Source organism: Medicago sativa, chromosome 2 (genome assembly GCF_051527215.1).
Source record: "Medicago sativa cultivar Bolivia chromosome 2, Bolivia_mono, whole genome shotgun sequence".
Classification (NCBI taxonomy): domain Eukaryota; kingdom Viridiplantae; phylum Streptophyta; class Magnoliopsida; order Fabales; family Fabaceae; genus Medicago; species Medicago sativa.
This window is the reverse complement of record NC_140750.1, coordinates 11010142-11082230: the sequence shown is the minus strand read 5'-3', so window position 1 is coordinate 11082230 and position 72089 is coordinate 11010142. Positions and strand designations below refer to the sequence as shown.

Here is a 72089-nt window from a genome sequence, read left to right as displayed (position 1 = left end):
ATAGCGGCGCGTAGCGGCCGACCCCAAAAATGCTATAGCGGGATAGCGCATAGCGCTATGACCGCTATTTCATAACTTTTTGTACACCAGAACCTGATGCTGCCATGGCTATGTTGTCCACAAAAACAACAAAACTATGGAAACATAGAGAGCAGAAAAGAGTTTTATATGAACAAAACAGAGGATTGTTTGTACAAACAGAAACAGAGAGGGCAGAATGAAGTTTGGAATCAATAATAACAAAGAAAACTAGAACAAAAAAGTAACAGGACAACAAAGTTTGAGATTGTTAAACAAAAAACTAAGAGGATAACAAAAGGCCTTTTGCGTTTTGTGTTTTGCAGTTAAACGCCGTTTTGCGCAAGAATAAAAGAAGAGAGAAGCTGAACTTTTTAGGTTTTGAAGAAAATGTCAAAAATACCCTCTTTTTTTTTAAAACAAAGACAATTTCGTGATTTTCTCTTAAAATTTAATAGCGGTTTTAAACCGCAACCCGCCCGCAAAACCGCTACGCAGCGTTGCGCCGCTATAGCAGCGCTATCTCACACCGCAACGCTATGGCTTGTTGCGTAGCACTCTGGCACCGCACCGCACCGCGCGGCCGCTATAGCGGCGCTATTGACCGCTATTGACTACTATGTTAGAAATTACATAAAATATATTTCAACATTAAGAAACTTTTATCTATGAAGTCAAACAAGAGAAACAACTCATTGCAATCACTGATATATTACAAATAAACATCAATATAGTCCAATATGCGATTCATAAATCCATATGACAGAAACAGTAGCTGGTTGCACAAAGTTCAATTGTTTAAGCATGGATTTGTGAACTTTGTGATGTGCTATTGAGGGATTAATGTCTTGATTAAATGGTGAACTGTCAGTAGCTGCATTTAGAGGGGTCTGTTAATAATTTTAACAAGAATGATGTTGTTTTTTCATTGCAAATCTGTCCCTAAGAGTCTTAATTTTTATTTTTATGGATACATTGTGCCTTCTAAGAATTGTTTATTAGTATTATTGATCAAGATTAAAAATAAGGAGATCTGAAATTCAATATGTTTGAAAGGTTAATCCAGTACTTATTTCCATCCAGTTAGCCTCCTTTTAATTTATTTTACAATTGAGAAAAATAAGTAATAATATAATGCAAAAACAGGTGAACGGAAGCTTATTGCCTGCATCTGTGATATCGCTTTACTGTGCATATGTGTGTTACACGGGTCTTTCTAGTGAACCTCGAGGTTATGAGTGCAATGGTCTTAACAAGTCCAGAGCTGTAAGCACCGGTACGCTCGTTCTTGGCATGCTAACAACAGTGCTTTCTGTGTTGTATTCTGCTCTTCGTGCTGGATCTTCAACCACATTCTTATCACCACCATCTTCACCTAAAGCAGGTAATAGTACTAGCCAGGACTCTTTTACGATCTCGTATATTTTCATTCATGTGTTGGTATTTAGGTTAAATTCTTTTACGCCTCCTTATATACCACAACTTTCATAGTTTTGTCAAATATACATGTTTGTTCATACTTCATTTCCATGATATAAAAGTTTCTGGAATATGTTTATTTAGGTGAGAGCAAACCTCTTCTTGAAGAAGTGGAAGAAGGAAAAGGCAAAAAGGAGGAAAAGGAAGCGCGACCAGTTAGCTATTCCTATTCATTCTTCCACCTAATATTTGCCCTCGCTAGCATGTATTCAGCCATGCTTCTTTCTGGATGGACCAGCACATCTGAAAGCTCAGATCTGATAGATGTTGGTTGGACATCAGTATGGGTTCGGATTGGCACAGAATGGGTTACTGCTGGGTTGTATCTGTGGAGTCTCTTGGCTCCTTTGTTGTTTACTGATCGCGAATTTGCTTAGTTCTCTTGTCTGAAAAGTAATGGCTGTAACTATGTTTATAGAGTAAACCATTAATTTTGCTCTTGAACTTTCACCCTCTCTCTTACTCTGTTCCTAAAATAAATGAAGATGACAAGTAATCCCTGATCTTTTGTCACATTAGGGATTAATAGAATGGATTTGAAATACATTTAAGAGGGTGCAAGTTAATGGACGAAATTGGTAGATTACTCGTTTATACTATATTACATAGCAAGACCATTGAGTGTATGGTATTGAAAGTTATGACCTTCCCTACCTATGTATAGAATGTTTGTGTTGTGATAAATGGTATGTGTATAAATTCGCTCTTCATGCGATATGTATCCATTTTTACACCCATTATTGTACATAATGCTTACAAATATATTGCACTCCCAGTGAGTGCTGGTGTTTAAGGTTATGACCTTCCCTACATAGATATGTTGTCTGTTTTGTTACATGATATATGTACAAATTCACTCTTCATGTGATACGTATCCATTTTACATCTATTATTGTACATGCTCTGCTACCCTCGCGGCCTCCCGTTCTCCAAGCACCGACTAGATATGCTTCAACATACAAAAATCTTGACAACACACAAGCCTCAAACTCTAGGAAATTGCTAAAGATCATTCAAATCAAAATAAAACAAACATTAGGCATTACCATAAGGTGTATGGATGGAAAATGCTAGGACATAGAATGTATAATAGCACTTTGGACATTCATAAAGGGCGGTAACAAATGAAATATGAGAGTAGTAAATCTGGCTGGCATGAAGTTTGCTTCTAGTTTATCTGATATAGTAATGTCAATAACTATGTACAGGAAATCAACCACTATTTTACTGTCAAGCTCAAAAATTACACAGTCAACTTCCCAATCATTCAACCATTAAAGTGCCAATAACAGTCCGGTAGCTTCCCTGTTGCGTACATCCATTCTGCAGGAGGACCAAGCAAAATTTGCTATGCTGAACAAGCTGTTATACTCTCTAATGACACGCTAAACCTGTAGTCCGAACAATGGATGCTGCCCAATTTTTCACCTGGTTCCATTCCATATGAACCACATGAAATCTGTCTAAAGTATGTGCTGCATCCTCCGACTTATTACTCTACAACATCTCATTTCTCGCCTTCCATAGGCTCCAAAAGTTCATGGTAAAGTTGATTTGCTCAACAGCATAAAAGTTTCACAGCAGTGTAAAAAATATAGAACTGAGATCATTATAATCCTGCTGTAAATTCTCTATTTTGTGCCACATGTTCAGCCTCTCCCATACTATTTTTGAAGCACTGCAAGTAAGCTAGGAGGAACAAGAAATTGATTCAATTAGAGGAAGCAGACAAGATTTTCAATATTTCCTATTTTCTTTAATAACTATTACTCCCTTTATTTTTAACAATTTTAACATAAAATTGTAAAACGCATACATACATAAGTTGGAATTATTAATTTACGCATAGGAACAATACCACTAAAATAGAAACAATATAATTTTTTTTAGGGTAAGAAGTCTAAATTTGTATTATAATTGTCGTATATTCAAAAAATAACAATTAAAACCAAGAGAAAAACAGACAAATTTGTATTATAAATTTAACTAAGCCCGAGCAATTTCATTTTCAAGAGGCCCACCCATCATTATCCACAAAAGACAAATAAACATAATCTACAAATAATAAAAAACAAAACGGCCGCCAGGAAGAAACAGTGATAACCCGTCCAGGTTTTTCCTTCTTCTTTATTCTTTTTTACGTTACATATTTTGAACCTAGACATGTGCAATAGCCGTTAATAGTTATGAATAAATCATCAATTTAGTCCCTATATCATCACGTTGGTACAAATTGTTGTATATATCTATCTATCTATCTATTGTGTAATAAATTTTGTGAACAAATTGTTATTGTTCCTCGATACGCTATCTAATACAAATTGTTGTTAAATTGCGGCTACGGCCACAAAATATAACTATAACATATAGATGATTTTGAACAAACCACTATTTTCCACAATATGCAATTGACAACACTAGTTGTATGTATATTGTTCTTATCATACTCCCTCCGTCCCAAATTATACGACATTTTGGGCAATACCTCACACGTGGACCACTATAAACAATAATTAAACATCATCAGATTAATCAAACTCACGTTTCTATTCCATTTGGGGGTTTCGAATTTTGGTTGGTACATACACATGATTGAGCTTGATAAATCTAATGACTATTAATTGTTGTTCATAGTGGTCCATCTGTGAGGATTTGTCAGAGCCTTCACCCTGAAATTCACCCAAGTTGTTACTGATGTTTATAATTTTTTTTTTTGTTTATGTAAAATATTATCTACTACAATTTGTGAACTCAATCACTAGGGCTGTAGATTTTACTAAGTTATTTTTCTCTCACTCAAACTAATTTACACATTAATCCGATTTTTTCTGTTAATTAATTGCATAGGGTTGGAATAATTTTACTTGAGTATGTATGTACATTCTCCTGCTTATACACAATATTACTTTGTCTAAATGAAGTCATTTTCTCAGTAAAAAAATGATTTGAAGTTATTTTCTTTTCTTCTTAATTAAGTGTATATGGGGAAAACTTTTCATTTAATAGTTACTCAATTTTATCATTAAAAAAATATATTTCAACATACAATAATAACTAGTTTTCAGAAAGAAAAAAAAAAAAAAACCACACTCAGTTGTTATATAAAGAAAGCAATTGGTAGAGTTGGAACCTTAGGGTTGAAATTCACAATAATCTATTTTGTTCTTTGTACTGTTTGACAAGTTTTCAGCCATAATGGATGTTAACTAGTTCTTTTATGGTACTATATGCTAGTAACGTTTTTAAGTGATTATTAAAATGGGATTTAGGTTTATAAGTTGACTCATTATTTGTTCATTGAGTTGTGCCAAAATCTGTTGTTTTAATTGACAAAATGCACCGACATTATTCTTTGAATTTGTCTTTTCTCAGATTATGCTAAGTCATTCATGATGTTTTCTAAAAAAGCTTCTCTAGTTACTGGTAGTTCTCTTTTGAGGTTGTGCAATGGATGTTGTTCCCGCCACGTTGTGAACCATATCAAATGCTGCAATACGTCAAGGACTATTTGCACTGCTGCAGAAAGGTGGTGTTCCCGAATTTCTGGTGGTTATCAAGCAGATGATTCTTCGGATTATCAACAAAATCTTGCTGGGTTGTACAACCAAAGGGCTAGTGGATCTCATCGGGATAAACATGCTAGTTTTGGTAGGTCATATATAGGCACACTTAAGGAACTAGATAGTTTTTGCAGGGATGGTGAAGTGAAGGTGCAAGTGTTGGAAAAGCTTCATATTCATGTGGATTTGCATCATTGTTTGCAATTAATGCACCAATGTGGGAAGGCCAAGTCTCTTGAAGAGGCAAAAGTTGTACACAGACATGCGTTGCTACATTTGTCTCCTCTTAAGGTTAGCACATACAATAGAATATTGGACATGTATTTTGAATGTGGTTCTGTAGATGATGCAGTCAAGGTGTTCAAGAGCATGCCTGAGCGCAATTTGACTACTTGGCATACTATGATAACGCAACTCGCCAAGAATGGGTTTGCAGAAGATTCAATTGATATATTTACTCAATTTAAAAACATGGGACTAAAACCTGATGGCGAAATGTTTATCGGGGTTTTCGGTGCATGTAGTATGTTGGGAGATATTAGTGAGGGAATGCTGCACTTTGAATCCATGAGCAAGGACTATGGCATTGTACCAACTATGGCCCATTATGTCAGTCTAGTAGAAATATTTGGTTGTATTGGGCATCTTGATGAAGCCTTGGAGTTCATTGAAAATATGCCAATGGAACCAAGTGTAGAGGTATGGGAGACTTTGATGAATAGTTGCAGAGTTCATGGAAACATTGAGTTGGGAGATCGTTGTGCTGAACTAGTTACGAAGTTGGATCCTTCTCGTTTGAATGAGAAGGCTAAAGCTGGCCTTTTACTCGGAGAAAGCAACTTAGCAAGAAGAAATCTTCTAGGATTTCGGGAACTAATCCATGAATTTCGAACAGGAGATACGTCCCATCCAGAAAATGATAAGATCTATGCTTTGCTTAGAGGTTTGAAAATGCAAATGAAAGAAGCTGGCTATATTGCACAGACGAAATATGTGTTCCGTAAAATGGACCAGGAAGGCAAAGAAGATATTCTCCATGCCCACGGTGAGAGACTTGCTGTTGCTTATGGCCTCCTTAACAGTCGTGCTCGTTCTACCATTAAAGTATTTAATAATTACCGTGTTTGCCCTGATTGTCATACTGCACTGAAGATTATTTCTGAGCTTGTGGGAAGAGAACTTATCCTCCGAGATGGTAATAAAAGGTTCCACCTTATAAAAAATGGGAAATGCTCCTGCAATGATTATTGGTGAACATTAACCTAGGTGATGTCCATTTTTTTGTAGTTAAATATATATTTGAACTGGGGTGATCTTGATTTTCCATGATTGTCTTTGACTAAAATATTTAAAGAAAACTGAATTATGTTTTGAAATTTGTATATCAAATTTAAGTTTCTCGTAGAATTTAGTTTATATTCTTAAGTCAATGCAAAAGATAAGAAACATTGTTTTAGCTTTGAATAACATGCTTTTAGGAGCAAACTAATTTTACTTGACTGTCTATTTTTTATGATTATGATCACGAAACTGTATGTTGTGATTAAAACAAAGGATTGCATGATGGTTAAGACTCCAATTTATGCTGCTAATAGAACCTTAATGTTGCTTTATAAGATTGACTGTAATGGGATTTTAATTTTCACTTTCATGATTTACAATTATAGATTTGGTAATACAATAGAAATGAAGTATGTTAAGTTAGAGTTTTAAAAAACTGAGGAAGGAAGAGAGAAAATTATGGCTTATATTATGATTATGGTTTGATAATATTTCAAAAAAATAAATAAAAAAGAAGATATCATAAAATTGAATCGTTAATTGTTCATCCCCAACTGAATCATTATAGAGATTTGGTGCATCAATTTTGTGGTTCCCAATCAAAACTACCTTTACCAAACTAATAACTAGGATTGTTGAAACAAATCAAAACCCAAACCAAATCAAATATTAGAACTATTTTAAAAAAAACCAAAAAACTGGACTAAACCATACTGATAGTTTACGAACTGAACTGAATCGCAAACTGCTAGTCATGATTCGAGTTTTTCTGTGCGGTTCGGTTTGATTTTCTTAACAACCATACATGAAACAACCAAAGTGCTCTTTTTAAGAATGGAGTAATAAAAATCTCAATGGAACAGTGAAGATAAGGTGCATGTGAAGAGTTTTCGATCAATTTTTGGTTTTAAAGGCTGTTGTTATGATACAAATATATATGTGAAAGATAAATCAAACTTCACGAAAACTTTAAAAATGCCGCTGTTATCTTTCCCCTCTGTCATTTTGTCCACTGATGTGAAAACTCTGTTGTGAAATGTATATTTTCTAGTAGTGAAGGTAAGTAAAGTGTGGCAAAGAATTGTTTCACCCAAGAATGAAACTTGGGTTCTTCGGGACGATTCGTTTTGGGGGAGTTCATTCACCATTGGAGCTCAATTACTTGGTTAGAATAGGATTATTTAGTTTAAATTTGGATTTTATAAGCTGATTAGAATCCCAATAAAAAAACGCTAGTTCCAAACTAGGGACGGAAAATGGTTGTTTGTTCAAATTCAGCCACTTAACATGCTATTGTACCGTTATAGCAACTATTTGGCAATACTTTGTACTAAACAACGTATCATGGGACACTGGCGATTTTGTTCGAATTCTGGTACGCTACAGCTGCTATTAAACAACACTGATGTCAACATATAAGTTTCTGGATACTTTCAGGACTTCTTGGTTCTAGTGCATGGATTTGTGCTAGTCAAGCTCTCTGAATTGGTAGCTTTTGTTCTGATCATTTTCATTTTCTTGTGCTAAGATTTGATTTTTTTTTCCTCTCTTTTAAGCAATTGTATACATACTGTATCTCAATAGTGTCAGTTGTGGTCGTTTTGTTTCATTTCTGGTTTTTGTTGTCTTTCAAGTAGTCCTTTGTTATTTTGTTTGCCATAAAAGTCTTTAGCTGCAAACAAACTAACAAACAAACAAGAGAGCTTCTTTTTTTCACCCCACGTATACTCCGGAAGTATATTTCTGGATAAAGACGCAGTTTTTCGGTCCTGAAGTACACTGATATAAAAGTCACTTGTAATATATATATATATATATATATATATATATATATATATATATATATATATATATATATATATATATATATATATATATATATATATCATGGGTGCTTTAGCAGGCTTAGGATACTAATATAAAATATGCATTGAATATGTAACTATGACGCTGATGATGTTTGGAATGGTTCCCAACTAGACAGTTTTATCATGGATAAGACAAAGTCTGGAGATAAGTAGTTTGGTTGCAAAAACAATACAAAGTTCTGAGATGATTGGAAAATGATAATGATATCTTTTGCTTCTTTATTTTAAGGGACTGTGGTTTCTGATGAAGGAAAGTAGGGACTTGTAAATTGGTATAGAAAACCTGACGGTGTAGAATGGAAAATGCTAGGATATGGCAGGTATAACACCTTTGATATGCATAAAGTGCAGTAACAAATGAAATATGGGAGAAGTGAATTTGACTGGCATGGAGTTTTCTTCTGGTTTATCTAAGATATTGCCAAATTCAGATACATCAAGTTTATTACTATGGATAAATCAACCACTATTTTACTGTCAAACTAAAACATTACATTGTTAGGTTCTCAATCATTCAACCATTGAAGTGTAAATAATCGGCTCTTCGTGTAAATCAGTTATGCAAGAGGACTAAGCAGTATTTGCTATGCTGAACAAACTGTTATAGTATCTAATCAGACTTGTGAAACCAATTATTTACTTGCGAGTGATCCATTAGCAATATTTGGGATTGGGAGAGTCTAACTAAAAGCGATCACAGAAGCTTGAAACGAATTGTAGGTTTTGAAGTAAGACTCATATCTAAATACTTTCTCTTCGATGTACATTATATCCACAAAGTGATACATGGGCTCGATGCAGTCAATCACGGGCTAACTCCAGAAAAATCGAATTAGTCACTTGGTGGCATAAACCTTATTTGGATATACCATTACTCTGCTAACAATATATTTGAGACATGTATCTAACATTGTGTTAAGAGGTATCTAGTTGAGTTGATTGGTTAATCCTTACATAAATTACTACATCAAAGTGGTAAAACACCACTGTGTCATTTGTATGATATATGCAGAATTTTTTCTTTGCACACGTGAGTCTTACAAATTGATTTTTGATTCCCAATTTGAAAACCATGTTTGCCATATAATAGAATCGATGAATATTCATCATAAAAGCAAATGAAAAGACTTTTAAAATGTAGACGGAAAAGAAAATGCGTCAAAAATATAATAGGCAAACATAAACATATACCTGACCTAAGCAAGGACATGAACTAAAATGGTAACCATTTCAGCTGAAATCATCTGAGATGACAGAGGCTCTTGACACCCACTTTAGACAATTCGTACAAAATTTTATCACTACATATGCAATAATTTATTTTACCCAAATTTTTAGAAGGGAAATTGCTGGAAGAAACAACAGTGAACGGAAAATCTTCCAACACACACTACAAATTAATCATAACTTAAACAGCAGCATTCCTGCATACACTATAAAAGATAATTTGTGACACAAGGCCTTGAATCTAATCAACCAACATCACAGCTAAATTTTCCATTATGTCGCAGAACATTCATACACATCACATATAAGAGACAAACCTTTCAGCTGAGCGGCGGCAGCAGGGTTTTTATTTGTGGCTGGTCCAATCCTCTCAGGCATAGCTCTCATCTGTTCACCACTTTACCTTCATCTGCAAATCTCACAAACATAACCCTTAGACCTGACAGTGGTCTTGTCAATCACAACTTTCACTCCCTTTGTCAGTTTGTAACGAACCCTAAAAGTATGAACAGGACCAACATCTTGCCGGGATGATCTCTCCCCGACAGTGAAAGGTGCCCAGTTCAATATATAACTGGCTACCATTCGGCATAATGGTTCCATTGTATGTCTGAAGCACGCTCTCAGCAGTAACATGACTGCACGAGTATTAAACTCAATAAAACCATAACGTCCTGATAAACTAGTTTGCTTATTCCTAATCACTTTCACAGATGTTGGAGCAGTATATACAGATTCTTCCATAAGTGGAGAAATCAACCAACAACTAAAACTGAAAATTAAAAGAGCATGGTTTCTTGTTTTTCAGCTATGTTTAAATTATCAAGGACTAAAACAAGATTACTCATTCAAATCAATCAATATATTTAAAATTTACCAACACAAACAAATGCAAAGGGTAAAACAATGGAAAAAGAATCCCAGCCAGCCAACTTAAAGAACGGTAATATAAACATAAACATGTGTACACGCAACATTAGCAAGCACGTCTCCAAAATTATATATGAAGATATATTAACGAGTTGTCCAACATTACAAATTAGATTAGATGCATAATCAAGAAGTTACATTGTTTGTCCTACAATAAGCACGATATAATGAATATACGACTACTAACTGTATGTTTAGTATCACGATGGGTATGCAGAATCATGGCGACCCACCATGATTTTGTAGAAGCTACATCCAACCGAATGGGTAGTAGGAATTGATGACTAAACCTTAATACCTACTTTAAATGAGATAAACCTCTAAACTCCCCAAAAATATAATAGATATAATAAATTAATTTCTGTATACTAATAAAACAGCTTATTTCTCCACTGTATGCATCTAATCATTACTTTGACGTAGCAGGACCATTAAGGTGAAACATTAGGAGGCTGCTTCAAGTCAAAAGATTGGACGTTAGGAGGCTGGTTCAAGTCAAATTTTTGCACTTGTGGTTGCGCTTCATTTGGGTATTGAGATTAATCATTTTGGATCCATGGTTGCACTTGTGGAGGTGCTGCATCTGAAGGTTGATGATGAGCAATTGGTCGTCAAGGATGATAATTTGGTGGTTGACAGTGTGCATTTGGAAGCTGATATTGCTGATTTGGGAGGTGATTCAGATGATTTTTCAGTTTTCTCTGTGCATTTAGGTGTTGAGCTTGTGCACTTCATTCCCATATAAAACCTGGTTGATGTTTGGAGATAACATGGTACTAGAAAGTTGTAAAGATGAAAATCATGCACCGCAAAGGTCACAGTTAAAACTTGACATTGTCACTCCTACTAACTGCAATGATGGATGTTGAAGCGACGCAAAAGCTGCAAAAAAATTAAAGTACGGAAAATATAAAGAAGACTAAAAACAGATGAAACGTCTGTGTGTGTGTGTTTTTGTTTACCTATATAGCAATGATGGCAATGAAGAACCCTCGGAGCATGACTTTGAAAATCTTTTCACGTAAGGCCTTTTGCACAGACCATGGAGAACTCAGCTTTGGTGATTAAGTAAGAAAATGGAAGAATCGATCATTAAGAACATTAAGAACTCGATCATTCAACACATGAATCAATTTATATATTTGTAAGCATATAAAAAAACATTAAGAACAAGTGATAACTGAATAATACTAGGAATTCAATTGCATAAACACATACTCTGCTAGGAAAAGTTCATCTACTTTACCTGATCAAAGAAATCAAGCTACTCGTAATCAAAAGAGACATACAAACAAGATTAGGAAATTACACATGAATACATGATGACAAATTTGATGGTATCTTGTTTCCAAGTTTTATCCTCAGCTTTTACAGTTTAGATTTTAGAAAGTGTGCTTCTCCCTCCTTTCTGCGATTTTCAACCTCTAGAATTGAACTGGATTTTTGTAGAAGAATATGATCCCATGATTCAGGAATAGCTTTGTGATGCACAAGCTGTCTGCACGATGTGTAGCCCGAAACAAGTGACCCTGCACGATACACAGGTGCCTCTGTGCGATGCACACGAGGCAATAACTTGTCTTGTTATTTTTATTCAGTTACTTCGCGATGCGCAGCCTCCAGCAGCTTGTGTCATCCATTTTCTTCATTCTTTGACCCATTCCTAACATCCATAGTGACTATATATCCCAAGAGGTCACTTGATACTTCTTGTAAAAAGCACAACAAAAAAACATAATTTTCCGGTTTGGGTGAATTTGATCTGTTTCAAAGGTCTTTAATGCAAATCTTCAGTTCCGTGACGATTTCTTCAACTCATTACAAAAATCAACTGAAACATGCTAATACTTACACAAAAGACCGTGTAGTAACTTTAAAAAACACTAAAATTCTGTAATGACAGGGTGTCATCACAAGGATATCATGCATAAATACAACTCGGTTGATTTAAATAACATCTTACAACCCTCACATTAAGATGATAAGCATTTCGAATCTAGATTTGTTCTCATATTTTTCTAAATATTTCATTTCATTGGAGAACAAGCCTTTTTCTTTAACTACATATTATCTTTGCTCTCTTCCATGGATATGTTTATAAGAACCATCTCATGGTGTATGAAGTTATTGGATACTCAATGAATATGAATCTGGATGCTTTGGTTTATGCTTGGTACATTTCGATATACATTTGATGCATATGCTTGGTTTGTATATAGTAAAGTTAAATTCTGGTCCACCAGACACAAAAAGAAGCCTTGTTGATTCCTGATGTTTAGACATCCTGATGCTTCTAGGTGCACTAGTTAATTAGTGTTTATCGGACTCGACCTGCACACTCCAGCAAACAGTTAGTTGATAAATTTTTATCATGCTTTGTTATCATCAAAACATAAATGTAAAGTAGTTGTTCTAGAACCAATCCGGTTTTACAATATCCCCATTTTTTTATGATGTCCTCGTCGAAAGAATGAATGACAATATCCGCCCTAACGGGGAGGTGAAGGTGCAGTTGATTGGACCAGAAAGCCACCCTTCAACCTTTTATTATTGTATTTTGGATGGGTTCGTACTTCGTAGGACTTCCACATCCTTTTAAAGTTGTCAAAACTTTTTAGTGTCTTGTCAGTGGCCTTTGCATTGATGTTGGGAGGAATCAGGAGAGGATGGGGCAAATGAAATTGTTGTCAAAAGAAAAATAAAGCCAATAATTAAGTCAAGGAAAATCAAGGTTAAAGAGAAATAAATATGTTCATAAAATAATTTGGTTTCAATGGAGCCATGCAGAAACTCCTTCATAATAGGTTGGTTGCGAACATCAAAAGTAACATTCTTGTCGGATTTTTTGGACAAGTTAGTTTTAAAGAATTGATATACGTTGAGGAAAGTTAAGTTACCAACATGAGTCGGTCAGCCGGGAAATTCATCATCAATCAAGATGAAAGAAGCACAGGAATATGAGTTTCGAAGGTCCCATTTAAACTTATAGTACTTCTCGAAGGCGTGTATCTCAGAAATTTGCTCACATATGTATTTACTTGAAGATTTTGCACGCTGCACAAAAGAAGTGTTAATCTTGGTTGTCCAAGTCTAAATTATAAGAAGAGTAAAATTCTCTCCACAAAGTCGGTAAACATTTTGACACTCTATGTATGTTCCTTAACAAAGGTTTCCAGCAACTTGGTGTTTCTTTTCTGAATCCTGACAAAGAGTTGTGAAGAAGAGGCCTCTGGTCAAGCCGCCAAATATTTTAGATCATGAGAAAACAGATAGTGAATGGCTTGACAAAGGCCAAAGGTGTCGCTTTGAAGAATCTTGAAAGTTAAGAGACTCACGGAACCAAACAAGACCAATTTTCCTTTTGATGTAAGATTGATGCTTCACATTCAATTAGAGCTGTCAAGTTGGCTAGCCCATATGGCCGGTCCGCCAAGTATGTATGCCGCAAAATATTCTAGATCATGATAAAACTGATGGTGAATTGCTTGACAAAGGTCCATATGATGAGTAATTAATCGCTCACATTTGAATGGTCCGCCAAGTATGTATGCTGCAACATTTGAATGGATGAATAATCGCTCATGATTTACACATAATGAACGGATTCTTTGCTCACACCAAAACATCTCGCCATGTGTAGAGACCGCCTCGAGGTTTAGCAACGCACGCTAGAAAACTAAATAATCTAACTTTTTAACGGACACTAGAAAATTAAATAACCTAACTTTTTTGCAAAACTCTACTAAATGTCTAATAAAAAAGACTAAAACTCTTGTTAAAAGACTCTAGAGACATTATTCATGTTCTATCAACAATTCGTCTTTTCTATAACTCTTGGTTATGTATCAATTCACTTATTTAATTGAGTCTACATTATTTTTTTAAGAACCCCTATTTTCTTTCGAAAAGAATTATTTAGGACAGAATACTACTCCCTCCGGTCTCAAATGTAAGAAACAAAAAAATAAAATTGATGGTCTCAAATATAAGAAAAAGTATAGTAAAATGAACCTATTAAATGCCACAATTCCAAGTTTACCCTCATTAAACTCACTTCATCATTAATGTCTTTACTACTCCAAGACAAGGGTAAAACTGAAAAAATATCACTTTTATAATGACTTAAATGTGATCAATCCACTTTCTTAATATGTGTGCATTATTTTTTTGTTTCTTACATTTGAGACCGGAAGGAGTATTTTGTTTTGGAAAACAAAGAGAAAATACGAAGGAGTTGCGATAGGAATAGACACCTTGGCACAACGTACTCTTGTGTTGCAGTATGGCAGGAGCAACACTATCGAGTTGAAATCATTCACAACGACCAAGGCAACAAAACAACACCTTCTTTTGTTGCTTTCACTGAAAATCAGAGGCTAATCGGTGATAGTGCTAAGAATCAAGCTGCTTCCAACCCTCAAAACACTGTCTTTGGTAATTTCTATTTCTATTCTTCTACTTCCTTTATCTATATTAGGGTTTCATAGAAAATAACAAAAGAGACGGTTAGGGTTTATTACAATGGCATAACTTGATAAAGGTTACAAGCAAATATATAGTAAAACCTAACGGACTCCTTTATATATATTAGGGTTTCATAGAAAATAACAAAAGAGACGGTTAGGGTTTATTACAATGGCATAACTTGATAAAGGTTACAAGCAAATATATAGTAAAACCTAACGGACTATAGACTAATAACCTATGTAGTACAAACTCAGACACGGACACTGAATATAACACGGTTATACAAACACGTCAATACCGATAATAATTTAAGAAAAATGACACAATTCAATGTAATCATATGTGTTGGTGACGGACACGTTAGGTAGGGGTGGGCAAAAAAACCAAAAAGCCAAACCAAACTGCTTAACCAAACAAAGAAAAAACTGACTCATTACTAAACAGTTCGGTTCGATTCGAAACAGTTCGGTAACATTTCAGTTCGGTAACCAAAATTTGATTTCGTTTGTTTTTTTTATATATTTTTCAACGGTACCAATAATAACAGTTCGGTTTGGAACATTTAAATTCGAAATGCAAACAGTTCGGTTCAGTTCAGTTATTTTAAATTTAGCAAATAGTTCGGTTCGGTTCAGTTTTCATCCCAAACCGAACCATGCCCATCCTAACGATAGGTATCTAACACCGGAGCATGCCTCATTCGAGGAGCATCTGTGCTTCATAGCTAACAACTTAGAAACCTAAAGGGTCCAATAGAATAGACCCAATAACTTGTTATCTAATACACACATATATATTGTTATTGTTATTATTGTTTTCCTAAGGTTAATGCTCAAGCGGACATTTGAATGATGGTAATTACTAATGTAATTTTTGTAGATGCTAAGAGGTTAATTGGTAGGAAGTTTAGTGATCGTGTTGTTCAAGATGATATACTGTTATGGCCATTCAAGGTGACTGCTGGTGACAATGATAGACCCATGATTACGGTTAAGTACAAGGATCAGGAGAAACAACTCCATGCTGAAGAAGTATCATCTATGGTACTCACAAAGATGCGAGAAATTGCTGAGACATATTTAGAAACAATTGTGACGAATGCAGTTGTTACTGTACCTGCTTATTTTAATGATTCTCAACGAAAAGCCACTATAGATGCGGGTGCCATTGCTGGCCTCAATGTTATGAGAGTAATGAATGAACCTACTGCCGCAGCTGTTGCATATGGCCTTGACAAGAGAACTGATTATGATGGAGAGCGAAATATTTTTGTCTTTGATCTTGGCGGTGGCACTTTTGATGTGTCTTTACTAACGATTAAGGGCAACCATTTCCAAGTTAAGGCCACTGCTGGAAACACTCACCTTGGTGGAGAAGACTTTGATAATAGAATGGTGAACTACTTTGTACAAGAGTTCAAGAGAAAGAACAAAGTGGACATTAGTGGGAATCCAAAAGCCTTGAGAAGGTTGAGAACTGCTTGTGAGAGGGCAAAAAGATCACTTTCTTTCCTTGTTGTCGCCACTATTGAGGTAGATTCTTTATTTCAAGGCATTGACTTTTCGTCATCGATCAATAGGGCCAAGTTTGAGGAAATGAATATGGATCTTTTTAACGAGTGTATGACGATTGTTGGAAGTTGTCTTATTGATGCTAAGACGGACAAGCGCAGGATAGATGATGTTGTCCTTGTTGGCGGGTCTTCTAGGATTCCCATAGTACATCAGCTATTAAAGGACTTTTTCAATGGAAAGGAGTTGTGCAGGAGCATTAACCCTGATGAGGCTGTTGCTTATGGGGCAGCTGTTCAGGCTGCATTGTTGAGTGGAGACGTTAAGAATGTTCCAAAGTTGGTGCTGCAGGATGTTACACCTTTGTCTCTTGGCACGGGACTGATAAGAGATATAATGGATGTGGTTATACCTAGGAACACTATCATTCCTGCCAATAAAACAAAACCCTATGTAACAACTAAAGATAACCAAACCTGTTCCATTATTAATGTTTACGAGGGTGAGAGAACAAGAGCCAGTGATAACAATTTGATTGGTTCTTTTACTTTGTACGGCGTTCCCCCAGGTCCTCGTGGATCCCCTTCTTCAATTGTTTGTTTTGCTATTGATGAAAATGGTATTTTGACAGTTTCTGCTAGGAATGATGCTTCTGGCAGTTCACATAAGATTACGATAACCAATCACAAAGAAAGGTTGTCGAGTGAGTATATTAAAAAGTTAATGCAAGAAGCTGAGAAATACCGTATTGAAGACAAGAAATTCCTAAGGAAGGCTAAAGCAGTGAATGCATTGGATGACTACATTTACAAAATGGGAACTGCTTTAAAGAAAAATGATATTAATTTGAAACTCTCCTCAGAAGAAATTGAGAAGATTGAATCTGCAATTGCTAAGGCCACAAATTTGATTGATGAGAATAACCAACAAGTTGAAATAGATGTTCTGGAGGATCATATAACGGGGCTTAAGAGTTGGATGGAATACATTATAGCTAAGACTATTTAGTTTATATTTTGTTTTTTATCAATTAAGATTTTAATTAAGTGTTGTGTTTTTGTTTAGTATGCATAAAATCTAATAGTTAAGTAGGGTTTAATGCATCTCTGGTAGACAAATGTTATCTAAACCGTGCCAACAACGGTGTGCTGAAACCATGATGGAGGCACTTCTGTTTCCATTAAGATTGATTTAGATTTTATTAGCTTACAAGTTTCTTTGAGTTTTATCCAAAATTATAATCTGCTGCATAATCAGTTGGTGGATTTCCTTTGCTTGAGTACAAAATATCGAAGTTTATGGTTTGTTTCTTGCTCAAAGTTTCTATTGAAATTTAGAAACAATTTAATACTAATGTTTTCTGCAGGATTGGTATTATAGAAAAGGATCATGTGTTCTTAATTAGAAACACTTACAAGCATCTCTGGTATGTAAATAGTCTTTTTTTCCTTCTGAATTTGCAGGATAACTAGATCTGCCTCCCGTGCTACCGAAATTTATTAGAAAACTTTAAGCACCAATACTTGTCAAATGCGATACAATTTTGCAGTAATGCTTCCAGAGTCTAGACTATGTTAGAGTTAGTTAAAATATAATGTTATATTCAAAATAATCATTTTCTTCCTAACTTATTTAAGTTAATGACTGGGGAAATGTTTAAATATACATATACATGACAAACTATGGAATTTGAATTTATCAGTAGTCAAGAGAGCTGGTAAGGAAGATGTGATGCCAAAAGCGAAGTAGCTCAATGGAAATAAATTAATTTTGAAATGATGAAACTTGAAAGTAGTGAGCATTACAGAGTTTAATTGCATTGGATCATGATGTTGAATGTATAAGCTAATTTTCCATATCATGCTTTGATAGTAGGCACTCACACTTGTGAATGAGTCTTGTGACTTTAAGTTCATGAGGAGAATTCAACTTAAAAGACTAGTTTGTTAGGTGGTAGCTCTATCGTCTTTGACGGCATCATTAACCTAACATGTGTATTACTTAAATCCGGTCTATAAATAGTCATTTATGTGGTCCAACTATGAACCAAATCATCAATTGTTATGATTTATGACTATGAAGAAATCCTACCCAGAAGACTAACCTATTAGTTGGGAGAGCCTCGTGACTAAAGCACCATATTGAACATTTGTATCTAACCAATGTGAGACTCCTAACAATGAGTTACACTTACAGTTACTATGCTTGGTTTTTGCACTTCATCTATAACAGATCAACATATATCTAGTATACTAGACTCTATTTATAGGTTACTACAACAATCAGATGAACCATGATGAAATGCACTGGAAAATTCTCTCTGTTTGGTACGTTTCAAGATGATTGGAAAGGAAGCATTCTCAATTCTGTATGTTTCATAGATCAAACAACTAAATATGGATGATTTACAGGAACAGCTAAATTTGATGCTGTATCTAATTTTGCAACAATCGTTTTTAGATATGGTTGAACCTTGTTTTCAAATTTTAATGATAGTGAGTGCGAGTCATTCTTCAATATGGTTTTATGAAAATCAATGCATTAAGCAACAAGCAATGGATAGAGAAGGATTGTGGGAGGAATTCTTAGAGTCTTTAATCAACACAATGAAGGATGGTTTCATTTTGTTCATTGTGTTGTCTCCTTCCTAATGAAGGTAAATTGAAAGAAGATGGACTTGTATGTATTGAAGAACAAGTGACTATGTTCTTACACATTGGTACGTCATTCTAAGAACCATGTAATTAATTTCCTATTAACTATCAGGGAAAACCGTTAGTAGGTATTTTAATCTAGAGTTGAATGAGATCTTAAGATTACAAGAAATACTTCTCAAAGCTTACATTTAAGCGCAATAGAAAATTGAAAAGACTACCTAATTTATACCAATATATGAAGAGAATACATCTTTTTGGGTTGGATATTTTTATTCCTGATTTGCCCTTCATTTAAACTATTTATCTTTTTTAATATAATTTAAATTATTAATTAAAATCAATACCATAAAAGAAGCAACAAAATTGTTTTTTTTTTGGTGTACTGCAACAAAATTGCTATAATAATAGGAACTTGAATTATAAATTAAAAAACAATTAATTCCATTAAATTATTAATAACTTCACTACAGTAGTAATAATATGGACACTTAATATATATATATATATATAATATCATTTTCAACAAAAATTGATATATCTTCTTATTTTATTTTTTGAAGGATGTCTTTTTATTTATAAAATGTATAAAGGAGATACATCATATGGGTTGAGCTTTTCCTTTCCAATTTCGCTCCTTCATATAAATTATTTTATCATTTTTATAATATTATTTAAATTATCAATTAATATATAGCAGTATGTGAATGAACTGCTTCTTTTTGGGTCGTATTTTTTATTTCTGGTTTTCCATTTATTTAAACAATTTTATTTTCTACTTTATCCTTTTATAATATTATTTCAATTATTAATTGAAAAAAAAAAAAATCAAATCCCATAAAAAGGAGTTTTCTTTACAATTTCTTATTTTGAAATATTAAAACTACTCAGCAGCTACATCAAAAACGATCAGAGTCGCAGCACTGAACTCACCGCCGAAACTCGTTGTCCAGGTTTTTCTCTCCTTTACGTTTTCTCTCTTATTGCTTAATACCTGTTCTAGAATTGAATTTTGTTTTGTTGTTTTAAAATTACATTAATCATTACCGATTGAACCCTAGTTGAATAAAACCTTGGTCATACCTTTAAACCTAAAACCCATGGTACACCGGTTCAATGTGCAATCCGATTTTGATTACATTAGTGGCGACTTCCAGGAAAATGAATAGTATTCCGGAAAATGAATGTATAGTACTTTGTCTAGTTGAAATATTTTTCTTTGTCAACAAAATAATTTGAAGTCATTTTCTTTTCTTCTTATAATGACTGTGTACGAGGAAATATTTACATTTAATCGTTGCTCAAAAGATTAGTATTAAACCATTGCTTTTCTGTGTGCCAACCATCCTGTTGTACAGTAGTTTAGTGTCTGCATGCAACATTATATGAAGAAAGCTATTGGTAGAGTTCGAAGTTGAACCTTAGGGTTGAAATTCACAATATTCTATTTTGTTCTTTGTACTGTTTCACAAGTTTTCAGTCATACTGTATGTTAACTATTTCTTTTATGGTACAATGTATTTAAGTGATTATTAAAATGGGATTTTTGGTTTATTAGTTCATTCTTTATTTGTTCATTGAGTTTTGCTGAAATCTGTTGTTTTAATTGACAAAATGCACTGACTTTATTCTTTGAATTTGTCTTTCCTCAGATTATGCTAAGTCATTCATGATGTTTTCTAAAAAAGCTTCTCTAGTTATTGTTAGTTCTCTTTTGAGGTCGTGCAATGGATGTTATTCACGCCATGTTGCGAACTGTATCAAAGGCTGCAATACATCAAGGGCTATTTGCACTGCTGCTGAAAGGTCGGATTTCAAATTTTCTGGTGGTTATCAAGCAGATGATTCTCTGGATTATCAACAAAATCTTGCTGGGTTGTATAACCAAAGGGCTGGTGGATCTTATCGGTATAAACATGCTAGTTCAAATAGTTCGTACAAAGGCACACTTGTAGAAGTACTAGATAGTTTTTGCAGGGATGGTAAAGTGAACGAAGCGGTTGACATTTTGCAAGTGTTGGAAAAGCTTTATATTCATCTGGATTTGCAGCGTTGTTTGCAATTAATGCACATTTGTGGAAAGGGTAAGTCTCTTGAGGAGGCAAGAGTTGTACATAGACATGCTTTGCAACATTTGCATCCTCTTACGGTTAGCACAAACAATAGAGTATTGGAGATGTATTTTGAATGCGGTTCTATAGGTGATGCAATCAACGTGTTCAAGAGCATGCCTGAGCGCAATTTGACTACTTGGCATACTATGATAATGCAACTTGCCAAGAATGGGTTTGCAGAAGATTCAATTGATATATTTACTCAATTTAAAAACATGGGACTAAAACCTGGTGGCCAAATGTTTATTGGGGTTTTTGGTGCATGTAGTATGTTGGGAGATATTAGTGAGGGAATGCTGCACTTTGAATCCATGAGCAAGGACTATGGCATTGTACCAACAATGGCCCATTATGTCAGTCTAGTAGAGATGATTGCTAGTATTGGGCATCTTGATGAAGCCTTGGAGTTCATTGAAAAGATGCCAATGGAACCAAGTGTAGAGATATGGGAGACTTTGATGAATAGTTGCAGAGTTCATGGAAACACCGATTTGGGGGATCGTTGTGCTGAACTAGTTCAGAAGTTGGATCCTTCTCGTTTGAATGAGAAAGCTAAAGCTGGCCTTTTACTTGGAGAAATTTCAGAGCAGAACAAATCAACAATAAATAATCATCAAGAAGTTTTGACTCAAGTCTATGAATTTCGAGATAGAGATGCTTACGATCCAAAAAATTATAAGATATGTGCTTTACTTAGAGGTTTGAGAGTGCAAATGAAAGAAGCTGGCTATATTGCAGATACGAGTCATGTGTTGCATGACATAGACCAGGAAGGCAAAGAAGATGCTCTCCTTGCCCACAATGTGAGACTGGCTGTTGCTCAAGGTCTCCTTAACAGTAAGGTTCGTTCTACTATTAAAGTAATTCAGAATCGTCGTTTTTGTGGTGATTGTCACACTGCAGTGAAGTTTATTTCTAAGCTTGTGGGAAGAGAATTCATCATCCGAGATGCTAAAAGGTTCCACCATATGAATAATGGGTTGTGCTCCTGCCATGATTATTGGTGAACATTAATTTAGGTATTATCCTTACTCGATGTTTTGATCAAACAAATGATTACATGCTACTAATAGAGCCTTAATGTTGCTTTATAAGATTGACCGTAATGGAATTTTAATTTTCACTATCATGAGTTACAATTATAAATTTGGGAATACAATAGAAATGATGCTAAGTTAAAGTTTTAGGAAACTGAGGAGGGAAGAGAGAAAATTATGGTTTATATTATGATTGCGGTTTGATGTTATAATATGATGCCTTCTTTAAAAAAAAAATATCATAATCATAATAATTTAATGCTTCGTTCGTCCCGAATTGAATGGCTATAGAGGTTCGGATCATCAATTTTGTGGTTTTGAATCAAAACTACCTTTATGAAAAATTGTCATTATATTCGGATCATCAATTTTACCCTCATCTTTCAGATTATGCATGCAGTCTCTCAACAGGTTCAGCCACACCAAAGTCCTCAGTAAGTCTCGACCTGTCTCAAATTTTAATTCCTTTACCATATTGAGAGATGCAAGCCTAGGCTGGTAGCCGGCTGCTGTAATCAATTAGAATGTTTTGGCTTCTTTGACGATTTCTACCCAGTGGCCAAGCTTACAACCGTAAGAGTTCTTCTTGCCTTCATTAACTTGATTTGTAAACAATGTCTTCTTACATTCAGATTTAAAAGAGGATGTTTATACGTAAATACCTCAAAGAGTAGCTTTCCAAAAACCAGGTCAAGTGTGTAAGTTGCTTAAATCTTAGTACGAACTTATGCAAACCAGTAAAAAATGGTAAGAAAATTCGACCTCATTGATGGTTGCACAAAGGTGCTACTGCTACTTCTTTATGTTCTTTACTACAAGTTTATCAAAAGTTAAGAGTTAAGGAATCACGTCATGTTTTTCTGCTTGAAATTTCTTTAATAGCGCTTCAATATGATGCATAAAAGTAGATTATTCATAACTTAGATAATATTTTTTTAAAACTAAATAGATTACGAAAGCGTGCGTCCAAATAATTAAGGGTAAAAAAATTACATGTACCGATTACATAGGAGTAATGAACAATTTTATTTTTTACCAGATGTGGATTCAAGTTCTACAAAATTATTTATTCAAAAATAAAGTTCAATAACCTAAAAACGCTTAAATGGGATGACATGTGAGTTGATCAGAAAAAGATGAGATGACATGGGTGCAACACTTCTAATTAACCAAGGTCTTGTGTTCGAATTCAACATTGGACATGCAACAATGTTAAAACACTTACGAAGAGTTTTCCATCCATTTGGGTCACACAAGAATCTAGGGATTACTTTTAGCTAAAATAAATCTTGTAGAATCAATTATTTTAAAATCAAATTTTATCACCTCAAAACCAAACAATCATGAAAACAATTATGAAAGTTCCAAGCTTCACATTAACCATGCATAAAATGGATTCAACGCCTTTGCCATTCAAGCTTTAACATGTCAAGTTATTAAGGTGTGACCACTTGATGGTACATCTTGGATCAGTTTTCTTGGCAAGTTTGCCACCTATCTATAATCTTAGATATGTTAAGGAGAACTCAAAGAGAGCTATCTATCATGCACATGCTTAGGTTCACTTTAGCTAGTTAGTGTGCTATTTGAGGTTATCTATAATAATTGTACGTTACCTCTTGGTTAGTTGCTGATCTTAGTTAGTGTGCTATTTGAGGTTATCTATAACATAGTGGTATAAACAGAAATATGTTTCTGATTAGAAAGAGTATCAAGTTTCCGAACCATAAGGTAATTCTACATAAAATTGGAAGTTATTTGGTGAAGGTAAACTATCTTTCTTACAACTATTTTAAAATACAAACCAGATCAGTTTGCAAATAGAAAGAGAGCATTCATGATTCCTCCACAACAAGTTCACCAAAAATTGATATGCGAAAAGTAGTCATCTCCCCATAATATTGGATCAAAGCAATATTCTCATTCAACACTCCACCACTTCAAGACTAAAATTATCATCCAAGTCCGAGGGCATGGGTGTTGTAAAAAACACCTCATTAATCACATCAAACGACACCAAATATGAGTCATAACAACATTCGCGATGTGATTCTTTTTGAGTCCAGCAGTGACACATTCCATCCATTTAAAATCGGAAAATTTCTACATCACCAAAAGGTACAATCAACTTAGGCATTTTCATATCAAGTACCCTCCATGAATTGCTACTTAAGCTATATATCTCCCCTGAAGGGTCATAAGACATCTCTTCACACGTCAGCAGTTCTTCATTTTCAAAACCAAGATCGACAGCACCAAACCGTACATATTGAATCAGCCTCTAGTCATCCCTGACATAGTCATAACCAAATGCATGATTTCGCAGTTTAGCAACCCTAGAAAAACTACACTCAACAGGACTATGAGGAATGACCTTTAATTCCTTGATAGCCGGGTTCCACAATACAACTTTTCTGTCTTCCTTAACCATACTAGTAACGCAGAGAACGCCATTAATACTAATAGAACCTACATTTACAAGGTTTTGACTTGATTCTTTCGATGGAAGTGATACATTCAATTTCACCCTTCAAAGAATAATTTTATAATTACGGGGGAAATGTTTATATGACAAATTATGGACTTTGAATATATTAATTTTGAAATGATGACACTTAAACGTAGTGAGCATGTAAATAAGCCTTGGGTCAAATGCATTGGATCATGATATTGAATGGTTAAGCTGATTTTTCATATCATACTTTGATTGGCTAGTAGGCATTCAGACTTGTGTCAGAGTCTTATGACTTTAAGATTATGAGGAGTATTCAATCCAAAAGACTAGTTTGTCACGTGGTAGCTCTTTCATCTTTGACGGCTTCACTAACCTAACAGGTTGATTACTTTAATCCGGCCTATAAATAGTCTTTTATGTGGTCCAACTTTGAAAAAAAACATCAATTTTAAGACAATGAGGAAATCTCAACCAAAAGACTAACCTATTCGTTGGAGAGACTCGTGACTTAAGTACCACGCTGAACATTTGTATCTAATAATTTGAGACTCGAACAATGAGTTACATGCTACCATGCTTGGTTTTTGCACTTCATGCACAACAGATCAACATATATTTATAGTATACTAGGCACTATTTATAGGTTACTACAACAATCAGATGAAGCATGGGCGGATGCATAAGAAAATCCTCTGTTTTGCTCTATGTTTCAAGATGATTGGAAAACAAGCATTCGCAATTCTGTATGTTCCATAGATCAACATAAATTTGAAATGATTAATATAGGACAGAGTAGGTGATGTGCACAATGACTAAGGTATAAGGTATATTTTAGGTATATTATATTAGTTAACTACAGTAGTTGTAGTGCGATTGTTGTAGTTATCTTATTACGTGTATGCACTAGTATACATGAGGATTATATTGCCTCATGATGAAAATGAATGAAAATATAATCAATTTTTCTTTCTTTTATCTCTAGTTTTTTCCTTTAAATTTTCGAGTCTGGCCCCACTCAGATTAGGTTGTATCATTTGGTGTTTTAATTGTCGTTCTCACTCCCACTAATTCAAGGTTGGACATGACGATTTCGATTTTTTATGGTACTAACCAAATGTGTATTTCAAGGTGATAGTTACATCTGAGGAGGCCATGGGAACAGAAGTCTTGACAAAAATGCGAGACAATGCTCTTAAAATTTTGTTATAAAACTGGTGTAAAAACGCCGAGTACAAAAAAATACTTCGGGACCCCTACAAACCCGAGCCCTATCTAGGTTGTTTCACCCCAAGCCTAACTTCAAGGTCAGCCCTACCCAAAGTAACATACATATCATACATTATGCTGTCTTCATTCCTAAGTAGTCGTCCCAGTTGATCACTTCACATGTGCCAATGCAAAACTTTGACCATTAACATATCAAACTTTATTTCAATATAATAATTTAAATAATATTAAAAAATAGTAAATAATATGTTAATTGATACCTATTTTTACTCATTCACGGAATTGGTACCTAAGTACACGTCACAGTTGGGCACTTTACACATGTGTGAAGTTGACACATATTGTTTTTCAAAATAATATTCCTTATTTTACTTGTATTAGGCTTAATTACAAATTTAGTCCCAACATATTTACTCACTCACGATGTTGGTCCATCCATTTTAAAATCATTCAGTTTGGTCTTTCTTTCATATTTTTTAACTTAAAAATGATGATATATAATATTAAAAATTAAAGTTTTAATGAGTTTTTTGATATTTTTTAGTTGTTGATTATTTCACATTTAAAATATGTCATATCGTCTCATAAGTGTAGCTCAGTTGGTAGCTAGAAGGGACATTATTTTGCAAGGGTCGGAGTTCGAACTTAATTCTTCATTTCTTCACACTTTAAAAAGTGTGTGATCTAGCCACTAGATTATTTAATATATATATATATATATATATATATATATATATATATATATATATATATAAAAGTCATATCATTTTCAGTCAAAAAAATCCGCTGAAAGATTAAAAAGTGAGTGATTTCAAAATAGGTACCAAATACCAATTCCTTTTATTAAAAAAAAATAAAAATAAGTCCCGTGAGCATATTACGGTTGGTAGAACAATGCATTATTTCCCTCAAAAAAAAAAAGAACAATGCATTATTATATGCAGGGGTCGGGTTTCGAACCCCGGACACCCCACTTATTCACCTTATAAGGTGAATTCTAGCCACTAGGCTACCGGCCAAAAAAATAAAATAAAATAAAATAAAAATAAAAACTAGTACCAATTCCATGAATGAGTAAAAATAGGTTAAATATTTTGAAAAATTCAAACTAATCTGCAGCTCCATCGAAATTCATCGTCCAGGTTTTCTTTCTTCTTTAATGGGCGCCGCCATTCACAACTATGTTACTCTCTTTTACGTTTTATTATTTTGAACCTACAAATGTTCAATATAAATGTTAAAATCTAGTTTTTGCTTAAACCTTGTTTTGACTTGAAGAAATTTCGATTTCGTTTTGTTGCATGTGCTAGTTAGTATCAATGTAAATTTACGTTATTTTTGTTATTCATTTATTTTTTATATTAAAAAATATACTAATAATTACCGTGAACCCTGGTTGAATTAAATCATCTTTAAACCTTAATCCAATGCTACACTAGTTCAATGTCCGGTCCGATTTTGATTACCTCAGTTGGTATAAATTGTGAAATACAGTAGGTTCATTCCAAGAAAATGTAGACATGCATGAACAAATTGTTGGCGACTTCAAGGAAAATGCTTACACTCAATAGAAAAACAAATTGTATGCATGCACCATTATATGAAGAAAGCAATTGGTAGAGTTGGAACCTTAGGGCTGAAATTCACAATGTTCTATTTTGTTCTTTTATGGATTCATTGTTTAGTTGATTCTTCCTTTATTTGTTCATTGAGTTTTGTGAAATTTATGGTTTTAATTGACAAATTGCACTGACATTATTCTTCGAATTTGTCTTTCCTCAGATTATCTCATGTCACTCATGATGTCTTCTAAAAAAGCATCACTAGTTACAGTTAGTTCTCTTTTGAGGTTGTGCAATGGATGTTGTTCACGCCATGTTGTGAACTGTATCAAAGGCACCAATACGTCCAGGGCTATTTGCACTGCTGCTAAAAGGTGGGGTTTCCGATTTTCTGGTGGTTATCATGCGGATGATTCTTCGGATTATCAACAAAATCGTGCTGGGTTGTACTATAACCAAAGGGCTAGTGGATCTTCTCGATATAAACATGCTAGTTCAAATAGTTCGTACAAAGGCACACTTGAAGAACTAGATAGTTTTTGCAGGGATGGTAAAGTGAAGGAAGCAATTGAAGTTTTGCAAGTGTTGGAAAAGCTTCATATTCATGTGGATTTGCAGCGTTGTTTGCAATTAATGCACATTTGTGGGAAGGCTAAGTCTCTTGAGGAGGCAAGAGTTGTACACAGACATGTTTTGCAACATTTGCATCCACTTACGGTTAGCACAAACAATAGAGTATTGGAGATGTATTTTGAATGTGGTTCTCTAGATGATGCAATCGACGTGTTCAAGAGCATGCCTGAGTACGATTTGACTACTTGGCATACTATGACAATGCAACTCGCCAAGAATGGGTTTGCAGAAGATTCAATTGATATATTTACTCAATTTAAAAACATGGGACTAAAACCTGATGGCCAAATGTTTATTGGGGTTTTTGGTGCATGTAGTATGTTGGGAGATATTAGTGAGGGAATGCTCCACTTTGAATCCATGAGCAAGGACTATGGCATTGTACCAACAATGGCCCATTATGTCAGTCTAGTAGAGATGATTGCTAGTATTGGGCATCTTGATGAAGCCTTGGAGTTCATTGAAAAGATGCCAATGGAACCAAGTGTAGAGATATGGGAGACTTTGATGAATAGTTGCAGAATTCATGGAAACACCGAGTTGGGGGATCGTTGTGCTGAACTAGTTCAGAAGTTGGATCCTTCTCGTTTGAATGAGAAAGTTAAAGCTGGCCTTTCACTTGGAGAAACTTCAGGCTTTACAAGCAAATATACTCGGAGCATAATCATTAAAGCTGGCCTTTTACTTGGAGAAACTTCAGGCTTTACAAGCAAATATACTCCGAGCATAATCATAGAATATCGAGACGGAGATACTTTCCATCTAGAAAAAGATAAAATCCATGCTTTGCTTAGAGGTTTGAGAGTGCAAATGAAAGAAATTGGCTATATTGCAGAGACCAAATATGTGTTGCATGACATAGACCAGGAAAGCAAAGAGGATGTTCTCTTTGCCCGCGGTGTGATACCTGCTATTTCTTATGGTCTCCTTAACAGTAAGGTTCGTGATCCCATTAGAGTAAATCAGAATCACCGTTTTCGTCCTGATTGTCATACTGCCCTGAAGATTATTTCTAAGATCGTGGGAAGAGAACTCATCGTCCGAGCTAAAAGGTTCCACCATTTTAAAAATGGGCTATGCTCTTGCAAGGATTTTTTTTGAATATTAACCTAGGTATCTTTGATAGTTAAATATATTCGAACTGAAGTGATATTGATTTTCCATGATTGTCTTTGACTAAAATATTTGAAGAGAATTGAATTATGTTTTGAACTTTATATATCTATAACAATATATCTGCTTGGATTTTTTCCTTTCATGTTTACCATTCATTTAAACTATTTTATTAATTTTATAATATTATTAAAATTATTAATTAATAAATTATTTAAATCTTATTAAAAAAGAAACAATCAAGAACAATAGGAGTGACAATCCACAATAATAGGAAAAATATTGGACATTATAAAAAAAAAATAGTTTGACCTTAGATAAATAAATAATGTTTTGGTGTGATATTTTTTCTTCCAATTTCATTTTTCACTTGGTTATTTTTTACTCCCTCCGTCCCTATATGTAAGTATTCTTTGTCTTTTTTACATTTCTTAAGAAAATTTGTTAGTGCAATTAACATATCTATTTTGTGTGTGAATATTATTAAAGTGTCTTTTGTTTGTATATGTGTATTAAATTTGATTTTTTTAATATATATATTTTAAGACAATTTAGTATTATTAATTAGGGGTATGGTTAAGAATATAATAATAAATGCATATACTAGTAATTTGTATAAGGGCTTATATTTTAGAGACAACATAAATATAAAAATTAATTAGGGGTAAAAATAAAAATTAAAGAGACTAAAATGAAAAGTGGATATATTTATAGGGACCAACAACATATTTAAATTTTTTATTAAGGAAGGAGTATGCATTAAATTTTTTATTAAGGAAGGAGTATGTATATGTGTATTGTTTCACAGATAAATTTAAGAAAATTATCAATTAAACTTTTATTACTTTTGCATTTCAAATAGTAGTTAATACACTCTTTCGAAAAGTTTATTTATTTTAAGTATATATTGGCTACCTACTTTTGAAAAATTTCAATTTAATGTGATGCAATTGTTTTTAGAGATTTACATGTACATTCTTAATATTTTTGATTTAGTAGGCTATGAGGGTGGATTATTTGAACAAAATGGACACATATGTACTTGAGACTTGAGTTATTAGCTGATAGTATCATGATTAGTAGCTAACATAGGTAAGAGCCAACTTTCATTCCCATTCAACAATGCCACTCCCTTTCTTTATTGTGTATAATATTAATAGGATGTTCATATTTTTTTTACCGTTAACAATTATGTTAAAGGTTCCCTTAAGAAAGAATAGCATCATTTAAGCAGATTATTCATAACTTAATAGATTACGAATGCATGCGTCCAAATAATTAAGGATAGAAAAGTTACATGTACCGATTACTTATGAGTAATGAACAATTTTATTTTTTTACCAGAGGTGATTCAAGTTCAACAAAATTATTTATTTTAAAATAAAGTCCAATAACATAAGAGCGCTTGGATGAGATAAGGGCCCGTTTGTTACGGACTAAAATAAAAGTGATTTTGACATAAAATAATTTAGAGATTATGTGAAAAATCAGAATCTATTTTGTGTTTGTTTACCGTAACAAAAATCACTTTTTTTAAACAAATAATCTAGTTTGTTTGGATACAACTATATAAAAGGGATTTTTTGTTACAAAATTAGTTCAATATTTTAAATCATATTTTCTCTCTCCTCTCAAAAAAATCTATTTTTTGAGAAGCTGCTATTAACAGCTTCTCATTTGAAGCTATTTTTAGAATTTTTTTTTTTTTTTAGATTCTGATTTGAAGCTTATATTTGTTTAAAAAAAGTGATTTTTTTTCTTAAAAACACTATAACAAACGGGCTCTAAGTGTCTTTTATAGTTTAACTACAATTCTGAGTTTCAATTCAACATTAGGCATGCAACAACATTGAAATTCTTAGGAAAAGCTTGCCGCTTATTTGACTGGTTCCACATGTTGCGTGTGAAAGATATCCGATTTAAAAACAAAAAGTAGTATATAAAAAAAAGTCCAATAAATGTAATAGCAGCACAGCCAATACTTGTTTCTTATACTCAATTAGGAAATACAAACAAAAGTTCACGAAGTAAATGTTTGGTTCCACTTTCAGATAAGTCAATTAATTTAAGTTCACGAAGTAAATGTTTGGTTCCACTTTCAAATAAGTCAATTAGTTTTAGAGGTGCATAGTTAATTTTGATATGTTTGTTGCAAAAACTATACCAGATCACACCTACTTTTTGCAAACCAACTTTTACACGCTACTGATTGTATATGAGTTATACATCTCTTCTTTTAGTTGTTTCCAGTGTCCTTTGGAGTATTCATTAAAATAAGGAAAATGTTAACTTGTGCCCTTGGGGCATAAGTTAAGGAACCAAATGTAGAAACTTTTTCTTAAAAGTTGTGCATTCAATGCTTTGAAAGTTTCAAAAGTTATCATTTAAATATAAAATTTATTTGTTAATTCTATTTTAAGCTCCTTAACTTGTGCCCTTAGGGCACAAGTTAACATGACCCTTAAAATAAAAGTCCTTGATGGGATATAGTATATATATAGCTTTTTTCCCTCGAATAGGAGATAGAGAAGAAAAAGTACACGCGATAAAAATATTAATGATACATTGTAGAATATACACAACTTCTCATTTTTACTCAAACCGTCAAGGGTATATATTTGGCTCTATCGGGCCCCCACATTGCTGGAAAAAGCTCCTCAAGTATCGGAAAAAACGCATGTTCATCTGCGCTTTTTCGACTAAAACCTCTAGGATTCTACGTTCCGATATGCCTATTTACCAAGTTGAGCAACGTTGCCGGGGGAGGGGGTATTTTAGGGGGACAACATCTCATTACACCTCCAAAAACAGCCAGATAACAGTAATCTTATTGTACCTCGTTTAATTTGGTATTGAAGCAATAGTCAACCCAAGGAAGCCAATTTGGCTTATCTGAACTTTACATTAATTCCTGTTTCATTAAAGAGATATGGCTGCAATTGGCTAATAAAATCTCATCACTATGTCTGTAATGAATAGCAGAGTTTGATACTTGAAGAACACATAAATACATCACTAAATCAATCTTGAACTGAATTTCTGTCATTTCATTGCAGAATTTTCCTATACTTATACTAAGAACCTGCTGCAAGCCTATAACAACTGCCAGTTAACTTTTCTATGAAATATGATAGCTACTTTAGACAAATATGAATTGCAAACAAGCAAAATGCACCGCACGCTATCGCACAAGATTAAAACTGACAGTGATTAACAGAACCTAGCCTAGCACTGAAGCTAAATAAACTAATATATACCAGATATACTCTACAAACTCAAGGTGAATACAAACGTGAACTTATAATCACCATGCATTTGTCTCTAAGGGGGTGTATTCAATTAGGATTTCAAGGGATTTTAAAAGACCTTTTTATGATGAAGCACTATTCTTGTGTATTCAATCAAGACTCGCTATAACTTAAAAAAAGTCTTGTGGTATTCAATCACCATCCATTTGTCTCTAAGGGGATGTATTAAATTTCTAAGTAAATATTATATCAACAACATATGCTTGGTTCTACTTCTGGTATAGTGGAACTGGATTGTGACACAAGAATAGTGCTTCTTTTACCAGAAAGAATAAATGGTTGGAGTGGAAAAGGCATCTCTAACCTGTAACACTTTCTTATTGACATGTGACAACCCAAATGGCATGTGAATATCTATCATTTTTCTCCCATAATCAATGGCCATATAAATATAGCTCACCCTATATTCTACCAATAAATAAACCGAATGGGATTTATTGAACTGGATTGTGTCATGAACAAATTTATGAGAATATTTGGTTTTGTTATACAACAACAGCAGCAGCAGCAATCAAGCCAATCCCACTAAGTGGGGATTTGATATTGTTATATTGTTCAATTTCATTTTTAAATGTTGCAAAGGAAATCTTGTATATCATACATATTCTATGGACTGTATAGATACTCCTTTTTATCCCCCCAATTACACATATTTTCTATACAATTCAATCACTCTCATATGTGATAGATTCAGTATTATGTATCAATCTTCCGAGAGAATACTATATTTTCTGTACTGCAAAGGAAGATATTAGGAGTCGAGTACATATCCTCCACTAACCCAACAACAGTTTACAAGCACAAGATTAAACATAGTGGCATAAACAGAAATATATGTCATATTAGAGTATCCAGTCATAAAATAATTCTACATAAAATTGGAAGTCGTTCATTAAAGGCAAAATATCTTTCTTACAACTAAATTAAAATACAAACCAGATCAGTTTGCAAATAGAAAGAGAGCAAACCTTCAAAATAAAGTTGATAAAGCAAGATTCATACTATTAAATGGTTTCTTAATTTGATAAAGCCACCTTGTCTAGAAGGTAAAATCCTAAGAACCACAATAAAATATCTCTTGGATGAAAACAAGAAAAATAATTAATTCTGTTCCTCAAATTGAAAGAAGGCTTTCCTTGTAAATTACCATCTGACAATTCCATCCTTTGACACCAAGCTCCTCCATCATCTGGGTATCCAAATCAAAGTGAACCATTTCTCCATCTTCTTTTGCAAAATATATATTGCCTTTCTTCGCCGCTCCAATGGGACGCCTAACACTAGAAGAGAGCCTAATAGAAAAGATCTTAGTCCACGATTCCTCCACACAAAGTTCACCCAAAATTGATATCTGAAAAGTAGTCATCTCCCCATAATATTGAAGCAAAGCAATGTGTCCATTCAACATCACCAATTGACACTCCACCGCTTCAAGACTAAACTCATTATACAAGTCTGAGGGCATGGGTGTTGTAAAAAACACCTCATTAATCAAATCAAACGACACCAAATGTGAGTTATAACAATGTTCAAGATGTGATTCTTCTTGAGTCCACCAGTGACACATTCCATCCATGTAAACTCGAAACATTTCTACATCACATAAAGGTACGATCAACGGAGGCATTTTCACATCAAGTACCCTCCATGAGTTACTACTTAAGCTATACATCTCCCATAAAGGTTCAAGAGGCACCTTGTGCCAAGACATGTCATCATCTTCATAACGAATGACATCAAACTGTACATATCGAATCAACTTATAATCACCCCTCACATAGTCATAACCAAATGCATGAATCCGCGGTTTAGCTCTCCTATAAAAACTAGACTCAACAGGACTACGAGGAATGACCTTCATTTCCTCCGTAGCCGGGTTCCACAATACAATTTTTCTCTCTTTCGTAGCCGTGCTACAAACACAAAGAATGCCATTGATACTAATAGAACCTACAATGACAAGATTTTGACCTAACTCTTTCGATGGAAGCGATATATCCATTTTCACCCTATTCTCAAACCTATCATCAGATATCAAATAAAAATCGGTCTCCCTATCGACATACGATATTGGCACCATTTGTCGTACGATGACAGATGCACCATCATAATCAGGATGATTTCCATGTATGATATGATTGCGGTAGATTTTCATGAAATAAGAGTTTTGAAATAACATTGACCATGATTTACATGTAGATTCAAATCGCTTCAAAGATTTAAGAGGCAGTTTTGATAGAATGGAAAATGCAATATCATCAGGTATGTGATTGGTAACATTTACCTTTACATTGGCGGAAGTGATAGATTTCTCCATCTACGACGAACGTGTGTGTCTCTTCAAGCAGAAGATTACGGAATCGAGTGAGAAGTGGAAACGAAAATCTGATTATGGTCGGTTTTATTGGATTAACATTCTGATTTTGCTTTTATTTTCTTCTAGTTTTTAGGTAAAATTTGGTAGAAGACTTTAATTTTGTTTGGTGGGATACTGGATTAAACGCATATGTGTCTTTTTATAAGACTTACTTTATACAAAAAATGTCGATTATCTTCAAATTTTTAGATTCATTTATTACTCATTTTCCAAATACACCCCTCATTTGTAACAAAAAAAAAAAATACATTTGAATCTGAAAAGACATGGCAAATATATCAATGTACTTTGAAATATGAAAAGTTAACATTAAATATCTCAATAGACAATGATAATTTGGTAATGGTAACATACATTTGTGACAAATTTATTAGTCCATATGCTCCAAACGATAGTTGCCAACCGATGTCGTAATTTAGCTTGTAGGTGTTAAAGTAAAAGTAAAATAGCCTCTATTGTGTGTTGTCATTGTCTGAACTGCGTGCTGCACAACGTTCCATATCCCTTCCAAGTTCCAAACCTGAATAGCGAAAAGACAATAAAAGAAAACATGACTGAGAGCTTCTTCTTGATGATCACAGCTGACGCAATGAGACAGACATTGAACACCTTTATCATGCAACCAAACTTTTGTGGCCAAACAACCGCGACATATTCGCCAAATGAGATTTTTAATATTTGGTGGGACCTTCAGTATCCAGATACCTGACCAAAAACCCGAACGTTGTAAGTGAGTAGTACTCCCTCCGTTTCAAAATGAGTGTCGCTTTAGCCAATTGCACACAGATTAAGAAATGGAATAAAGTAGTCAAATGTCATAACAATTTTACCAAATTATCCTAATCAACTATTGGTTTGTTTTTCATTAAAGAAAAAATAATACTTTGGAAGTAGTGTAACATAGTATTAATTGAAGGGTACAATTGAAAAGAAAAAGTTATTATTGCATTCAAAAACGAAAGTGACATTCATTTTGAAACAATTTTTTTTGGCTAAAGCGACACTCATTTTGAAACGGAGGGAGTATTAACAAGCTCCTCAACACAAAGTTTATATGCACTTTTAACTGAATAAATCTCATTCTTCACCGCCTTCCAAATTAGTTTGTCACTCGTGACTTGCGTAACCAGAGGTGTATTTAGAATTTCAGAAGTGATATCCTCACTAAAGGCCTGTTGTATTAGTGCCTTGGCAAGGAATAGATGCGAGATAAGAGGTGCTCCTCTACATATAGAAGTACTTGTAATGATCCTACATTCCTCCACATCATGAACGAGAGACGAAAGTCATTCAATGCATAGAATGAACAAATAAGGTGATAAAGGGTCACCTTGTTAAAGGCCACACCGATATTACTAGACCCACGACATCAGTGTTAATCGGCACTGAGAAATCTACAGACTCTACACGCATAGACATATGAATTCACTTGCTGTTAAAATCCATCTTAACCATGACATCTCGCATATAATCTCAATCCATACAATCATACGCCTTACTAATATCAAGTTTGAGAGTCACACAACCTTCATTACCCCTAGTTTTAGTTTTCATGTAGTGGATGATTTCGATTGTGACCAAGGTGTTGTCAAGAATGGAACAACCCGGAACAAAAGTTGATTGATTATCAGAAATACACTTTGGAAGAGCAAGTTGCAATTTGTTTGATGATACTTTTGAGATTAGTTTATAGAAGCGATCATGCACCAATCTTTCATCGTTGTTTGGACATAACCCTCGGGGATGAGCGCTATATTGGTCATATTAAGGCTACCGGGGAATTTACATGTATCCAACCAAACCAACACTCCTTAAAAATGTAATCGCTACACAACTTGTAGAAATGTTGATAAACACGTGCATTATATCCATAAGGTATGAGGCATTTATCAGGATGCAACAAGAACATGGTAGTTCAAAATTCATCTTTCGTGAATGGTGTCGTGAGTAATATATTATCTTCATGATAAACCGACCTTCTAAAAACAATAATGACAGGCACGGTAGCACTGTTCTGCTTCTGGAATAAATCTAGAAAATAGTGTTTAGCAATTAAACTCATACCTTGGCTATCAGAGATTTTGTTACCATGATCATCCTCAAGAGAAGTAATTTTATTCACCTTTTCCCTTGCCGTGGAAAATGCATGAAAAAATTTAGTGTTCTGATCCCCATCTTTATACCAATGTGCCTTTTCTCTTTAATGCCAATACAGATCATATTGTGTAAGTAATCTAGTCATGCGCATCCTAAGGGGCAACATCTCATTACCAGAATGACAATTAAAAGCATTACTCAATTGCCTACTATATTCTACAATATCAAGTTTCACTTTGTTGCAATTATCTCTACTTCAAGTGTACATATCTTTAGCACATCGTTTTAACCATGGTAGCACTGATTGATCTGTATACATGTTCCAGCTTTCCTTAACCATATCATCGAATCCCGGTTTCAATTTCTAAGCGTTTTCAAAACAAAAGTTACGCCTAGACAATGAATGTCGCACAACAAGGTTACGATCCAATAAAATGGGGTAATGATTCGATGTTGGAGCTACCAAATTCTCAAGTTTTGCTTCGAGGAACAAATTAAACCAAGCATAGCTTGCAAGAGCACAGTCAAGTCGTTCCTCAACAGCACGGGGTGCCTAGACTCTTGAACCATGTAAACGGATATCCCTCCAAAGGATTATCAGAGAACCCATAATCGATAATTGATTGTCTAAAGCCATTAATCAACCAATTCAATTTACTAGTTCTACCTCCTTTTTCACTAAGATCATTAAAATCCCAAAAAATACACCAAATCCCATCAATCTGATTAGCCAGATGACGAAAAAAATCTCGCGCTGCACGCCTACGTCCCCCATTAGGGTACCTGAAGTATCCGATGAGATGCCAAGAACCACGTGTAATGTCATTTACCTCTACCATAGTATGACTTTGCAAGTAATTAACAATATTACAATTAAAAGTAGTGCGCCAATAAATTGCAAGGTTATCGCCTCTACCATTACGATCAACAAAAAAACAGAAGTCAAAGCCAAGAACATAACGCAAATTGTGGGCTAAGGTCTCACTAAGAAAAAGGAGGTCCGGGTTATAGTGTCGAACACAATATTTTAAATCAGAAATTGCACTCGGGCTTCCCAAACTCAACCAGATACAGAGTTCTATTATTCAAGTTGTTAGAATTCAGAATGGGCACAAGGATATCCGAACCCAATCGAGTTTGAGGGGTAAAACCCGATCTCATTTTGCTAAGGACCATTTTGCAAACTTCATGAAGAAGCTTATTAATTCAAGTAATCAAAAAGTGTATTTTTATACATTAAGCACTCAAAGACACAATTTAAAAAAATTTCTTTGTCGTAGTCAAATTGAACAATTCCTAAAACATTATTCATTATTCCTTCCTCAATAATAGTAGTAGTCAAATTGAACTAAACATTTTTTTTTTTGAACAAGCAAAAATGGAATATATATTAAAACCGAAAGAGAAATTTCAAGCACAAGGTGTGCTAGAAAAAACTCAAAAGTATACAATTACAAAGACAACAGTGAGACAAACAGAAACAAACTAGCCAATGCCCAAACAAACAAAAGGACTTGACCACCACATATGAAAATTATTACGAATAGAAATATTAGAAGCCTTCATCCACCAAAAAGACTGTAATTTGATTTTCTCTACCACTTGGTGAACAGTATGGTCCGTATTTTTGAAGACCCTGCTATTTCTTTCATTCCACATAACCCACATAGAGCACAACCATATAAGTTGCATAAAATTGCGAATATTACGAGATGCACCTGCGGAATACACAAACTGATAAAAATGATCTGACAAACATAAAGGCTCGGCAGTAGCTATCCCTAACCAAGACCGAATTTGCCCCCACAACGCAACATAAAACGGACAAGAGCGAAACAGATGTTGCGCAGTCTCAACGTCACCGCAGCCAAACACACAATGCTGATTATCATGAGGAATAACACCACGCACGCACAGATTATCCTTTGTCGGTAGTCTATTCCGAAGGAGTCTCCATGCAAAAATAGAGACCTTCAAGGGTACCTGTTTGTGCCAAATTAAATCCGATAAAACTTCCGATGTCTGGACCGGTTGACTGGTAAGCATTTGGTAAACACCTCTAACTGAGTAACCGTTCAACGGATCAAGTCTCCACACCCACCTATCTGTAGAATTATGCTGCAAGGAAATGTCAGACAGTAAAATCCTACACTCCCCTAACAACTCCTCCTCCCAGGCCCACAACCGCCTACGCCACTGCCACGCCTCCCCCCCTTCGTCCCATCCTAACTCACACATATCTGCCACCGAAATAGATTTATTGACGGCTAAGTTAAACAAACGCCCAAACCGAACGCTCAAAGGCACACCTCCCACCCACGGATCCAACCAAAACGCCGTGTCAACCCCATCACCAACCTTACGCTCAACATTGTCCCTAAACCACCCTTCACCTACTTCACCTAACCCGTCCCGAATACTCGCCACCTCCTTCCACCACGAAGAAACACTCCGGCCCCCAACCGCCAACCTCCCATCCTCCTCACCATAACGCGCTACTAACACCCTATACCACATACTCCCTTTATCGACTAGTAACCTCCAACACCATTTTCCTAATAGTGAAACATTAAACTCCCTCATCCTCCTCACCCCCAAACCACCATTAATTTTACTAGCACAAATATTGTTCCAACCAACCCATGAAATTTTCCTATGATCCTCACACCCACCCCAAAAAAAATTTATAAATAAAGATTCAAGGGTAGAGATTATACCTGATGGAGCTCTGAAGAAGGAAAGGGCATAGACAGGAAGAGAGGACAGGACAGCCTTAAGGAGAACCAGACGACCACCAAAAGATAGAAATTTACTACGCCACCCTGATAGTCTCTTTTTAACTCTATCCACCACCGGCTCCCAAAACAACAAACGCCGCGAATCACCACCAATCGAAAGACCCAAATACAAAAAGGGGACCTTTCCTACTTTACAACCAAGCATAGCCGCGGCTTCATTTAACCAAGACTCTGGAACATTAACCCCCACCAACAAACTTTTGTGGAAGTTCACTTTTAGCCCTGACATCGCCTCAAAAAGAAAAAGGACAGCCCGCAAAGCACGAACATTTGCCCAACTTTTTACTCCCATAAGAAGTGTGTCGTCTGCAAACTGAAGATGAGAAACAACCATTGAGTCGTGCTCCCCTATAGAGTACCCAGAGAAAATATTATTTTGAACCATGGATTGCATCATAACATTCAAACCTTCTGCAGCCAGTAAGAAAAGAAACGGGGATAAAGGATCGCCTTGTCTCAAACCCCTTTCTAGCGGAAATTCAGGTGTCGGACTCCCGTTTACCAACACAGATGCTGTAGCTGTACAAACACACTCCTTAATCCACTTCCTCCACAAAGTTGGAAAGCCCATTCTCTCCATGACCGCATCAAGGTAGCACCAATCAACAGAGTCATAAGCTTTTTCAAAATCAACCTTAAATAACATAAGCTCTTTTTTACTTTTACGAGCCTCATCAACAATCTCATTAGCAATAAGAATGCCATCAAGGATTTGTCTATCTCTCACAAAAGCAGACTGTGACTCAGAAATAACACAACCAATAACCAATCGCAATCTATTAGAAAGTAATTTAGCCAGGATCTTATACATGCTCCCCACCAGAGAAATAGGACGAAAATCATTAAGTTTTTGAGGGTTATCAACTTTTGGTATGAGTGCTATAAAAGTGTTATTTATACCTTTAGTTAATTTCCCATTCCTGTGAAATTCTGAAATAAAGCGCATGATATCAACCTTCAGCTCACTCCAAAACTCCTTAATGAAGCCAAAATTCACCCCATCAGGACCCGGACTCTTATAACTGTCACAATCCCACACAGCCACCTTAACCTCATCCAAAGAAAAAGGTTTGATCAAACTACCTCCTTCTGAAACAGACAATCTCTTAAAGGGAAGATTATCGACATTCGGCCTTTCCACATTCAGCGCTTTAAAATGCGACGCAAAATGTGAATAAACCGCCTGACGTATAGGATTAACCCCCTCCACCGCCACACCCTCCACGAAAATCAAAGAAATTGCGTTTCTTCTCTTCCTGCTCGACAAACTGGAATGAAAGTACTTCGAATTTGCATCACCTTCACGCAACCACTGTAACCGAGACTGTTGCCAACAAATACTAGTGTGAATCCGGGATAAAGAATGGATGTCTGATGTAATGTCATGCAGCTCCTCAAGTTCACCCTCTGACAAAACCGACACCTCCCCTTTGTTATCCAATTCTGACAACCGCACTTTCAAAGTATCGACTCTACCGGACAAATTCTGACTATGATTGAGATGCCACTCCTTCAGAGCTAATTTGATTAATTTCAACTTTTCTTTCAAAATGAAACCTCCCCACCCTACCACGTTGAATGAATGCCATTGATCTCTGACAAACTGTTTGTATCCAGGGAAGTCTTGCCAACACTTCAACATACGGGAGGGTCTTGGACCCCAATTTTCCTCATCAACTGACAACACTAAGGGACAATGATCAGATAAACCTCTCAATTGAGCTACCTGAACACAATTTGGCCACACCAAGCACCACTCATCGTTTAGCAAAAATCTATCCAATCGACTCATAGACATACCATCGCCTTTATACCACGTAAAAATACGACCACACAACGGTAAATCCACCAAATCATTTTCATCAATAAAACGACTGAAGTGGACGTGATCCACGGAACCTTGAGAGTTTCTAACAGATCTTCTCTCTTCCACATTCCGAACGGCGTTGAAATCACCACAAACACACACCTTTTTTCCCCTAAGAGATTCAATTCGAGCAGACAAAGAATCCCACAATCGCTGTTTTGCCCCACCATCACAAGGAGCGTAGATATTAAACAAATAAAACTCTTCCTGAGACTGAACAAACCGACCATGGATCATCAACACATGTTCAATACTAACAGAAGACCAAATCTCCACCTCCGACGAGTCCCAAATAGTCAACAAACCTCCCGACGCCCCTACTGAAGGACGATAGGAAAATTCATGAGGTGAACTACCCCATAAAGAGGCGCATAAAAAACTATCACATGAATGCATCTTAGTTTCTTGAATACACACAATTGACGGACACTTCTCTCCCACCATCTTACGAACTTCTTTTCTTTTCTCCGCACCCCCCAACCCCCTAACATTCCACGATATAAACTTCATTTAAGACACTATCCCCCACCCCCACAAACACACACCACTTCAGCACCCCCCCTCGGCCTCACTGGCTCCATCAAGGTCCTTCACAATCTTAGGCACCTTCTTCTTTCGACCCACCCCTGACAACAAATTAAACATGTTTTCCGGGTCCCCATTAAAATTAACTCCAATAGCTTTACCAATATCACACACATCCTCGGCAGCCGCCTTATCGTTGCCATTCATAGTCACCCAATGTTGCCAATCCGTATTAACAGATGATGTAGAAGAAGCTCCACCGGACACAACATTATTAACCATCTCACTAGAATTAGTTACCTTATTCTTTCCATTCCGTTTACGACTTTGTTGCTTTAAGATTTTTAGAACTTCCTTGCGGTCTTTGGAATGTAACCTTGCCACTTTCTTTAGACTAGAAACATTATGTCGAAGTAATGCCCCCACCTTCCTTTTTTTATGAATAGTTTCAGGGTCATTGTTTTGACCTTCACGTTGCTGCACTCTTATCTTCGCTTTCCTCATATTTTTTTTAGCACGAAAAATAAATCCCGCTTCACCGTGACTATGCTCACTCAACCATTCGGAACTCCATGGGCCAGAGATGACAGGACGTACACCAGCTGATGGACATGATTTAGTACGCCTATTTTGAGCATAACTTGAGTCCTTATCATTCAAACTTGTTGTTTTATGTAGCTGCACATCAGAAAAAACAGCAGCATTCTTCTTGGATACAGGTTCTGTTTCTGCACCACGCAGCTGCCCATCATCACTATGCTCTAAGTCCACGTTAATTTCATGTTGCTGTGCTGGAAAAATTGCAGCAGGCACGTGAATTTCATGTTGTTGTATTGGGAAAATAGCTGCTGGCCCTTGTACAGCAGATTCATCTACAGTACATAGCTGCCGAGCCTCCTTCATGCCTTCTTCATGATTTTTGCATGGCTTGTCTGCACAACTAACATCTGATACCACATAAACAGGCCCCTCTTGACTGTGACAAGCCTGATTAACATTTTCCACTGCATGCATAGCTGATGTTTCTTCCTCAACCATCTCTGCCACCATCTTCTCAACAAAAATATCAGCATTGTTTTGATTATAAAAGTCCCCATTACATTCAGCTTGATCATTTTGAGATACATTGGACGCGTTATCTTCCTCAAATAAACAAGCATCTTCTCCTAAATTGTATCCCCACTCCTCCATGATTTTAACCTCCATCATCGCGCCATCGATCAACACATTTTCCACCGACATAATAATGTCATGAGAGGATGAAGCTACCAACACCCGTGCATAATCAAACCTTTCTTTTTCTAAAGAACATACGTCTGCCCTTAAATAACGTCCGCATTCCATAGTGCACAATTTGAAGAACTGCTCATTCCATGCATGAAGCGGAATACCGTAAATTCTTAACCATGCACCCCGCTGAAAAGGTACTGACTGTTTATCCCACCTCACAACAGAAGAGAAAAAATGATTGAAAAATTCCCTAGCCCCGTCAATAATAGTCATAACTTCCAAATTGTTCAAGCTGCACACAAACACCTTATCGGCCCCCATAGGAATAATATCAAGTTCCTTGAAACCGGCATCCGATATTCGAGATTGGATCATTGGAATAGCTTCTCCGTTAATCACCGTAGCCACCAAACCACTTCGAGCCCACTTCAAATCTTCCTCCACCGTCCTAAACGCACGCACCAATTTTTGTTGATTTGTACGCTTCACCGTTTGTTCAGCCGTAGCTGGCTTCTTCTTCCCCCCATCTATGCGCACCAAAACCTCCCCCACCCTCACTCCCTCCTTAACCTCGCCCTCCTCCCTCACCTCCTTCTCCACCGGCTTACTCCCTCCCTCCTCCACCTTCTTACCTTTGTTTTTTTCTCCCTCACCTGCAAGAACCTCACCACGCTTCCCTCCCTCTTTCTTTTTTTCTCCCTCATACACCACTACATTCCTACCTTCGCTCACAGTGACCTTCTTCTCGCTCTCCTTCCTCACCTCCGGCGCTGCGTGTCTATCAAACCTAGCAACCTTGGCAAAAATGCGATACTGACCCACATAGACACAGTTCAACGCCTGTAACAACTTAGACACATCTCTGACCTTCGAGAAACGCACGAAGCCATAAACTTCTCCATACATATTACGCTTGTTTGCAACAAACACATCTTCAAGTATACCGCAAACCTCAAAGCTCTTCCTTAAATAAAAGTATGGAATTTGTTCTGGAAAATTCGTGAAATAAAAAGTAACATACCGCTTCAGTTCAGAACCTGACTCATTTTCCTTTGAAGACTTGATAACAGCTCGCGACTGATGATATTGTTGGTGTCCAACAGCCACGCTACCATCCCTCCTTCCACTGCATTTCCTTCTTCTGTCAAGACTGAAAGACCTACTGTAATCATCCTCCACACCATCGTAACCTACCTGAACCCTGTATGGTGAAAAAGAGACATCTCTCCTGTAAACCCTAACCCTAGACTCCCTTGCAGATGAAACCGCTGCACCTCCATTCCTCCAGCCATCCCGCTGTCTGTCCTGTCCATGGTCATCCTGTCGCCGCGCTTTCCGACGTCGAGAAACCACATCAGTCCAATCCCCCCTTTCCCCTCCCCTTTGTGGCACCCTGCTTGGAACCCTACCCCCCCTATGTGACCTCGCTTCCGGTGATAAAGAATACCGGTGTGACTGCCCTTGGCGAAGCCTCGGACCGCCGCCTCTCTCTCTCTCTACCTCTCATTTTTTAATAATAATTCTCGTCTTGAACTAAACATTAGACCAGAACCATGATTTGGCTTACGCCCAAAAACAAGAGGATAATTTCTAGTTCAATGGTGGATATTGTATTGGATTGAGTAATCTACAAAATTACATTGAAACTTAGTGTTGGTTGATATTTTGAAAATTTAGTTTAGTTACAAGGGCATATTAGTCATTTTGTTAAGTACAAACAAAATGTATCTTTGGGAGTAACTAGATAAAATCATAGTCTAACTAGAAAAATTCTAATTAATATTCTTGCAATGCATGCAACGGTCTCATTTCACCCCTGACCCTTCATATGCATAGTACTTTAGTGACATCCACTAATTTGTCTCATTATCCCTCAACCCAACAAGCTACTTTTGCAACTAAAATTGAAAACAACAATATACAGAGAGAGAGAGAGAGAGAGAGAGAGAGAGAGAGAGAGAGAGAGAGAGAGAGATTTCATTTCATTTTTTAGTAGACACAACACAGCACACAAACCTCTCTTCATTATTTCTCTCTACTCAACAACAGAACCATGCAACCAAAGAGGAAGGGGAAAAGGACAACCAAAGTTAACAATCAGGTTAAGTTTGATAAACTCTCTTTTTCTCTCGTTTCCAAATGTTGCTGTAATGTATGTCATGTTTTAGCATCATATGAAGTTAGATTAAAAACCTTCTACCACCATTTTTGTTCTGTGGGTTTGATGATGATTATGATTTTAACTTATAAAAAAGTAGAAAGTATGTAAAGGAGGCTTTTTTATTGGAAAAAAAATGAAGTGTTTTTTTTGTTTTTGTTTAAAGGAGGCATTTTTATTGAGAAAAAAAACATGATCTCGGAAGCAGAATCTTTTTGGTTCGTTTTCGTTCACTAGACATGAAAATGATTTTTATTTTTATTTTTGGTTTAAAGGTGGCATTTTTATTGAAAATAAAAACATGAACTTGGAAGAAAAATCTTTTTGGTTGTGGTTTTTGTTTCACTACACATGAAAAGTGATTTTTTTTTAAAGGAGGCATTTTTATTGTAAAAAATTACATGAACTTGGAAGAAAAATCTTTTTTGGTTGTGGTTTTGGTTCACTATACATGAAAAGTGATTTTTTTTAAAGGAGGCATTTTTATTGAAAAAATCACAAGAACTAGGAAGGAAAAAATTTTGGTTGTGGTTTTGGTTCACTGGACATGAAAAGTGATTTTTTTTTTTTTTAAAGGAGGCATTTTTATTGAATATAAAAACATGAACTTGGAAGAAAAATGTTTTTGGTTGGTTTTTGTTCACTACACATGAAAAGGAATCTTTGTTTTTTGGTGTCACTCTCATGATCTTCTGTTTTTAACTCACAATAAGTAGAAAATGGTTAAAGAAAATTTGTTCAATATTTACCTTAGCATTCAATAGAACATTTTTAGTTGTTCATTACAATGCAATAGAATATTTAGTTGTTCATCAATGTATAAGCTTAGTAGTCAATATCATGACATGTTCATATTTTTCACTATTGTCAATGTTAGTAACATACAAAGAGGATGTACAATGACGTTTTTTTTTTTTTGGAAGGAAACAGGTTTCTTGAGTTCTTTAAAATAAAATTATGTCTTGTTGTTGTTTTAGATTTAATCCTAACTTCAACTTGTTGCCTTGTGTTGTATATGTTCAGTTAGAGTCTAAGGGGGGAAATCATGTCTATGCTAGAAGGAAATTAAATCCAAAGTCCACAACGATTTCTGATCGTACTTTGAGATCAGCGTCCAAAACGCCTGTTAAAACTGGAACACCATCTTTGTCTAGGTGTTCAGAGCCTCATATATCAAGAGGGCGTTCTTCTTCTTCTGCCCCTGAGGAAATCCAAGAGCCTGATGTTCCAACAGCCCAAGCTATCAATATGGTATGAAATAAAACACATTTCACGTGCACACATACATATACATATATATTCCTCATAATACCTATTTTATCTTGGTTTTTTAGTACAAATTTTTCAAACATTCATCAGAATTTATGAATTATAATTTTCTGCCATTAAAAAAAGCATCTGTATATAAATGAAATTGTCTGTTAATCTAATCTATTATGAGATTTAATGCAGTCATATCAAGTTACAGGTGAAGTTTCTGGTCAAATACAACCCCCTAGATACCTAGTATCAGATCCAGTTGCTCATCCTCCCACAATGGAACAAGAGCTGGGACAGAAAGAGGCTAGAAATGTTGAGAATTCAACAGTAGATGTACCAGAGAGGATGGAGGAAGAAGACAAAGCTGAAAATTCACTGTCCATCCATTCGAAGACTGAATATTCACCTCAAGCCCTTAGCCTGAAACCAACTGAACCAGAGCTGAGACAGAAAGAAGCTAGAAATGTTGAAAATTCAACGGTAAATGTATCAGAGATGATGGAGGAAGAAAACAAGGATGAGTCCAGCCATTCAAGGACTGGATGTTCACCTCAAGCCCTTAGCCCGAAACTAACTGAACCAGAGCTGGGACAGAAAGAGGCTAGAAATGTTGAGAATTCAACAGTAGATGCATCAGAGAGGATGGAGGAAGAAGACAAGGCTGAAAATTCACTGTCCAACCATTTGAAGACTGGTTGTTCACCTCAAGCCCTTAGCCTGAAACCAACTGAACCAGAGCTGGGACAGAATGAGGCTAGAAATGTTAAAAATTCAACCGCAGATGTACCAAAGATGATGGAGGAAGAAGACAAGGATGAAAATTCACTGTCCAGCCATTTGTGGAGTGGATGTTCACCTCAAGCCCTTGGCCTGAAACTAATTGAACCAGATCTGGGACAGAAAGAAGCTAGAAATGTTGAAAATTCGCCAGTAGATGTAGCAGAGATGATGGATGAAGAAGACAAAGATGAAAATTCACTGTCCATCCATTCGAGGGAAGGATGTTCACCTCGAGCCCTTAGCCTGAAACTAATTGAACCAGAGCTGGGACAAAAAGAGGCTAGAAATGTTGAGAATTCAACAGTAGATGTACCACTACCAGAGATGATGGAGGAAGAAGACAAGGATGAAAATTCACTGTCCAACCATTCAGGAACTGGATGTTCACCCCCAGCCCATAGCCAGAGACTAACTGAATTGGCTGCCATGGCTAGAGAAGACGATGATGATGAGATTGATTCCGAGGTTCAAAGCCGGACTGAGGACAGTGTGAACGAATATATGGTTAAACATATGCCAATTTTAAGAAAAATTATCGGCAAGCGTGGAGATATTGCGAAGAATTGCCCAACAAAGTCGGTAAGATTCCGTTCAGCGTTGTTGGGGATGATCTGTGAAATCATATCAGAGTTGGAGAATAAGGATTTTACTAACATCAAAATAAAAGATCTGGAAACGATGATTTCTGAAGTTGATGTTGTAAAAGAACTGAACGTGGAAGTCCAGTGGCTTCACAGTAGGCTAACCAACATACTTGAGGCAAAGAGAGCATTTAAGCAGACAGGTAAGCTGAAAGAGAAAATTGACATAAAAAGGAAGTCCGTTGACATTGCTGAGAGTGCAGTGGAAGATTGTGAAGCAGAAATAAAGAACCTCGAAGGTCAAATAAAGAAGTTCGAAGATCAGAAGGCTCTTTGGAAAGTGAAACTGGCTAAAAGTCGGGATGAGTTTACCCGGACATATAATGAAACCATAAGTGCCACAGCTAAAATCAACCGATTTCGTAATTCCTCACTGGTTGATGGTTTGCTTTAGTATGTTGCAATTCCACCTCCCTTTTTTTTGTTTTCGTAATGGTAGTGGTTTTAGGATTGCATGAATGAGCCTTGTAGATTTGCTTATTTGTTGACCTGATTGATCATTAAAAATGTTTGCATGAGGTGTGTGGTATGTTTATTTAAAACAAATTAACCATGATGTTATAGGAGTACCACTCTTCCTCTATGGTACCACTCTTCCTCTATGGTGTGTGGGAAAATTAAATTTCTGCAGAACAAAGTAAAAACACTCTAGTGAGCATTGAGGTTCTTGAAGTACTTATTATCATCTGTTGTTATGCTTTGTTGGGCTGATAATTGACTTTAATCACCATATGGTTGGACATCTGTTTGAAAATGATTATTTTCTTACTAGTTGAAATACCATTTGGATGGGATAGTTGAAAATGCGGAATGATTGGGATTTCTCTTTTAGTTTCAAACTCTGTTTGCAATAACATGGTGTGTTTGCTTTGCCCTCGGTTTCTCTTTCCTTTCTAGTCCAATATTCAAACCTTGAAAATAACATTAAAACCTTCTCTACATTGAAAGCTGCAAAGCATACAAATTTATAAGCCTCAAACAACACAAGGATTATTTCCATTCTAATTTTCCTTCTGCGAAACCAAAACCCAATACATGTTTGCATCGATTCAATTCAGACATACTCACCACAGATAACAGCAGTCACAGACATTCACAAATAGAAGAAGAAACAACGACCAAGTAGAAAACTAGCTGGCATAAGCTAATAACTCTTTCACTACAATGGCCAAAAAACCTTTATTAGCATCAGATAACAAGTAGGTGCAGAATGAGACACCAGATATATCTATCTATTTGTATAATAAATTTTAACAAAGGAAACAAAGTAGGTGCAAAGCGAAATTTTAACCAAGATATAGAGCTGCTAAATGTGTATCCTTGTTGACCTGAAGTGGACAAATCCTGGAAAATGATTTTGATGGGTATAACAAACAGTAATTGTGTTCTTACATTTGATTTCACTGACTGTAAAAATTGGCTTATAACCCAAGATTAATACATCACTGATCAGCACATGCATACATGATCTGGAAACAGAACTTCCATGCATCACATTGAAAAATTATTAAAGAAATTTCAAACTGAAAGTAGTTTGGCATGGTATGGCAGCATAAAAACTGGCTCAATTGTTTAGGAGCAAAAGCTATGTGTGGTCTTGTTGTAGTATGACAGAGTAGCCTTCTTACGAACCTTCTAAAGCCTACCACATCTTCACAAGGCAATATCATGCAGTTTCATGGACGCATCCAATGAAGCACTTTCTGCTGGCTTCGACCCTATGAGTTTGGTTATAGTTAAAAGATCAAGGAAGTATTTTACTTTAGCAGTTAAAAGATCAAGGAAGTATTTTACTTTAGCAAATGGAAATTTACTTTGTTACCATAGCTCTTAGGGAGGGGAGTGTATACTGTAACACAAGAGAGAAGGATAATGTAATTTAAACATCTCTCATGCGAGTTTACTCTTAATATTTTTTTGGTTTTACCCAGGAAAGAGCTATAGTAATATGGATTTCAGTCGTGTAGTTAAGTCTGACCAATAATTATTTCAAATCGAATTATTTTATTAAAAAAAAAATTGAGGGAAAAATTTATTCTTAATATAATTATAAAAAAAAATTAACTACCCTTTTGTTTAATATAAAAATTAACTAAATAAGATTGAAAATTGCGATGGTGCTTATATTGGGAAGGAAGTGATATTGAAATTTCACCAACAAAAAATTGATATTAAAATTTGTTCTTTTCTCTTGTGCTTAAACGTGGTCACAAATACTTCACCAAAAAAAATTATTCTTCACCAAAAAAAAAAAGTGGTCACAAATTGCAAGACAGACACATCGTCGGAGATGGATAAATCTGCGACGCCGACGACCGGAAAGGTTAGCAATCACATACCTGATGATGTTGCAATCTCCATTCTATCAAAATTGCCTCTTAAATCTTTGAAGCGATTTGAATCTACATGTAAATCATGGTCAATGTTATTTCAAAACCCTTATTTCATGAAAATCTACCGCAATCGTATCATATATAGAACACATTCTGAATATGATGATGCAACTCTTATCTTACGGCATACTATTGAGGATGAACACCTATTCCGGTCCACATTGTATTTCATTTCGGGTGAGAGATTTGAGAATAGGGTTAAATTAAATTCGTCACTCCCATTTCAAGTGCTTGGCCAAGATATTTATATTTTGGGTTCTATCAGTATCAATGGCTTTGTTTGTCTTTCTGGTGATGAGAGAAAAGCTGTATTGTGGAATCCAACTACCGAGGAATTCATTGTCATTCCTTCTAGTCCTGTTGAGTCCTTACTGTATCGGAAGTTTGAAGCTTTTATTCATGGGTTTGGTTATGATCATGTTAGGGATGATTATAAGGTGATTCGGTATGTAGAGTTTGATAGCCTATCTTTCTATGACGTTATGTTTAGGGGCTTGCTTGCGCAAGAGGCTTCATGGAAAGATGTACCTATGGATCCCTTATGGGAGATATATAGTGTAAGAAGCAACTCTTGGAAGAAACTCGATGTTGACATGTCTATGGTGATGTCCCCTGAAACAAAAGAAGAAACTGTCCGATTCTACATGGATGGAATGTGTCATTGGTGGGATAAAATTGAAAAGGATAGCGCTGATGGTGGAACATATTTTGTTTCATTTGACGTGACCAATGAGGTGTGTTTTACGACTCCCATGCCCTCGGATATTGATGATACTTTCGATATTAGATTGGTGAAGAGGCAGTTGGTGATGTTAAATGGGTCCATTGGTTTGATATCATATAGTGGGGAGACGAATACACTTCACATATCAATTTTAGGTGAAATTGGTGTAAAAGAATCGTGGACTAAGCTCTTCATTGTTGGGTCGTTGCCTCATGTTAAGTATCCCATCGAAGCAGGGAAAAATGGTGACATATTCTTCATAAAAAAAGATGGAGAACTAGCTTGTTTTAATTTGGATACACAGACGATTAAGGAGCTTGGTGTCGACGGATACATGAGTCAGATTGAGCAGCTATGGCAGCCATAAGCTGTTCCACCAACTCCTTCAGTTCTTAGAAGATTAAGAAAAGAAGCAAGCATTTCATTTCCTTCTCAGCTTAGCCTACTGCCTATATAAAGCAATATAAAGATACTAACCCTAAGTTCACTTTCAAAATTTATCTCTTTGATTTATTGCTCTCATAAATTATAAAAGTGCTCTCAACACACATTTGTGGAATAGGTTGTGGAGAAAGAAGCAGCCAAGGAAATAGAAAGGGAAGCAGTAGTAACTGTGAGTAAGGCCCAAGGAATGGTGGTAGCTGCAGTGGTGGATACTTACCATGTTTGAGAAGTCATTGTACAGGTTTTTGCTTTTAGTGTTATTTTAGCTTCATTAAATCCAAACCAGCCGTTTTAATCTTGTCCTTCCAATTATTAGCCTTAATTAAGAGAGCAGCTAATTGTTTTTGAGCAAACAATCGTTTTAGTCTATATAGCTATGAAGCATGGATACAGACACGGACACCGGACACGACCCGGACACTGACACGCCAACACAGCTAATAATTTGAAAAAATGACATAATTCAGTATAATTACAAGTGTTGGTGTGTCCGACACCGGGACACGCCTAATCCGAGGAGTGTCCTTACTTCATAGCTATATAGTCTATAAATGTGTGAGACATTGTCACCATTGTCCTTAAGTGTATTCAAATTGCAAACACATCCTTGGTGTCTCTATTGTTAATGAGAAATGATATTTTGACATCCATTTGATGACAACTTTGTTGACAACCTTGTTTTTCTCACTTCTTATTGGTCAAAAACAATGGAGAGAGAGAAAAAGGAAGAGAGAGGATAACAACATCATGTGAATATGAGAGAGAAAGTTGTCCAAAAGTTGTCAAAAAGTGGTTGTCAAAATATCATTACTCATTGTTAATAATTTCATATATTGGGGGTGTTACAAAATTGGCTACCCAAAACAAATTTGACGAATAAAACAACTTTTTGAAATTGGGTCAAACTTATCCTTGTAAATCAGCTTGTAAAGTGAGGATTGTCTCACCTTTATAAACGAAGACCGTCTCACCTATATAAACTAAAAACAAAGGTCTCTTATGCATCCGATTTGAGATTAAATCCTCCCCCTCAACATTAAAATTGGGTCTAACTCATCCTTATAAAACTAGTTTGTAAGGTGATGAGTGTCTCTCTTTATAAAATTTAATCAAGAATCTTATGTATCTGATGTGGGACTAAATCCACCCCATTATAGCCAACACAAGACAACTCAATTAAAGCAATTAGACGACTAGGGATGAACTCCAACAAAAGCGGAATTTCCAACACAACTAATAAAAAAGTCACTTATGATTTAAAAAAATAAGATCAATACTTATCTTAAAATATTTTAAGACATTTTCAATACTTATCGAATACCGTATAGTTTTATTTAGATATAAATTATACATGTTAAGATAAATGCGTTTGTCACTACCAAAAAAGATAAATGAGTTTGAATTTAAAAAATAAGTTTGTGAAATTATATAAGTTTGTTTAATGATTTTGGACATTTTATAGGTGTCATAGTTTTTTTAAATTCTTTTTATAAATTAAGTCATTCGGTTCAATTAAATTTAATATATATATACTAAAGAATTATAATGGCTGGGTTATATAGTCGAGTTATTCGATTTAATTCGATTTAATCATTTAGTTCAACCAATAATTCATAGATTCAACCAACAAATTAATAACTCAATAATATTGTCGAGTCAATAACCGGTCCATTTTATTTTTTTTAAGGAACCGGTCCATTTTTAAAATTAATGAAAATTGCTAATGGTGTTTATATTTAAAGGAAGTAATATTAAATTTTCACCACCAAAATAAAGTATAGCCGAAATAGAGTAAGAAAAGAATTTCGTGTTTCCACTCGAATCTCGATCTTCTGCCGATGGTTGCAACCGAACCAGAACAAAATCTAAATCACGCTGTTTCTCTAGTGCTTAACGGTGGTCGCAAATTGCAAGACAGACACATCGTCGGAGATGGAGAAATCTGCGACGCCGCCGACGACCGGAAAGGTTAGCAATCACATACCCGATGAAGTTGCATTTTCCATTCTATCAAAATTGCCTCTTAAATCTTTGAAGCGATTTGAATCTACATGTAAATCATATCATAGTCAATGTTATTTCAAAACCCTTATTTCATGAAAATCTACCAGAATCGTATCATACATGGAAATCATTCTGATCATGCTGATGCATCTCTCATCCAACGGCATACTATCGTGTTTGACAATGTAGTTAGGCCCGTGGTTGAACCCCTATTCCTGTCCACCTTGTATTTCATTTCTGGTGATAAATTTGAGAACAGGGTTAAATTAAATTTGTCACTCCCGTTTCAAGTGCTTGGCCAAGATATTTATATTTTGGGGTCTATTAATATTAATGGCTTTCTTTGTCTCTCTAATTTATTGGATGATGAGAGAAAAGCTGTATTGTGGAATCCAACTACCAATGAATTCATTGTCATCCCTTCTAGTCCGGTTGAGTCATTACCATATCGGAAGTTTGAAGCTTTTATTCATGGGTTTGGTTATGATCATGTTAGGGATGATTATAAGGTGATTCGGTATGTAGAGTTTGATAGCTTATCTTTCTATGACGTTATGTTTAGGGGCTTGCTTGAGCAAGAGGCTTCATGGAAAGATGTACCTATGGAACCCTTATGGGAGATATATAGTCTAAGAAACAACTCTTGGAAGAAACTTGATGTTGACGTGTCTATGGTGATGTCCCCCGAAACAAGAGAAGAAACTGTCCGATTCTACACGGATGGAATGTGTCATTGGTGGGATAAAATTGAAAAAGATAGTGATGATGGTGGAACATATTTTGTTTCATTTGACTTGACCAATGAGGTGTGTTTTACGACACCCATGCCCTCGGATATTGATCATACTTTTGATATTAGATTGGTGAAGAGGCAGTTGGTGTTGTTAAAGGGTCCATTGGTTTGATATCATATAGTGGTGAGACGAATACTCTTCACGTATCAATTTTAGGTGAAATTGGTGTAAAAGAATCGTGGACTAAGCTCTTCATTGTTGGGTCGTTACTTCATGTTAAGTATCCCATTGAAGCAGGGAAAAATGGTGACATATTCTTCATAAAAAAAGATGGAGAACTAGCTTGTTTTAATTTGGATACACAGACGATTAAGGAGCTTGGTGTCGACGGAGACATGAGTCAGATAGTAATTTATAAGGAAAGTTTTCTTTCAATTAGAAGCATAGATAATTACTTTTTTTTTTTTTTTGTTTTGACCCGAGAGGACTATTATGGAGGTTCTTGCCTTTTGTATAGAAAGTGGCTTGTCGGTTGCATATATCATATATGTGATCAAGTGCATGACAAATTAAGTAACCATTTGATAATATGAATTTTGCTTTGCCAATTTTATTTTGAAGTTTTACTCTCTTTCTATTTGCATACTGATGTGATTTACATTTCCATTGTAACTTGTAAGAATGATCTTTTGCCTCTATTGAATGACCTCCAATTTTATGTAGATATAGATTATATTTGGAAATCTTTATAGTGTAAAGAGAATATCCCTCTGTTTGAACTTCGTCTTTAGTCACCCTGAGTTTGTGGGGGAATGATAGGATATACTAGGCATTAGTTTAGTTTAATTAGCTTCTTTTGCCTGTTTGTAATTAATGGTCTAAAGTAGTTTGTCACGATTCATAGAAAATTTGGCAGTCAGTGTAGGCTTGTAGAAGGTCAAACAAGATTGAACTTAGTATAAACAAGAGAAGACTTTGCGGTGAATTGCTTACTTGGGTCTTGTTTGGACTCTACATTTTGAAGAACTGTCCAAAGAACAGATCGAGCAGCTATGGCAGCCATAAGCTGTTCCATCAACTCCTTCAATTCTCAGAAGATTAAGAGAAGAAGCAAGCATTTCAATTCCTTCTCAGCTTAGCCTACTGCCTATATAAAGCAATATAAAGATATTAACCCTAAGACCACTTTCAAAATTTAACTCTTGATTTATTGCACAAAACAAAAAAATTGATTGTTTATTTCTCTAATCGAAAGAAGGCTTTCCTTATAAATTACTATCTGACTAATGTCTCCGTCAGCACCTAGCTCCTTAGTCGTCTTGGTATCCAAATTAAAACAATAGTTCTCCATCTTTTTTTATGACGAATATGTCACCATTATTCCCTGCTTCAATTGGATACTCAACATGAGGCAATGGCCCAACAACGAAGAGTTTAGTCCATAATTCTTTTACGCCAATTTAACCAAAAATTGATATGTGAAGAGTATTCGTCTCCCCACTATATGATATCAAACCAATAGACCCATTTAACATCACCAACTACCTCGTCACCAATCTAAGATCAAAAGTATCATCAATGTTTGAGGCATGGCTGTCGTAAAACACACCTCATTGGCCAAGTCAAATGAACCAAATTTGTTCAACAACCAGTCTTTTTCGATTTTATCCCACCAATGACACATTCCATCCATATGTACAACCAGGCAGTTTCTTCTCTTGTTTCAGGGAACATCACCACACACTTGTCGACATCAATTTTCTTTCAAGAGTTGCTTCTTAGACTATAGAGCTCCCATAAAGGTTCCATGGGTACATCTTTCCATGATACAACTTGCTTAAGGCAAACCACTAAATAAAACATCATAGAAAGATAGGCTATGAAATTCTACGTACCGAATCACCTTGTAGTCATCTCTAATATGGCCATAACCAAGTCCACGAATAAGAGCTTGATGTAGTATCAAAAGTAAGTATTTTTGTTACCGTCTCCACAGGGACTAGTGCGATATTCTAAGCCATTCAACAATCGATATCATTCTAAGCTATAGTTTGATTGGTTGTTTGTTTAAAACGATGGAAACTAAATTGCGAAGATAAAAACGGAGAGTAATAAGGCGTAAAAACGTTGGAATTAGAGTTCCTTGGTTAAGCGTCAAACATAACCTAATAATCACATATACGGATTCTAGTGTTTTATCGATATTATCACGTATCGCTCAACAAGACTATTCGTGTCCAAATAATCTTGTGAAATCAATTGTATAGTTCAATCGTTGATTTCCCAAACTATTAAACAATCCAATAGTCGATTGTATCGTTTAATCGACGATTTCTCCATCTATTAAACGATCTGAAAGCTTTAAGTCCCGATACTTTGTGTGATTATCAAAACATTGATTCCATGTCTAGAACCATTGTTTTGATAGATGAATATTCTAAACATAGATTCAAAAGTACTTTTCAATAACAATTAAATCAAAGATAGGAAATGAATTGCAAGAATAACTTCAATATCATGTAAATTGCTAGAATCATATATTGAAATATCAAAAGTTTACATTATCAACTTAATCAAGTACCTCTAATCCCAACTAAGGAGATTTAGTTCATCATTGTCATGAGAACATTACAAAAGTGGAAAGAAAGATGAAGATCCATGCCAAGAACTTGATTTCTCCAAGAATCTTGATGAATCCACACTCAAACACCCTTGCTCTATGAAAACAGAAGAATTTCACCCTATTCTCCCTCTATAAATGTATTAGGATCATCTCTGAAATGAAGGAAATAGGCTTATATACTTTCTGCACAATTTGACATTTTGGCCCGGCAGGACATTTGTCGCCACGGCGACATCAACTTTCTTTGCCAGTGGGTTTATGCCATGTCATCACTTGCCTTAAACCGCCTTTTCCTGCCGGGCAGGACATTTGTCGCCATGGCGACAGGATGTGGCCATGGCGACAAGATGTGGCCATGGCGACATTTAGGCAGTAGCAAATTGTTTTTTTTTTTCTTTTCATTTCCCGCTATGGTGACAGGTTGTGGCCATGGCGACATATTGCTTGTTTTTGCTCCTTTTTGTGTTTCTTTCATTTGTTCAAATCTTGATCACTTATTTTCTGCACAAATGGGTTAAGTAAGATATAAAAAACATAATAAGGAATTTTCTTACTTTTTCATGGCTTTTCCTCAAATAACATGTGAAACAAGTAATGAAAAATACTTAAAATACATCATGGATTTAACACTTTCTAGCACTTATCAGAGCTATAAACTTCCGATAAGGTAAGGACTCAACGGGACTATGAGGAATGACAATGAATTCCTCGGTTGTTGGATTCCACAATAAAGCTTTTCTCTCATCATCCAATATATTAGAGAGACAAAGAAAGCCATTGATACTAACGGACCCCAAAATATAAATATGTGAGCCAAGCACTTGGACCAGAAGTGACAAATCTATTTTGACTCTATTCTCAAATCTCTCTCCAGATACAAAATACGATGTGGAGCGAAATATGTGTTCAACTATGGATTCAACCATTGTAGTATGTTGTAAGATAATAGATATGCATCATCTCAATGAGAATGATTTATATGTATGATATGATTGCTGTAGACGCTCATGAAATAGTGGTTTTCAAATAACATTGACCAGGATTTACATGCAAATTCAAATAGCTTCAAAGATTTTAGAGGCAGTTTTAGTAGAATTGAGAATGCAACATCATCAGGTATGTGTTTGCTAACGTTTTGGTTCTTTGGAGTCACAAATTTCTCCATGTAAATTTAACTTTTTTTTAAAGGAAATATAATTTAACTTTAATTCGGACAAAAAGCTGTAATTTATATATTACTATGCTTCTGTATAAATCATTCATATTTCTTTTTTTTTTTTAAGGGAAAATCATTCATATTTCTGTAATTTATATATTACTACATGCTTTTGTATAATTCATCTCATTATACATCTCATTTTACGATGTATTTTAATTTTGAAAAACTTAGAATAAGTTTTAATTTGTAATTTGTTATTATTAAAAAAAGAATATAAATTGTTTTTTTATCCATTTATTAAAAACATTTATAGTTAATTTTGTAAATCTTTTTCATATAATGGTGCTAATATTCTTAAATTTTTAAAGTTAGATAAAAAGTTAAGATTAGGTCTTATACTTCCTTTTCTTAGGGAAGAAATGCTATGGTAATTTAAATTTCAGTCGAGAGATAAGTAAAATATATAAAGTTGTTTAAATTAAGGGTCTTGTTAACGAGTGCCCTCGTGCACTCTTTAAGCATTCCTAATTAAGAAATTATTCTTTAAAAAAAAGTAAAGACTACAATTTCCAATGCAATAAATGCACAAACTTCCATAAAATATTACCACTTTAGGTGCTTAAAGAGTGCCCGGGGGCACTCGTTAACATTTCCCTTAAATTAAATGTCAAACTTAGATCCTCCTGATCGATGTAACACCCTATTTATAATAAGCGGTAAAACGCGCGAATATACAAATATATTCTAGAAATAGATGCTACGTCATCAAACAAAAGCAACATACATGTATAAATTGTCAAGTCTTATAAACATAGGAGTGGAATATAATTAACATCTCCAAATCTCATTACAATAAATACATCTCAATGATCTCAGATACAAACAATATCTCAACTCCAACTACATAATCAAAATAAGGTCCAACATGCAAGTACTACCCTAGATCAGAGCCCTAATCTAGACACTTACATATAAAAAGAGGAACTCCACTCCTCGGCAACATCAAGCACACAATCTAAGCATTCTGCACTCCATCTACCCGTCCATACGGAAAGGTAGGTGGTAAACCACTGAGGGTTAGCATTACATCATCATAATTCATATAAGATTTAACAAGAATATTGGAAATAATCTAAGCATTCTGCACTCCATCTACCCGTCCATACGGAAAGGTAGGTGGTAAACCACTAAGGGTTAGCATTACATCATCATAATCCATATAAGATTTAACAAGAATATTGGAAATGAAGGATATATATTCAAGAATGAAGAATGACAAATCATCCATGTGTTCACAAGTATTCACAACACTCACATCATTCAATATCATCATTCCAAGTTTGTATCAACAAGTGTATCATACACATATCACAATTTCAACCATGACAATTACCAATTAACAAGTTCAATCATCATGCACAACTCATATGTAATTCAATTCACCAACAATGCATGCAATGGCTCTAGACTCATCTAGATGCATGCGGTACCATATCACCTCAAGGTCGTCACCTTCGATGCAACAAAAACATCGTAATCACCTCAATTTGGATATAAAATCCACCACCATCAGTCATGAATGCATGAACATATGACTCAACTACAATGCATATGTTCACACAAACTAATCACCTCAACATCACCAATACTTGTATATATGCAATCAACAACAATTCACCACCACTTAACATATATACAATCACTAACAACATCCAAAATTCAAGCAACATATAGTTGTCACATATATACACCACCAATCATCTTCATATAAGTTATAACAACTATCCACAAAGGTTTCATATACAATCGGCTCTCAAAACTCAATTCCAATCGAGTCCGTCTCTCGAAGTCACAACATTAAAAATAATTGAGCATTTCTTGTGCGTGCAATAGAGGCTACATAAGCATTTCATCGGCCAAATATGACGAATTCACGAAAACCACGAAGTTCGTCTCACTTTATCACTTTTCACAAAATTTCCATTTTCAAAACATAACAAGTTCAAACTTGGCGAAACCAATCACAATTACTTTTTTAAAAATCATTTGAACATGAGCCTAGGCCACTTAGAAACAATTAAGCTTTAGTTCAAAGATTAGCCTAAGTTCGTTTGAGAAAATCCCAAGTTCACATATTCCACAATTCCACCTAAAAATCAAGTTAAACATGATTAAGACATTGCACCAACTTTACAAGCCTTGCCTAAGTCTATTTGAACTGTAGACTAAGCTTGCAATCCTTTATGTTCACAAAAGGTCACTTTCCAACATTTTCCGAAAACCGAAACGACACAAATCCATGTTTCAAACCGTTTGAAAACTCAAACATTCAACAAAGCCAGGTATGTTCCAGTTGAAAAGTAAGTGAAAACAGTACAAGAACACCTTCAAACAGTCGCTACGGACCCCTACACGACTGCCCCCAACCCCCCGAACATGGAACAATGGGCACGTTGCCCTGTGCAAGGCGCCTGGTGTAACACCCCGTTCTCCCAACAACGTAATATTAATTAATATAATCAGAGTAAACCATACAACGGAGTGTCACACTGCTAATCAAAATTTCATAAATAGAAAATAGCTATTTATTTAAATCAACATTTAAAATATCTCCAAAACTGCAGCGGAATAATTCTTTAGAAAATACTATTTCAACCAAATCCAACATAAAGGGAAAATCTTGGCACAAAGGCCTCAACGTAATCAACATTATTTTCGACAACGATAAACTCCATTATTAAGTCTTTTACCAAAAATATGATACATAAAAGAAATGAAGAAAACGAAAACAGTTGCGACGAATCCCCATCCTAATATGTATCAGAGCCCTAGACACTTGAGCCGACCAAACCTACAAGTCATCATTACCTGCAAGTTACCCATACGAAGGGCAACGTTTTCAAGCAGAAGGGGTGAGAAACTTATCCAATAATAATAATAATATATAATTCATCAAATTAATGAAAACAACAAAGCATATCACAACAGACATCATTAATAATATATATAAATAAATACATAAGCAACAACATAATTATTTTCAGCAACGAGGTACAACAACCTCAACAACAACAACAACAACAACAACAACATTATCCACAACGACACCGACAACTCGACCATGCAACAACGACGACAACAACTCGACAATGCGACTACAACTTCAACAACAACTTAGACAAACTCAACAACAACTTAGACAACTTCATTATGCATGTGGTACCACCAGGGCATTAAGCCCCCTTCTCTAAGGTCATAATTGGACCTGTCGGGCATTAAGCCCCCATCGCTAAGGTCATAAAGGACCTGTCAGGCATTAAGCCCCCATCGCTAACTATGCAACAACACAACTCTAAATGCAATGGACTCAACTAGTGTATATCAACATACAACTACAACAGCACCTACAACAACATATGTGCCTAAAACAATTATGACACACTCCCCAACTTCGACATTAGACGATACAACAACGTCAACAACGGAAATCAACAACATAACATATATATAAATCAATTACATTCATCTCAAGGTTCAAAACATCCTTCAATAGCAATTAAGTTTTGATCAATAGAACATAAGCCAAATACTCATGAAACACCTCAATTAAATCACTAACAGTTAAGTTTGAAGTTGGGAAACCAACCATAAGTTTTTGGACTAACTTGGGATTAGTTATGCTAAGTTTTCTTAAAGTTTTCTGAAGACCCACCTGGACTATTTTTATCACAACTCAAAATCTACAAATAATTTTCTAGTCACTCCAAAGCCATTAGAAAGCTAACTCAATTATCTACAACTTTCATGTTTACACCGAAGGCTAATTCAAAACAGAAATGGGTGAAAAATGTGAGTATTTCCTAGATTGGCCTGTCAGAAAATCGGTGGCCGATTTTGACAAATCGGTGGCCCATTTTTCCAGAACAAAAACTGAAAATTTAGATCATAAAATGGTGGCCGATTTTGACAATTCGGTGGCCGATTTTGGTCTTCTCAGCAGTTCAAAAATCAGTTTATCAATGCGTTTTTCGCTTAAGAATCACTATTAAAAACCAATTTTCAATCACCCAAACCCCCAAAATGATTTAGAACAATGTTTACAGATTCTGTATACAACATAGCAAGCAAAACAACATATAACCATGCATTCAACAACATAATTCATCATAATTCATTAGTTATCATAACTTCTCTAACCCTAACCTCAAGAACAACAATTCACCAATTTTCAGAATTACATATCAAGATTATTGAAAGGAATCCCACCCTTACCTTAGATTAGTTTTCTGAATTCCAACAGCCGCGTTCTTCGTTCAATTAGGGTTCTCTCTGACTTCTCTGCTTTCTCTCCTCTTTTCTCAGTTATACGCGTTATGTTTTTCTTTCCCATTTACTGATTTTATTCTTTCCCTAATTGCTCTTCTCACCACAGTCCTACTCTTTCCCTTAATAATTAATTATTTCTACTGATAATAATATTTCTCCCCCACTTAGAAAAATACCTATTTAATAACTATTAACATATATTTCACCAATATAACATATATTAATAATATTTCACATAATATTCTAATAAATCAATTCAAATAACAATTATGAAAAAGTGGGCGTTACACCTGGCGTCAGGAGTGTAGCGCCTAGCGCTAGCTCTCTGAGTGTGGGCGCCTAGCACCCTAGCTCAGGCGCAGTGCTCCGTAACGTGCGTTTTCGCACGTTTCGGCCGCGGGTTTATGCCATTTTCGCCCCAAAGTCGAATGTTTGAAACCCTTTAATGTCAAAAGTGATCTGAGGCATAACCCGAGGCTCCAACACATCAAACTCACACGTTTCGTGGCATTTGAATAAGTTATACGAATCTTTAAAAATTCATTTTCTCAAACAACAAGTTTTCTTCTCTAATCAAAACCAATTTTCAACAACAACATGACAATTCTCATCACCAATTCATAATTAATGATACCCAAAGTATCAATTCAACAACAACATGATTCAAATCATCAACAACAACAACAATTGAACATGAATCCATTCATAATTCAACAACAACAACTTCACAATTCATCAATTTCATACAAAATCATACTATGTTCATATCTACTCATTTGGACACACAAATTCAACAACAACAACACAATTATCATACAAATCATGTTCTCAAACATAACAACAACAATCATGCACGAATTTACACCAATTAAATTCAATTCATCAATTTCATGAAAATGGGTAAAAGGGAAAAGTTATGAAATTATGAGTGAAACCTAACCCTCTTACCTCTATCACCAAGAATCTCTAACCCAAGCTATGAAATTATGAGTGAAACCTAACCCTCTTACCTCTATCACCAAGAATCTCTAACCCAAGCTTCAATTTAGCTCCTAGATGATGAATTCCTCTCCTAGCTCTAGCCTCCAACCCTTCTCTTGTTCTTCCTCTTGGACCCTTATCTTCTCTCTATCTCTATCTCAATGTGAAAATGAAATGAAATGTTGGTAAAGCCCCGATTTCACTACTAACTAGTGTTTATATAAACTCTACTTAATTGGCTCAACTTACAATGTCTTAATAATGGGCCTAACCCATTTCTATTCTAACTCCAAAATGTTACTACTCACTTAACGGTAAAATATAACACTAACGGTCACTTAATGGTAAACTAAATAATTACCCCACTCTCCAACACTTAGTAAAATAATAACCCTCACTAAGACTAAAAATAACCTTCAGCAAAAATTACAAAACTACCCCTGCTCTTAAAATGACCAAAATGCCCCTAAGTCTAAAATGACCAAAATACCCTTCTAACACCGAATTCTACAATTCCCAACAAAAAATACACACAGAGGCACACATAGAAGCACATATAACACAATTAAGAATAATAAAAATAAATCTAATCGAAAAATCGGGCTGTTACAATCGACAATTTAATTTTGATCTAAATCTGGTTGAGAATTTTATTTTTAATTTTGAAATGTAAGTGTTATTAAATTTTTAATTAAAGAAAAGATAAAAACATAATTAATATGTCATTTATACCCTCTGGTCACTATTAAAATTTAAATTTTGGATTCATTAAATAAGTGATGCATGTGATTCATAATATAGATTGCTTACGTCATTTATTAAGTGAACCTAAAAAATAATTGATTATTTTTAATAGTAATCAGATGGTGTAGTTTATCATAAAAAAATTAAATTTTGGAATTGCACAAATCATACACAATTAATGTTCCTTCATTTGCATGTATTAAATATGATTATTAAGTCATGCATATCAATCATTAAGAACAATATGAACCAACTACATGCAGAAACCGTCTAAAAAATTACATGCACAAACCACCGATATATATTGTAAAAAATTACATTCTCTTTTTCATATATTAAATATGACTCTGTGAGTCATGTGTATCATGTGATAACTGATGTTATATACCGTGATAAATATAAAGTGGTTGTAAATTCTAGTTCTATTACATTTATTTATTGTGTATCTATTTTATATCAAATGCTAAATTACATCAGAGGTCCTTTAAGAGATTTAATTATAACAAATTTGTCATTTAAGTTTTTTTCGTAACACTTAAGTCTTTTAAGTTAATTAATTGTAACATGTTGGTCTTTAAGTTTTTCCTTACAAATTAGGCCCTTTAAGTTATTTAAAGGTAACAATTTGGGGGATTTTAGATCTTGAAAATGTAAGTTATTCGGTGTTTAAAAGTTACAATTAAATAACTTGAAGGACCTAAGTGGTACGAAGACTACTTAAAGGATTAACTTGTTACAATTAAATAACTTAAAGGACGTAAGTGCTACGAAAAAAACTTAAAATTACTAACTTTTTACATGCAAATAACTTAAAACCTCTGGTGTAATATAGTCTATATAACTAAATGAGTTTGTGAATCTCAGTTAGTGAATCTGTAAAAGTTTGAAAATCTCACATTTCACAACAAACTTCATCAATTCACAACAAACTTCAACGATTTGAAGTTTGTGAGTTTGTGAATCTGTGAAGTTTGGAAATCTCATATTTCACAACAAATTTCATCGATTTAAAAACAAACTTCATTGATTTGAAGTTTGTGAATCTCAGTTTGTGAATCTAAGATCTCGATCACATTTCCCAATCATATGTCGCAACAAAATCGATCATCGACCTTTGGCGGAGTTGGAAATGCAAATACAGGGCAAGATCAAAAATGGTAGTGCGGTGTGGTGATGTATGATGGACGCCGTTCACATCACTAATGTCTTGCTTGCGTTAAGGAGCTACTCTTGGTATAGTTCCGTTATTTTCCAAAATAGCATTGAGATTGAATTCTTCCATTAGGTCGATTCCTAACTTAAAGTAGTCATACTCTTTACTTGGAGTACACAATCCGTGTTTGTCCCATTGGTGTCTCCACAATATTTCGTGAGATCCAAATAAATTTGGCCACTCAACTGAAAGCTTAGAAACCAGACCAACAATATAAAACAAATACAATTTAAAAGAGTGAACGATTTGATTAAAACTACATCAGTTGAATAATTGTTTTTGTCAATTTGTATGCAAAGATTTCAGACAAATGAAAATATAAGATGGAGGGCTTATATAAAATAAAGGGTAAAATATGCTTTTCGTCCCTGTAATTATAGGCCATTTGAATTTTCGTCCCTGAGCTTACTAATCCTCCCATTTTGTCCCTGTAATTATTAATCATTTGAGATTTCATCCTAATTACAAAAATTTGCTGAGGTGGAGGGTAATTAGTGACGTGGCATCTGTTTAATTGATGAATCTCGCGCAAAATTACGTTTTTGCCCCTGTCTTCTTCTTTTCTTCTTTCCCTCCCTCTTTTCTTCTTGCCCGTTCTTCTTTCCTCTTTTTCATTCTCTTCCACCACCACCAACACCAGATCTCTTCCATGTCCACCACCACCAACACCATCGAACTCTTCAATCAACACAACCAACACCGTCCATTCTCTCTCCGTTGTCTCCTCCGCCGCACTCCGTTGTCTCCGCCACCGTTTCTGAAGAAATTGAATTGTGTTGTTTGCATCCTTCAAAGTAACCTTGTTTCGTCTTTCTTCTTTCCCTCTTGTGGCTGATGGAAACCTCTGTACTGGTGTTATCAGAACACTGTCTTCTCCACCGTTCGTGTGGTTGTTATTGTTGGTGTTGCCGTTGTTGTTGTTTTTGTTTTTCTTGGTCTTTTTCTTCGATTTTGTTGCCCATACATTGTTATTTTTTTCTTTGTCGTCGCTGTTCCATTCACCGGTGTGGTTGTAGCCGGAATTGACACAGCAGCAGCAGCATTGTTAACCTCCGGCAACGAAATTGGTTCTTCCTTGACAGGGTTCAGAGAGGAAAGTTGCTTCTGCTTCTTCGGAAGCAGTTCTTCTTCATCTTCATCAGGTTGTTCTCTTTTCTGTTTCGGTGAATTCTTCTGTTCGGCAGAGTCGTCGGAGGGTTCATCGGAGGGATCGGCGGGAAGCTCCTTCTCTCTGCTTTCTTCTTCTTTTCGTTCCCCTCTTCTTTCTTTTACTTCTTTCAGTTTCAAAATTTCAATTTTATGTACAAATTTTGTAATTATTTTAATTGATTTTGATTTTGAGGATTTTTGTTTTTGGAGAGTTTGATTCCTTGTGTTAGTTTTGAAGAACATATTTTGTTTAATTGTTCATTGTTTGTAGGTATCTGAGCTTTATAATCAGGGAAAACAATGTTTAATTGCTGAACAGATTTTGTTTAATTGCTGAATTTTATTTTCATCTTGTTGTTGTTGTTGTTGTTGTTGCTGGGTTCATAATTGAGATTGATGGTGTTGGTGGTGATGGAATACATCAATGGTGTTGGTGGTAGTGGAAGGAAGAAGAAGGAAATGGTATAATGGAGGAAGAAGGAAGGAAGAAGAAGAGGATGAGAAGATGTCGTGAAAAGAAGAGGAAAGAAGAGAGGATAAAAGAAATAGAAAGCCAGGGGCAAATAAGTATTTTCACGTGTCTCAGATTTCATTAAGGGCAAAATTCTTAATTAGGACCAAATTTAAAGTGATTAATATTTGCAGGGAAGAAATGGGAGGATTAGTAAGGTCAGGGACGAAATTTCAAATGACCCCTAATTACAAGGATGAAATGCATATTTTACCCTAAAATAAAATTTGAGGCACACATACCTCGTTGGGATCAAATAGCGGAGGGGTGCACCATTCGGGATGAGGTAATGCCTTATTTGAGGGCCATAGGGCCATGCAGTGTAAATTACTTAGGTACTTAGGAATAGGATGTTTGCAATGTCTAAATGAGTTTATGCAAGCAGCTGGATTGATCGGTTCGTGTTAAATAATGATATTGTGGTGCCATCATCATCTACATGAGTTTAAACTATGTTAGTTTATTTTTACAAAAATACAAGACAACTGTGTTTGCAAATGTTAGAACTGAAAATATAATAGTATAATATATTGTATAAATAATACTTGTAATTTTATCCTTAAAAAAAAGTATTTGTAATTTTATAATTGTCGTTTTAAAATTGTTTATACATATAAAATAAATTAGAAAATTGTTTACTTTTAATAGAATTAAATTTATTTTTTATTTTAATACATTTAATTCTTTATTATCTCATTTCAAATAGTTATAGATATTTTTTTTTTTGAAAGGAAATAGTTATAGATATTGTTGACATAACAATTAATAATATTTATACTTTAAAAATGACCGACAAAAATGAACAAAACTTCTAAAAAAAAAAAGGTCGCTTAGAAAACTGAGTAAGTATTATACATAATACTGTACCAACAAAAAAAAGGTATTATACATAATACTGTTCTAAAATTGAAGGTGTTTATGTGATACATAGGTCGAGGTCGAGCTGACCATGATAATCATAATGAACCATAGGCCTTGAAGCACGAGAGCTGCTAGCAACGTAATATAACGGTCTGGTGTATATTTTTTAAAAAATAAATCATTATATATTTTTACACGAGTAAATATTTTATGTCTTTTGACAAAAAACAAAAACATGTCTTCATAAAAAAAATGTTATAGTTTAGCTCCATTTGTAGGAATATTATAGAGGTTATGGTTTAAACTTCGAACATCTCATTTATTCATTTTAAGAGGTGAACTTTAGTCATCACACTACTAGACCAAAAAGATAAAAATATTTGTATTTTATTGATAATAAAAATTTCAATATATATTATAACATTAATGAAAAAAACATTAAGGTAAAAAATTACGATTTCTCTTGTTTTTTTTTTTTAATATAAATGATGCGATATCTCTCTATAGTTGCACTTTAGGAAAATATTCAAAAAAATTAAGTCTTTTTTGACAAAGAAATATTCAACTTTTTAAGTCTTTATTATGCAAAAAGGATGGGAAAATCTAAGTAGTTTTTTTTTCAACTGATTTTTTTTTTAAATAAATTTTCCATTAATGTTACCACATCAATACAATCCTAATTGGCATGTATTCGAGGTTAGAACCATGGCCATGTCTATATTAATGTAATATTCCTACAATCTAAAATAAGTTCACAGAAACATGGAACAAACTTTTTAATTACAATAAGTTGATAGTGATTATTGATTGTGCATCTAAGAATAGCTATTCGAGGTAGCATGCGTTAACACTTATGAAGTAATATTATCACATAATTCATCAAAAAAAGTAAGTGCCTTAAAAATAAAATAAAATAAAATAAAAATAATATTATCAGCTGAGTTATTTTTTTAACGAGAAGATATTATCAGATAAGTTGTACATCTTTCGGTCATAATTATAAGCAAAAATCTACTTGTTAGATGCATTCGATAAATGATATATGTGACATATACATACATTATTTATTGAATGAATCTAAAAAATATATTTTTGCTTATAACAATGACCAGAAAATGTATATTTTAATACGAATATTATCACATAAGTTGTATATTCAGTTTGACTAGCCATAATAAATGGCATATGTTTCCACTTGATTGTATGCTAAAGCAATAGAGTTGGAACCAATTTTTTTTTTTATTTTTTTTTGCAGAGGGAAGAGTACCGGTACTTAGATTTAATGTGGGAATTTAGCACTTTGTACTTGTTTCCCTCCTAAAAAAAAAAAAAATTGATTTATTCAATTAATTATATTATCTTATAGGAAACAAGATATAAGTCGCGCCATTTGGATTTGATGCTTAATCCAGAGGTTCGAGAAATATTTAAGACTAGGTCTAAAATTGTTTCTTACGTTAGGAGGTTCCTTGACGAGCATGATTTCTTGAAAGTTCGTTCTTTGCCCGCGTATCATTATGTTCGATTCCCGTGATTTGTTTCCCGTGATTTGTTCAGATCACCAACAATTATGTATAAGATTGGTGTTTCAACCTGAAAATGGTAGAAAAGTATGTGAATGGAACACCAATCTTATACATAATTGCTGGTGATCTGAAACTTATCTTAATGACCTTAACATGAGATCATTCCTCAGAATTGCTCCTGAACTCTATCTCAAGCAGTTGGTTGGTGGTGGGATGAAGCGTGTTTATGAAATTGGGAAATCATTTAGGCATGAGGGTATGGATTTGACTCATCATCCTGAGTTTACTAGCTGTGAGTTCTATATGGCGTATAAGGACTACAATGACTTGATGGAGATAACAGAGAACATGCTGAGTGGTGAGCATTCACTAGGTCTTTAAATGTCACATTATTTATCTTTTACATATTTTAATTTCAAGTCATATTAACCTCTTGTTGAAACCATGGATATAGGAATGGTCAAGGAACTTGCCAACGGCAGCTATAAAATTAAGTACCATGCAAATGGGACTGATAAGGATCCTATATTGAAATAGACTTTACTCCGCCATTCAGGTGTGTGGTGTGCAATTTTGTCACTGATGGTCATTAACATTCTAAAGGATAGACATGATTGAAGGATTGGAGGAGATCGCAGGCCTCAATATTCCCAAAGATTTCTCGAGCCATGAAGCTAATCAATATCTGAAGGATGCATGCTCGAAGTATGAAATCAAAGGTCCCCCTCCTGAAACAACTGCACGTTTGCTTCATAAGGTAATCTCGTTCCTTTTTCCTCTTACTTTTTTTGGGCATAATGTCCCTCATTTATAATTTTTCCTTTTGTTTAAAAGTTGATTATATATTCTTTTGCTTTGTTTCAACGGCACATCTCTTTGTGCGGGACTGTATGTCAGTGGTATCTTTTATGTTATACTTATTATGGAGATTTAGATATGATTATGATTACGATAATAAATAGACAAGACCAGGATAAGATTTCAACTTAATTTTCTGTGTTATGTTTGGCAGAATTGAATAGTTACGGATGAGAGGATTACAAAACTGTAGAAATTTTAGTCTTTTGTAAATGAACAGCTATTATTATAGTGTGGAACTTTGATTTTCTAGTTTAGATTCTGAGTTAGATAGTCCATCGTTAGTATGATTCATGATAAGACATTTAACATGTTAGGATTAGTAGAGCTTAATTGTGTTTAGACTTGTGATTAATTAGCTTAACTTTCATAAGATTGCTTGAAATGCAAGTAATCTAGTTTAGTGCTTGCTTCATTGATACTTAGTGTGGAGAAAATGCACTTAATTATTGTTCATGATGTATTGCAGCTTCTGGATCACTTTTTGGTGGAAACATGCATCAATCCTACATTCATCATAAACCATCCTGAGATAATGAGTCCTTTGCAAAGTGTCACGGAACAAACCCAGGCCTGACCGAACGTGTAGAATTGTTTAACAAAATTGAGGTAATATCACGACATCTAGGTGATTAATGTTTAAAAAATACGGATTCATGCTTCTGATCAGCATTTTTGTTACTTTTCAGCTTTCTGATGGGTATACCGATTTGAATGATCCTGTGGAACTAAGGAAAAGATTTGCTGATCAACTCAAGGATCGAGAAACAGGTGATGACGAAGCAATGACTTTGGATGAATGTTTTCGTACCGTGTTGGCGTATGGTACGCCGCAAACTTGTGGTGTTGGTGTGGGTATTGATCAGTTGACCATGTTACTAACCGATTCACAAGATATTAAGGTTCGATCTCTTTTCTTTCTATCTATCTGCATGCTCACATTATTTTGGCAATATCTTGTAATTTTCTGTTCTTTTTGTGGCAGGAAGTTATTGCCTTACAGGCTCGCAATTTCGCCTCAAGAATGTTCTTTCAACCAAAGTAGCAAGGGACACTTTATTTTGGAAAATTATGTTATTTATTTGTGTCAATGTCGTTGTTTTAATGTCTTTTGATCGAATCACTTAATCTAAGGATTTTGTTGTTGATGATTATAATGTGTTGAGTGTGTTTCCTCGATGCTCTTTATCTTGCAATTTTTTTCTTCAAAATCAACATTTTTATCTGCAAAAAACCTTATCACATCATTCATCTATAATGAGTAATTATTTTATTTTTGGTTTTAAGATGTCTCACCATCATTCTGTTTGGATTAAGATGTCTCACCATCATTCTGTTTGGATAAACCAATTAAGTGTTTATAACATATAAAATAGTGTATAAACTATTTCTATAATAAGATAAAATGAAGTCAGTGTTCTCATATAACTTTTTTTTTTTAGGGAAAGTGTTTTCATATAACTTATAAAACCTATTTCTAGAGAGTTTATGGAACAAGTTCATCTCCTTTTAATATATTTTTACTTTGAAATTTCGTATAAATTATATAAAAAAATTTACCTTAATGCTACTCCATGCAAAGCATTCTAATGTTTGAACTATTTTTTTCGACATTTATCCTGCTTTATTTTAAATTGCTTTAATGTTTTATAAAGTACAAAT

General features: G+C 34.9%; 7 protein-coding genes, 1 long non-coding RNA gene and 4 pseudogenes across 11 annotated transcripts in view; 9 read left to right on the top strand and 3 right to left on the bottom strand.

The window, feature by feature from the left end:
- Nucleotides 1-2332, top strand: part of LOC146944493 (Serinc-domain containing serine and sphingolipid biosynthesis protein) — a 6529-nt gene extending 4197 nt beyond the window's left edge. Inside the window, exons 5-6 of the mRNA XM_085742875.1 lie at nucleotides 1165-1402; nucleotides 1582-2332. Of these exons, the coding sequence (XP_085599001.1) occupies nucleotides 1165-1402; nucleotides 1582-1874 (531 nt within the window). The 3' untranslated portion in view covers nucleotides 1875-2332. The remainder of the gene's footprint in view (nucleotides 1-1164; nucleotides 1403-1581) is intronic.
- Nucleotides 2333-4880: 2548 nt separating this feature from the next.
- Nucleotides 4881-6473, top strand: LOC146944492 (pentatricopeptide repeat-containing protein At2g25580-like). Its single transcript, XM_085742874.1, has one exon. The coding sequence runs from the start codon at nucleotides 4887-4889 to the stop codon at nucleotides 6309-6311; it is 1425 nt and encodes a 474-aa protein (XP_085599000.1). The 5' UTR covers nucleotides 4881-4886; the 3' UTR covers nucleotides 6312-6473.
- Nucleotides 6474-9838: 3365 nt separating this feature from the next.
- Nucleotides 9839-10177, bottom strand: LOC146944491 (polyadenylate-binding protein RBP47-like). Its single transcript, XM_085747961.1, has one exon. The coding sequence runs from the start codon at nucleotides 10175-10177 to the stop codon at nucleotides 9839-9841; it is 339 nt and encodes a 112-aa protein (XP_085604087.1).
- Nucleotides 10178-10919: 742 nt separating this feature from the next.
- Nucleotides 10920-17491, top strand: LOC146944490 (heat shock 70 kDa protein 18-like). Its single transcript, XM_085747960.1, has 3 exons — nucleotides 10920-11037; nucleotides 14549-14797; nucleotides 15710-17491. Exons 1-3 carry the CDS (start codon nucleotides 10920-10922, stop codon nucleotides 17347-17349), a joined length of 2007 nt encoding a protein of 668 aa, XP_085604086.1. The 3' UTR covers nucleotides 17350-17491.
- Nucleotides 17492-20634: 3143 nt separating this feature from the next.
- On the top strand, nucleotides 20635-22994 carry LOC146944489 (pentatricopeptide repeat-containing protein At2g25580 pseudogene; annotated as a pseudogene). Its single transcript, XR_015025942.1, has 2 exons — nucleotides 20635-22128; nucleotides 22534-22994. The product of XR_015025942.1 is annotated as a pentatricopeptide repeat-containing protein At2g25580 pseudogene (transcript).
- A 4373-nt stretch (nucleotides 22995-27367) lies between these two features.
- On the top strand, nucleotides 27368-29279 carry LOC146944488 (pentatricopeptide repeat-containing protein At2g25580 pseudogene; annotated as a pseudogene). Its single transcript, XR_015025943.1, has one exon. The product of XR_015025943.1 is annotated as a pentatricopeptide repeat-containing protein At2g25580 pseudogene (transcript).
- A 3978-nt stretch (nucleotides 29280-33257) lies between these two features.
- Nucleotides 33258-34944, bottom strand: LOC146944487 (putative F-box protein At3g21120). Its single transcript, XM_085742873.1, has one exon. The coding sequence runs from the start codon at nucleotides 34759-34761 to the stop codon at nucleotides 33559-33561; it is 1203 nt and encodes a 400-aa protein (XP_085598999.1). The 5' UTR covers nucleotides 34762-34944; the 3' UTR covers nucleotides 33258-33558.
- A 10008-nt stretch (nucleotides 34945-44952) lies between these two features.
- Nucleotides 44953-48849, top strand: LOC146944486 (uncharacterized). Its single transcript, XM_085742872.1, has 3 exons — nucleotides 44953-45439; nucleotides 46520-46747; nucleotides 46949-48849. Exons 1-3 carry the CDS (start codon nucleotides 45392-45394, stop codon nucleotides 48569-48571), a joined length of 1899 nt encoding a protein of 632 aa, XP_085598998.1. The 5' UTR covers nucleotides 44953-45391; the 3' UTR covers nucleotides 48572-48849.
- A 1591-nt stretch (nucleotides 48850-50440) lies between these two features.
- Nucleotides 50441-52235, top strand: LOC146944485 (F-box/kelch-repeat protein At3g06240-like; annotated as a pseudogene). Its single transcript, XR_015028139.1, has one exon. The product of XR_015028139.1 is annotated as an F-box/kelch-repeat protein At3g06240-like (transcript).
- Nucleotides 52236-53541: 1306 nt separating this feature from the next.
- Nucleotides 53542-55105, top strand: LOC146944484 (F-box/kelch-repeat protein At3g06240-like; annotated as a pseudogene).
- Nucleotides 55106-55413: 308 nt separating this feature from the next.
- On the bottom strand, nucleotides 55414-58264 carry LOC146944483 (putative F-box protein At3g10240). The gene is given in 4 exon segments (XM_085747959.1): nucleotides 55414-55557; nucleotides 56368-56426; nucleotides 57746-58049; nucleotides 58052-58264. Coding segments are annotated over 4 exon segments (720 nt in total).
- A 12636-nt stretch (nucleotides 58265-70900) lies between these two features.
- On the top strand, nucleotides 70901-71584 carry LOC146944482 (uncharacterized). Its single transcript, XR_015028138.1, has 2 exons — nucleotides 70901-71329; nucleotides 71413-71584. It is a non-coding gene; the product is annotated as an uncharacterized LOC146944482 (long non-coding RNA).
- Nucleotides 71585-72089: the final 505 nt, after the last annotated feature.

Bases quoted from the DNA above. Each gene is read 5' to 3' on its own strand.
- LOC146944492 (XM_085742874.1), top strand. From the start codon at position 4,887: ATGATGTTTTCTAAAAAAGCTTCTCTAGTTACTGGTAGTTCTCTTTTG.
- LOC146944487 (XM_085742873.1), bottom strand. From the start codon at position 34,761: ATGGAGAAATCTATCACTTCCGCCAATGTAAAGGTAAATGTTACCAAT.
- LOC146944486 (XM_085742872.1), top strand. From the start codon at position 45,392: ATGCAACCAAAGAGGAAGGGGAAAAGGACAACCAAAGTTAACAATCAG. The intron at 45,440-46,519 runs GTTAAGTTTGAT...GTATATGTTCAG, and splicing joins CAACCAAAGTTAACAATCAG to TTAGAGTCTAAGGGGGGAAA. The intron at 46,748-46,948 runs GTATGAAATAAA...GATTTAATGCAG, and splicing joins CAGCCCAAGCTATCAATATG to TCATATCAAGTTACAGGTGA.
- LOC146944491 (XM_085747961.1), bottom strand. From the start codon at position 10,177: ATGGAAGAATCTGTATATACTGCTCCAACATCTGTGAAAGTGATTAGG.
- LOC146944490 (XM_085747960.1), top strand. From the start codon at position 10,920: ATGGTTGCACTTGTGGAGGTGCTGCATCTGAAGGTTGATGATGAGCAA. The intron at 11,038-14,548 runs GTGATTCAGATG...CTTACATTTGAG, and splicing joins TGATATTGCTGATTTGGGAG to ACCGGAAGGAGTATTTTGTT. The intron at 14,798-15,709 runs GTAATTTCTATT...TAATTTTTGTAG, and splicing joins CCCTCAAAACACTGTCTTTG to ATGCTAAGAGGTTAATTGGT.